Below are 72,089 nucleotides of genomic sequence, written 5' to 3'. Positions count from 1 at the left end.
TGACGATTCCTTCGGTGGAATTGTGCGGAATTGAGTCTACAACAACACTGTAAAATTTCGTCGCGTTCCGATGGAGCAATCTCCGCCGGTCTCTGATGTACCTGAGCCCCCTCGAATCTGGACGGGAATCTGGACGAGTTTGGAGCGTGGTGTCCAGCATCTAGCTCGGACGTCCTTTGGAAGATCCAACTGTTGATCGGCTGGGGAATTCCTATATCTACCACCCCTCAAAATTTCAGCTCGAATCGACCGTCCAAACTCCGGGAACCTTCCGATTAGTGCATCACTTTTCAGATCTGTTTTCTCCGCGAGAACTAATCTGACCTGAGTTCATCTTTTTTTATGAATGGGATTTCGGACATCCTTTTTGAAGGAAGTTTTGTATGGGGTATTGTGTTTTGTTCTCAAACACATCCCACTAATTTTAAAGTCTTTTCCAATATGATCTTCACCATCGCGCCGGTGTCAAACCAGCCCGACAACGTTGCTCCACGGCTGCCGACCTGCGCTAGACACGTCATCGCTTTATTGAACCGAGCTCAACTTCTTCGGATCATCATCTCGGCAAGCCGAACAAGAGTTCGGCATCACGAAGGATAAATCCTCACCAACATCGCCACCCCATGGATTACACGGAGCGGGCACACCGGCGTCACCGCACGGTCACTTCATCAAGCTGGCATTGACCACGTCACGAGTTACGACCTGCATCGGCATGGCTGCACCGTTGCTTCTCCGAGCCGATGTCCATCCTGCTGAACTACTTCAACACCTCGGCTGACATGGCAGCTGCAACGTCTCCTCACCGACCTGCTCCGTCACCTCGTCTGGACCGGGGGCTTCGCCATCCCTTCATCAACCTACTCCGGAGACTTCGGTGTCGTCAGCCGACGAGCTTTGTCACGTTAGCTGGACCGGGGGCTTTGCCTCGGCGAGCCAACCTTTACCAGCATCGCCATGCCGTCGCTTCACCGCCCATCAGGCAATGGGTATGCGGATCGAGTCCCAATTTTGGGAGTCACTTTTCTTCGGACTGTTACAACAAATAAACCAGGTGCTATTAATCCTAGAATTTTTTGCTTGTTTGGGTTTATTTTTCCCAAGGAATTATTACTCTGATTTGTTCCATCATCTGTACACAGGTCAATCAAATGGTGGCCGCATTAACGAAGGTCGCGTGGTGGTTCGGTCAGTTTCCGTACATAGTTCGGCGAACGCCGCATCCGGAACTCGGACTGACCTGTGAATTCAGGCTTTGCCACGCCTTTACCGCATCACGCCGATGCCCTGCATCGACATTGACTTCGGCGCCAGGCCACATATCTTTAAATAAATTATTTTTCGTAAATTAATTACGCGAGGATTTTTATATATTTATATTATTATTGTTGGCCTGCACTATTTTACATGTGCAGGTAATGGATTCCGACTGCGTCACGTGGTCTCTTCGGCAAGCCGATGCCGTCGTCCCATTCAGCGTAAATCGGCTCGCGTGATCACCTTGTTGGTCATGTTGCCATACCGACGTGTTCAGTTGCCTTGGGGACTTCAGCATCGCCGAGAGAGCTCTACCTCATCGAGTGTTCGTCGCACAGGCCATATTTCTTTTATTACTCACTTTGCATAAATTATTTATTATGCAACAATTTTTTTAATTTATTATTATTACTATTATCTCTGGTTTGCACTATTTTTTGTGCATAGGTAAATGATTCGGGTCGGGCAGTGTTGTCACCTCGGCATACTGACATACCACGTCACCTCGGCTGGACGGGGGGCTTCGTCAATACATCATTAACCACGCCGGGGACTTTGGCGTCACTCTGCCGGCCTGCATTGGCCGTGCTATGTCACCACTTCAGAGTGCCGAGCTCTTCGCTCTGCCACCTCGGGACCAGCTTGGGAGATGGAACCTTGTCCCGCATCAAGCTCGGACCGCGTCATTAATGCCGAACACATTAACCAGCTAAGTCGCTTTCATGCTCAAAGTTTTAAAATTTGAACTTGTGTTCGGTTCGATCATGCTCACATACTACGTCCGTTAAAAGAAACCCCCCTTACCCATGTTAACTAGGGGCTCTTAAAATTTACACGAGCCGTTCTATAATAATGTGTTTTCTTCTTGGTCGTTGCAAAGTCTTTCTCTACCGCTCCTTTTTCGACTTGAGTGTATGGTCAATAGCCGGGTAGCCTAGCTTCTCTCTAAAGCCGCTCGAGTTTAGTTTGCTAAACTGGCCTCGGAGAAGCACTCTGCCTTCGGTATAAGGAGCTTGAAGCTGTAGGCTGATCCTCTTGAAGTCTTGAGATCGGATGTGTCATGGTAAAGCACGACAGAAGCACAATTTTTTTTCCGGATTAGCACCAAAATCTCGGTTTAGTCCGGACGTCAAGCTTTTACATAAGTTTTTGGCTTTTCGAGCCTATGGCACTTTTAAACTATTTGTGTGTTTCCAGCATAAGTCTCGTAGTGCAACGCTGGACACCTTTAGAGATTCTGCAAAAACATTCTCGGATATTGCTATATATGCATCGGTTTCGAATTATGTCTTTGGTCAATAGTTGGGTTGCCCGGCTCCTGTGCTTGCCTCCTACGTTCCGCTTTGTTCGGTTAGGTGTGCAAAGGGAGAACCACTGCGATTGTGCTTCCAGCTCGCATGGTTAAGCACCTCAGTGGAGAAAGCCAAAAATTGACTGTCACAATAAGTGTAAACTGGTCAGCGATCCGATGACTGTGTTAAATGACGGGCCGTTCATAACATTGGCCGAAGTGTTTACCGCTTGACCTCGGCTGTCACCGAACACTAACCAGGGGCTAGTAGCTGGCCTCCCAACTTTAAGCTCCTATGACTAAGTGAAAGTTCTAAAGCCCGCGTATCTGATTGAATCGTTTCCTCTAACACAACGGCCTCCTGGCACCGAGACGTCGGCTAAGGGTTGTCTTGTTATTGCGGAAACACCCTGCGTAGTATCTACAAAGGGGTAGAAGCCGACGATGGGCCACTTTCAACTGATAAACGGTTGCAACGGAGTCAAAATAAACATATCGTCGGCATTTGTATTAAGTATACAAGCACTGCCTTTCGTAATCATCGTTATAAAGCCATAAATATGCATCAATTTGACTTAAGATTTCGGCCAAGCTGGGTTGCCTGGCTCCTGTGATTACCCCTACGTTCCCGATTGTTTGGATAGGAGGTAAAGGGAGCACCTCTGTGATTGTTACTTCCGGGTCATCCGTGTTAGTACCTCAGACTGGGTGAAGCCGAAAGCTAGCCATCTTAAAGAATATAATTGGTCGGCAACGACGGAAGCGAAAATTTTGGTCCATTAAAAACCATAGAGTTCGGGAACTTTCCCCACAACTAAATCCTCAATATTTTCCTCCCACGTTGATCGGAGTTTAGGTTTCATGATCATAATCAACATGAAAGCCTGGGAAAAGAAACCTATAATGGAACTATTTTTCCCAGAAGATGTCTTATAACATATCTCTCCGTATGGTCGGATTGCCTTGTTTATAAAACTGTATGGTCGGATTGCCTTGTTTTCGTAAATATTTTGCCATTATAAAGGCTTTATAAAGTGGGACAAACACTCCATGGCTACTGACTGAGGAGGTTGAAGCCGATGGTCGGTTAACATAGTTTTTTACAATGCGGATCCGAGCATTAATGATGTAAAGTACTTGGGTACATAGAATCATTACACATAAATTGTGAGCAAAAATCAATTTTTTCGTAGCCAACCTTTTAAAGAGTCAATGGCATAGTCTCTTTGAGACAACCGAGCAGCTGACATAACACTCTCATAGTTCCTTATTGGCATTGATTTCCTATCTATTAAGCCCCTTGAGGCCGACCTTGGCGAGCTCAGCTTTTGTTAGCTCTAACTCCTATATGAGATATTTATTCTCTTTCCAAGAAGTTTGTGTTAAACACAACAAAATTTTCTGTCAAACGGATATCGATCCTTAATTCGGCCACCCGTGCCCACATTAAGGCTCGGGGGCTACTGGGCTTCGCGCTCATTATTTATAAATACTAAAGGGGCACTTCGATCCCCTGATCTGGTGTTGCCACCCGACCATAATCTCAGGGGCTACTGTATTGCTTATTCAATGCAGAGAATTCAAAGTGCTCAGTGTTCGGCATGACCGAACTATGGGCAAGCGCATCTTTGGACAACAATGAGTACCATCTGGGACTTATCCAGCATCAAGCTAATATATAACGGTGACTTCTCACAACCCTCTCTCAGGGGCCTATCTGCTGATCATTATTTCTAATATATTACACTGTGTTTCTATTCCTACATATGCTGCCGAGCTAGGAGTTGATACTCAGGCCGATTTTGCAAATCGACCTGAGTCTCAGGGGTTACTAGGTTCAGCAGTTTAATATTTTCCTTCAGGTGCATCTCGGGTTTTAGACCGACACACACCTTGAGGGCTCCTAGATATACATATACTGGCTATATATCTCGGCAGAGAATAAATTGCACCAATCAAAAATATTCACAAAAAATCAGCCCGCGGTCGGGGTGGTGCACCATCTTGGAGCTGTTCGGCATAAAGCTCGGGCGCCAGTGGCTGGCTCCATAGAGGGCATTTCCGGCATTAAGCTCGGCTGAATTCGTTCAATCTTTTAAAAGACCGAGGTAGTTTACGACACCTCGGACACTGACCATCGTTGAAGCTCGGAAGTGGTCCGACATAAAACTTGGATTCGAATGGCTCGTTCCATACAGAACTTTTCAGCGTTAAACTCGGATAACCTGCTTCAAACTTTTTCAAACCAAGGTGATCTATGACACATCGGATATAGTCCGGCGTTGGAGCTCGTATATAGTCCGGCGTTGGTGCTCGGATGCAAAAGATATCTCGAATGCAGTCCGGTGTTGGAGCTCGGATGCAAGAGGACACCGCCGCACGGGAACAACTTCAAACCCGAGGTGTGGCGTAAAAAATAATAAGGCATTGATAAAGTCCTAGAACTTAAAGGGGCTCCTCGGATACCTGACGTGTAAACTCTTCGGATTCACTTCGGCGATCCTCAAGATAGAAGATGAGAAGATTTGTTGAACCGGTTTTCAAGACCGACAATCGACGATGAAGAATAGTTCGAAAGAATCGAGGAGCGTCCCCAACTTGAAGACCGGTTCAGGGGGGCTACTGACAGTGTCCTGGACTAGGGGGTACTCACCACGTCATCTCCCGACCAGCTGGATCGGGCCGAGGACCCCCATGGCGGTTCACTCATGGGCCAGTTCGGACAGCCCATGCCGCATACAAGGGACATTCCACAAGACTTGATAATCAAGACAAGGACTCCTCTCCACCTACGTATTTGACTAGGACTCTTGTTATCCTAGGCCTCCGGTATGTTATATAAGTCGAGGCTAGGCTAGTCGATAGATCAGGACATTATTCATCATACCCTCAGGTTTAGACCACAACATATGATCTCGGGGTAGATCAACTCTTGTAATCTCTATATCCATCAAGATCAATCAAGCAGGAAGTAGGGTATTACCTCCATTAAGAGGGCCCAAACCTGGGTAAATATCGTGCCCCCTGTCTCCTGTTACCCATCGATCCATGACACACAACTTGGGACCCCCTACCCGAGATCTGCCGGTTTTGACACCGACAGTAGTGACCCCATCAGTAGTTTTTTTGTACACACTCTCACAACTTATGTGTTTAGTTATGAAGTAAATATTGGCTATGATCCGTGAATCATTGAGATGCATCAGCATGCGTGTTAGTTTTCCTTTGTATTTGATGGAATGTTGTAATGGGGCAACCTTGGAGTCAGGATACATACATGAAACAAAATCATAAAGCTTCATACTCCCTCCGGTCCTTTTTTGTATGCGTATAAGGCTACTCATAGTGGGGAGTATCATATACTAGTATCATGCATAAATTACATAGGGGAAGGAGGTAGCAGTATGTGAGAGTGTATGGTGGGTCATGTGGTAAAATGTACTACTACGCAAAGAAAAAAGGACCGGAGGTGTCGCATGATGTCCAAGGAATACGGTGATAGTGGGAGGTGGCCATGTAGTCACTGGGCTGCCGTGTTTCGTACTCCTCCGGTGTAAGAGTGGAGAAATTTAGTTTTATCACAGAATAAATAAATAAGAGTGCAAGCGCTCTACGACGCTCTATCGCCGCAGTAATAGTGACCAATGAGCCGCCAAATCACATAGACCCAGTATAGTTATTGGACGGAAGAAGCAAACCATCACTCTATCTCTCTCATGAAGTACAGTATTCTTTTGGAAACCAACATTTTGTTTTGTTGAATCGCGCCATCGAGCAAAACCAATGTTTAAATCACGTATGTCGCGTTCGTGTCTCACCCTCCTCCACCCCACACGGTCGCTCGACATGCGACTCACCGCAAACCAAGTATATGATAAATTTCCCGCCTACTTGTCGATGGATCACGCCATGGAGTACTAGCACTACTGGAAGAGATTGACGAGGAGGGGGAGGACAGCTAGCTGTAGCACGGACTCCCAAGAACTTTTTTTCATGCATGTTGTGGCCAGCCATGGTGACGTTCGAACGTGGAGCAGTCGCATGCACCGGGAAGCAGCGCCGGCGGCACTCTCTCGGCTTGCGCGCCGCTTCAATGTCGGTGCCAATGAGAGGTTGCGTCCGCTCTGGCCGGGCATGAATGCGGCACTGACCGTTTCAGGCGGGAAGCACGCGCGGGTGATGAAGGGTTGGCCGGGGCTGTGAGGAGTGGGCGTGGCAGCGGTCCGGAAGCCCGCAAACAAGAGATGATGTACGTAAGTATTGCTGCATATATAATTAATAACGTAAATAATGTGCCAGTTGGACAAATATGATTGGAGATGGAGATGGAATTTTACGTAAACACAGATATGCATGTCTATGTCTATGTGTGTGTGCGCGACGACTCTCGCGACTACTCGTGCACACCATCGATGTCTCGTTCTCCCTACACACCCACAAACTTAGTACCGCCTCATTTTGTTCGTAGGATAGGAATATCATACGAGTGGGAAACTATATGAAGTGAGATAAATGGAGTACGACGTACAAGAAGAAATGTACATGCACTCACTCTGCCTCTGAGATACCCGCGAGTACACGATGTTGCGCATTTGCACATGAAGAGGCAGCTTACGTACGTAATAATTTGACCCTTTAATTTGTTCACTTAATAATGGAGGGTCGGGGACCACACGTGAGCGATTCAAACTACGACCTGGAAGCGGGGGCATGTTTTTGATCGAGTTCTCTTTCTTGGTACGTTAAAAAAAGATTTGTCCGCCAGTTTTCGTTTCTTTTTTTCCGGGAACGCGCGTATTCTATTTAAAACCACTACTATGGAGAGATTTTTTTACTCCATTGTATATATAGCCTCTTGTTTGATAGGGTTTCTCGCGTCTCGCTCTCTCACCCTCTCCATATCTAAACAAGATGACAGTGTCCACTCTATCTCTCTCCTCACTGGTGGTCACAGAATCGGCCGAATCCCGTCCGCTGCAGGAGGTGAGGAGGTGCAGCGTTGACGTTGTTGCCATCGGCGATGGAGGAAGCCGATGCGCAGCGTCCTCTCTGAGTCGGTGCTGGCGCAGATGAAGGTCCTCCGCGCCCTTGTTCGTTGCCGTCGTGTCGGCAGATCCTGCCCGCCCGCCTAAGCGACATCTCGCCCACCCGAGGTATAACTTCTTTTGGATTTCATGCTTCATTGTACTGGTCCAGCTCCCCAGGTCGCTGCATGCAGGTTTTATTCTATTCCACTGCTCCCCAGCTCCCCATGTACAGTAGCTAGGGTTCATCGGTTGGTCCAACATCACCTACTTTTTGCTATTATAGTGGAAAGGCCACTCGAAAAGTTGTCCTGGTTTATGCCTCGGTGGAGGTATACATGTTTTTTTTGACAAAAAGTACATGGTGGTTGTGCGGTCATTGTCCATATACTCCTATTGCTGCTGCTAATCTAATACTATTACTAGTTAAATGAAGCAATGCCCATGTTAAAGTGACGTCCCTTTAATTTTAAGTAATGCTGATGTCAATCCATAGGTGTCGATAAATGCTTATGTCCTGCTTTGTTTCTCGGGTATCCTGGTTTTGGTCCCATCAAGATAATCATGATGCTTCTGTTTGTTGGTGTACTTTTCATTAATTCTTATTGACAATTGAGATGTCGATGTTAATCTTGTACCACTGCCAAAACAAAGTAACAACACTATATCCCTTTTTTTATATTTTTGCAAACAGCGATGCGTATCTCCATACCCGGGCATGTCTTCCTCAATTTTAGTGGAACTGCACAAAATTGGATGGCCATTGTTGTTCCGCCTCACTGTCCTCTGTCACGTGGTTCTTCCTTCCTCGAGCTTGATTACCGAGAAGAAATAGACCATAGTGAGGATTTGTTGAACTTCATTGGTGCCTCACCCAAACTTGATGCCAAATGGATGATGCATCACCATGATGACCTATCAATGCTCATGGTTGCGTCTCATGGTTGCATCGGCTGGTGAAGCTGATCGATTTCCGACAAAAAAAAGCTGTCTTCCATCAGTGCTCTTTGCTTGTTACCCACAAAGATGATATCCTTCATCATTTTACCTTGGTTGCGCTGGAGACGCATTCGTCTTTCACGTTGGTGCAATTTTATCACACAATTGGCTATGAACCAAATGTTTCCTCGAAGAAGCATCGACGCTGGTACTAAGAGCATAAGTTTTGTATTGATTTCTAAGCCTTCTCACAACTTTGTCTTCAGCTCCCCTGTAATTTTATTTGTCCAGCTATTAACTAAATATGTGGTCAAACTTTGATTAAAAATATGGTGTGGACTAAAAACCCGGATGAACGTAGTAGCCCTCCGTTTTTATTTACTCTGCATATTAGATTTAACAGAAGTCAAACTTTGTAAAGTTTGACCAAGTTTAGGCCGAACACAAGAAACCATAATTATTGAGAGAGGGCAAACCGAACGTACTCTCAAACCTTTCTGCTAATTGAAATTAAAATTCTTTATTTGTACACACTCTCACACCTTTCTGATAATTTGGCGCGTGTATGGTTGTTCACTTAACGGAGGGTAGTGTACCGCACGTGAAGGGCAGGAAGTGCGACCAGGACGCGTGGATCGTTAGTTGATCGTAAGTAGTTTTCTTCACTGGTACGTTAGATAAAGAGTTTTGTTTCGTACTTACACAATTTGAAAGGATTGTTATGGAGAGAAAAATAAAACCACTCCACTATATATTAGTAGTATACACGAGTACTATATAAGCTGGAGCCTCAGCGCTTGTTCGCTAGGGTTTGCACTCTCCACACTCTCGCCGCACTACATATATATACACACGCTGGAGGCTCAGTGTTCCTTTGCTAGGGTTTGCTATATTTACAGTCTCTCACCCTCTTCACCAGATCTAAACAAGACTGTGTTGGGTTCTGTCTCTCTCTTCCTCCCTCACAGCTGGTGAAGGAGCCGTCCCCGATCCCGTCGCACCGGGAAGGGGAGGAGGTGCAGTGTTCACTCTGTCGCCTTCGGCGAGGGAGGCAATCCAATGCCGGTTGCGTTGTTCTCTTTCACCCAACGCCTGTGCAGAAGGGCCACCGACCCCTTCTTCCTCGCTGTCATACGTAGTGTGGGCAGATCCGACCTCCCGCCGCACGCCTAGCCACATCCCGATGACCCTAAGGTATAACATTCTTTGAAACCGTCATTGCTCTAGCTGCATGCGGATCTTTTTCGATTCTGTATAAGGGTGGGGTGGAGCATGAATCTAGGACATGGTTCGATGAGGAAAGGAGGGAGGGAAAGTAGTATAGACTGGCTATCCAGCCGCTTTGTTGGTCAAAAAGGGGAAAGGGGTAACCCAGTACACATATTTGTAAGGAACCGATCTGTTTGTTCAAAAAGGAAAGAAACTGGGGGGTCGGGTAGTTTGTGCAGGACTAGATTTGCTTCCCTCACATAGGAAAAAGGTTCAAAGAGGACAAATATGGGACCAATGCAGATATGCTGCTTGGTGACATACTCTGCATCACCCATTTATACGTGTGGACGCACATGGTGCTGGCATGTCACATGTCCCATACAACTATTTTGCTGTTGTTAATCTAAGAATGCCGCTGGAAAATTGAAGCAATGCCACTATTAAAAGTAAATTACATTTTTAACGAATCTTGTTTTAAGAAATTGTCTCTGCTAATATGAATCAATGCAACCGTTTTAGAAATGCTACTGTCCTACTTTGTTTTCCATCAAGATAAGTTAGATGCTTCTTTTTGTCGCCGTATGTTTCATCCTCCTTTATTGGCCAGTAATTGTTTCTTTTTTTGCCTCTGTTAAAACAGGGATATCTATTCAACTTGTTGCTATAGAGAACTTAAATGTCACACCGGCGACTTTCCTTGATTTAGTTGAACTACACAAAACAAGATTGGATTTCTTATTCGTGTTGGCAGATTCGTAGGTGATCTTGTCTACGTCATGAAAGGTCAGTACCTGCCTTCATCCACATGATCATGCAGTGTGCTTTGAGATGTTGTGCTACTTGTATTGGTACTGTTTTAAATAAATGTTGAATTGAAGCTATTGAATTGCTGTATTTTCCCATTAAGTGAACAAAAATGGGACCAACCCAGACATGATGCTTGTTGCTTTGTTACAACAAACTCTGCATCACCCCCTTTATATGTAGATGGAAGCACATGGTGTTGTTGCGCCCACTCTCCACTGGAACTGTTTATGCTTTTTGTTAATCTAATCCCACTGGTAAAATTAAGTAATGCCACTCTCAGAATTAACTATTGAATCTTAGTTCCAAACTGCAACACTTGTTAGGGATCAGCGGGAGTACCATTTCTGTTAGGGATCGGCCGAAGTACATGATTAAGAAATGTATTGTTGAGATAATGTCTCTGTTATTATATATCAGTTATAGTGTTTTACAAATGGTACTATCCTGCTTTGTAGTTCTTTCTACATGTTTAACCAAGGTATTGTTAAGATAATGTCTCTATTAATATGAATAAGTCGCATTGTTTTAGGAATGGTACTTTTATGCTTTGTCGTTCTTTATGCATGTTGAAACAAGGCATTGTTAAGATAATGTCTCAGTTAATATGAATGAATCACACTGTTTGAGAATTGCTACTCTCCTGCTTTATTTCCCATTAAGATAAGGTAGATGTTTTTTCTTCTGGGAGTATGATAACCCACAAGTATAGGGGATCGCAACAGTTTTCGAGGGTAGAGTATTCAACCCAAATTTATAGATTCGACACAAGGGGAGCCAAAGAATATTTGAAGGTATTAGCAGCTGAGTTGTCAATTCAACCACACCTGGAGATTAATTATCTACAGCAAAGTAGTATGATAGTTTTGATAATAGTAGTAGTAGCAATGGTAACGGTAACAGTGATAGCAGTAGTTTTGTAACAAGTGCAACAGTAACGATAGCAGTAGTAACTTAGTAAGAACAATATAGGATAAATTCGTAGGCATTGGATCGGTGACTTGTTGGATGATATTCATCATGAGACAGTTATAACCTAGTGCGATATGGCACTAGCTCCAGTTCATCAATATAATGTAGGCATGTATTCCGTAAATAGTCATACGTGCTTATGGAAAGAACTTGCATGACATCTTTTGTCCTACCCTCCCGTGGCAGCGGGGTCCTATTGGAAACTAAGGGATATAAAGGCCTCCTTTTAATAGAGAACCAGAACAAAGCATTAACACATAGTGAATACATGAACTCCTCAAACTACGGTCATCACCGGAAGTGGTCCCGACTATTGTCACTCCGGGGTTGCCAGATCATAACACATAGTAGGTGACTATAACTTGCAAGATCGGATCTAGAACTTGGATATAATGGTGATAACATGAACAGTTCAGATCTGAAATCATGGCACCCGGGCCAAAGTGACAAGCATTAAGCATGGCAAAGTCATAGCAACATCAATCTTAGAACATAGTGGATAATAGGGATCAAGCCCTAACAAAACTAACTCAATTACATGATGAATCTCATCCAAATCCTCACTGACCAGCGAGCCAACGAAGGAATTACTCACTCCCGATGGGGAGCATCATGAAATTGGCGATGGAGAAGGGTTGGTGATGATGAAGAACGGAGACCCCCCTCTCCGGAGCCCCAAACGGACTCCAGATCTGGCCTCCCGACGAAGAACAGGAGGTGACAGCGGCTCCGTCTCATGGATCGCGATAATTCTTTCTCTCTCATTTTTTCTGGAAAAATAGGATTTTATAGCGTCGGTTTCAGGGTCTGCGGGGCCACCAGGTGGGGACAACCCACCTGGGTGCGCCAGGAGAGGGGGCGCGCCCTGGTGGGTTGTGCCCACCCAGGTGCCCCTCTCCGATAGGTCTTGGCTCCAGAAATTCTTGTTTATTGTATAAAAATTCCTCGCAAAGTTTCGTTTCATTCCGATAACTTTTATTTCAGCACAAAAACAACACCATGGTAGTTCTACTGAAAACAGCGTCAGTCTGGGGTTAGTTTCATTCAAATCATGCAAATTAGAGTCCAAAACAAGAGGAAAAGCATTAGGAAAAGTAGATACGTTGGAGACATATCAACTCCCCCAAGCTTAAACCTTTGCTTGTCCTCAAGTAATTCAGTTGATAAACTGAAAGTGAAAAAGGAAAAAATTTACGAACTCTTTTGCTCTTGTTTGCATAAATAAGCTTAAACAACACCTAGGTTTTCAGCCAACATTATAACTAACCATGCCGACAAAAACTCTTAAAGATTATATTAACTCATATCAATGACATAATCAGCTAGCAAGCAATAATAAGGTATCTCAAACGGCAACACGTTGTCAAAACAACCACGATATAATATGACAATAGTGGTATCTCTCTTGCCCTTTCTGAGACCGTAAAACATAAAAGCAGAGCACCTCCAAAGTTCAAGCAGCGACTAAACATTGTAATTCATGGTAGAAAAGATCTAGTCATGATGCACCCAACATTAGCTACACACAATGCATAAGTCATGACAGTTGTGCTCTCAGGTCCTCGCGCTTGTTTTAGAAGCTGATGACACAACATAAAACTATATAGATAGTCCCTTCGCAGAGGGAAGCGGTGATTTGCAGAGGTTTTTAAAACAAAGGTAAATGATATTTTGAGACATGCACCCTTCTCATTTACTTCACGACCATCAGTTATCAATATCTTCCATGCTAAGCATGCTAGTGGCGGTTCCCAAGCGATAAAATTAAAGGTTTACTCCCCCTCCACCAACAATCACATTCCACAGCTTCTCTGAAACAACGGGTGTCGTCCAAACCAACAACAGTCCCAGGGGAGTTTTGTTTAATTATTTGCAATTTTGAGTTCGGGACTGGGAATCCCTATTACCGCCCTTTTCTCGTGCGATGGCGAGTGAATAAACACTCGACCTGAGAATAACCCGCTTAGCATGGAAGATACCGACCACCTCCTGTCATTCCATGAACGATCCAGGCACACAAAAGCATATTTATTTAGAAGTTTTTAGAGGTGGCACATGCGAATTTACTTAGGACGGCAAGGTAATACCGCATATAGGTAGGTATGGTGGACTAATTTGGAATAACTTTGGGTTCAAGGTTTTTGATGTACAAGCAGAATTCCCACTTAGTATAGGCGAAGGCTAGCAATTAGATTGAGAAGCGGTCAGCTAGAGAGCAACAACGATCATGGACATGCATTATGCATAAGTAACATTGGACACTAGCATGAGTAGGATATGAACACCATGAACATAAATATCATAGAGGCTATGTTGGTTTTGATTCAACTACATGCATGAATATGTGCCAAGTCAAGCCACTCGAACATTCAAAGGAGAATACCATATCATCATACTACATCACAATCATTTTAACGCAATGTTGATATCCAAGATAAATCATTATCCAGTCCCAGCTACTTATGCATGGCATGAGAAACTATAGTCTCTAATTGTCATTGCAAACATGTTTAATCATAATGGGCTGAATCATGGATACTAGGTTAAACATATTTACACAAACAGAACAAGTCGAGTTCATACCAGTTTCTCTCTACCACGGCCAATTCATCGAATATCATCATTATTGCTTTTCACTTGCACGACTGAACGATGTGAACATAATAATAGTGCAAGAGTGCCATGGACTAAGCTGGAATATGCAAACATTTTATTCAGCAGGAGAAGACAAGGTAAAATGGGCTCTTTATTAGATCAACAGTTATTCATATATATGAGAGCCACTCAACATTTTCATCGTGGTCTTCTCCTCGGTATGACTCAAATAAAAAGAAAAGAAATTCAGAGAAACACACTGAAATATTTTTGGAGTTTTTGGTTTTCTTGGGCAAGCAAATAAAAAGGGAAAAGCGAAAACGAGAAAGCTATTTACATGGGAATGCTCCCAACAAGCAAAAGAAGAACAAGGAAATCTTTTTGGATTTTTCTTTTTAATATTACAACTAAGCATGCATAGAAAGTAAACTAACTACAACTATTTTTTTGGTTTTCTAAAGTTTTTCAAACACACAAGAAGAAAGCAAGAAAATAAAATTAAGCATGGATGATACAATGAAAAAGTGTGGACACCGACAGATGAAATAAGTGAACATGAATGTAATGTCGGTGAGAACTCGTACTCCCCAAAGCTTAGGCTTTTGGCCTAAGTTGGTAGTCGAACGGAAGCCTGGATAGTAGTTGGGGTACTGAGGAGCGGGCATCCACTGATCCCACTGTTGAGGCTCCTCCTCTGCCTCTACAGCAGCCTGATCATTCCGGTAGACGATGTGATGTCTGTAGGCATAATCCTATATCCGCCCCTTGCAACACGATCAAACAAAGGAGGAGCCGGCAATGGAATGATATCACGGGTGATGATGCTGAAAACCAGGTTATATGGAACAGGGATGTTAGGAGATCTTTATCAGTGAAATGGTGGTGATCCATGGCTGCGTTGTCTAGGTAAACTTTGGTCAGAGGGTAATCATGATGGCGTATCTCAACATTAAAGTGAGCCACCAAATGAGTAGCAAAAATCCCACCATGTTTTTTAACCTTGGATTTATTAATGTTGAGGCGACGAGAGCACAATAGCTCCCAAGCTATAAGTGGTGTTGCCCTCTAGTGCACGATGTAAAACAACAAAGTCTGGTGCGCTGAGTGCACCCACTTTTTCCCTAGCAATCAAACACTTAGCGATAAATAAAGTAAAATAATGCACTGTAGGAAAGTGTATGCTAGTGGCAGTGACAGCCGACACCCCTCTCTGATCTCCCACTGTCAAAGTACGATAAAAGGCCTCAAACTCCGCCGGCCTAGGCTCGGCTAACCTCCCATCAGAAGGGATCATGCATATGTTACAAAATTCAGTAAGTGGTATCCGATGGTTTTCAGCATATAAATCAAAACTCACTTCAGGAGGATTATTCCTAGGAAAGAAAGTAAAACTTTGAACAAAGATGTTTGTGACGATTTGATGATGTTCACACTCATCTCCGATGAAGTCGGAGAGGCCGGCATTAGCAGCATATTGTGTGAATTCCCGAAGGATTCCGACCTCTTCCATGAACTGGGTATGCGACCATTCGCACGACCGTACCTCCGCCAACCTTCGAGGGTGGAGATCACTATCAGATGACTCCCCAATAACACCCTTGGATTTCTTCTTGGAAGCAAACTTCCTAAAGATATTCATCTTTTTCCTATGAGCAAAAATTCTGAAATTTTTAGTCCACAAATTTTTCTGAACAAAACTTCACAAAATTGATACCAACTACTCATAGGGATACATAGAGGCCGTAGCAAGCATTCAAACTACTTAGAACACGAAGAATTCAACATGCAAGCTCATCTACAGAAGCACCAAGAGTAGCTAATTATTCAAAATATAAAACACTAAAATAAAAACTAATTGGACAAACGGTGGAGTCACATACCACTACTGCAGGATGCTGCTAACACGACACTACGATCAGAGACCCTTCGACAAAACTGTGTGCGATGCCATAATCGCAAACGGTGATGTAAAATAACCGTCAAAAAAGGTGCAAAACGTTTGTGATGGAGGATGCATCAAACAGGTTCAGATTTTAGTTGCGTGTGTGATGCGGGCATACAGTTCAGCTCAATTAACTGTTTGCGATGAGGAGGAACAAAAGAAATGGGCAGCCAGATGAAGGTGTGTGTGATGTACAACATACGGTTCACTCGGATGAACTGTTTGTGATTAGGCAACACAAAAGAAAAGGTCAGCCCGATGAAGGTGTGTGCGATGTACAACATACGGTTCACTCGGATGAACTATTTGTGATTAGGCAAGAGAACAGAAACAGTTCAATATAACAAGATGTGTGTGATACGTGGCAAACAGGTCTGTAATCAGAAATGTGTGCTAAGACTGATAATAACACAGACGATTGCTTCTAATAAGACATATGTGATCTGCTCTGTCTACACAACATCTATAGGACATTGTGGGATGGGCGGTCATCCGGATACGCCATAAGGATGCGAAGAGGCATTCCTATCAGCAAGGACTAGCTGTTTCACCAGTAGCTCATGTAAGAAAACTATCAAGTTAAGTGTGCTCAGGCTGGAGCAACCATCAGATGGGTGACTGGATGGGAAGTTGTGTTGATGTTAAATTAACTGATAGGATGGGTCATTTCGGTCAAATGACCGAAATGACCCATTCCCTCAGCTAATTTAACCTCGAGGTCCTTGTTTTTTATTTTTATTTTATTTTTAACACATGTTAAAGAAGGTCTACCGCATTACATTTTGACAATGTGCGATACGTGGCATACAGTTGATCCATCCGACCTGTTTGTGATGGAATAGGCCGTGTGTGTTGTGGGCAAACGCTTGCTAGTATTCAACCATTTGGGATTGATGAATTCATCACCGACGGGTTCCCTAGTGTGGTCCGTGTTCATCTGTCATCATCTACTTCTTGTGCTAGCTCGATGTTCCTTCTATTCTAAGTTTCCATTAACTGATGCCGTTTTATGAACACGCCACCGTTTCCCGCCATTTCCTTACCTGTTTCCCGCCACCCTCCTATATTGCGCATAGGGGGCGCGCGACGCACGGAGGTGACAAAAGCAGCCTGTAGCACATCCACCTTTTCCAAGCATGCCAACCCACCAAAGCGCTGCCTCTGCCATCAACCTCATCGACGAGGAAAACGAGCAGGCGCCATGGCCCGTCGAGGCCGAGGCGCTCCCCGGCAACGTGATGGACGACGCCGTGATGCACGTCATCGCCAGGGTTGAGCAGACCTTTGGCGCATGGCACTTGAGCGCCGCGGATCAAGATAGGCATGTCAGCACTGACAGGCTGCAGCTCGCCACACAACATGATCGATGGCGCGCCGCAGAGCAAGCTAGGCGCGTTCGCGCTGATAGGCTGCAGCTCGCCGCACGGCGAGACCGTTGGAGCACCGCAGAGTGAGAGGCGCGTCGTGCCGCATAGCTAGAGAAGATCCATCGGCGCTTGCCTGCTATCGACACGGCGTCGTAGCTGGGTACATGTCCCGTCAGTACCCCCATTCCTCGCTAGGAGTGGGCAGAGGCCCTCAGCGCCATACTTACACCGGACGCCCGCCGTGCCGTTCGCATGGGTGCCGCCGTTTGCCTTGTCTGGGGCCCGCTGGATGCCAACACGCTGGTCCGTAGGCTCGATCGCCTCCTTGGCCCAGGTGTCCACCTGGGCGCAGTAGAGGAACATGGCCGTCGCATCCTCGAGCTGGTGATCGCCGATGAAATAGCCAACTTGGAGCTTGAGATCGCGCTCCAGATGTACCACGAGCATGTCGACCGCTTGGACGAATGCCTGCACGAGTTCAGGCAGAGCCAAGAGCTACCCTAGGCAAGGGCTGCTGGTCATGGTCTCATGGACGTGTTTTATTTTGAAAATTCGTTTCGATGTGGATAGCTATGTATTCACAACAATCATAGTATTGCTCTGTTTATTGCTCTATTTCAATGTGTGTACTCTGTTTTCCATTCTTATATGTTCTGTTTCAATGTGTGTATATACGCTTTCCATTCTGTATATGTGGATGATCACAGCTAGATTCAAATTAGTATACAAAAATAGATAGAAAATGGAATTCATAATATATATATTGAAGGAAATATGCCCTAGAGGCAATAATAAAGTTGTTCTTTATATTTCCTTATACCATGATAAATGTTTATTATTCATGCTAGAATTGTATTAACCGGAAACTTAGTACATGTGTGAATACATAGACAAACATAGTGTCACTAGTATGCCTCTAGTTGACTAGCTCGTTGAATCAAAGATGGTTAAGTTTCCTAGCCATAGACATGAGTTGTCATTTGATTAATGGGATCACATCATTAGATAATGATGTGATTGACTTGACCCATTCCGTTAGCCTAGCACTTGATCGTTTAGTTTATTTGCTATTGCTTTCTTCATGACTTATACATGTTCCTATGACTATGAGATTATGCAACTCCCGAATACCAGAGGAACACTTAGTGTGCTACCAAACGTCACAACGTAACTGGGTGATTATAATGGTGCTCTACAGGTGTCTCCGATGGTGTTTGTTGAGTTGGCATAGATCGAGATTAGGATTTGTCACTCCAATTGTTGGAGAGGTATCTCTGGGCCCTCTCGGTAATTCACATCACTATAAGCCTTGCAAGCAATGTGACTAATGAGTTAGTTGCGGGATGATGCATTACGGAACGAGTAAAGAGACTTGCCGGTAACGAGATTGAACTAGGTATTGAGATACCAACGATCGAATCTCGGGCAAGTAACATCCAATGACAAAGGGAACAACGTATGTTGTTATGCGGTTTGACCGATAAAGATCTTTGTAGAATATGTGGGAGCCAATATGAACATCCAGGTTCCGCTATTGGTTATTGACCAGAGATGTGTCTCGGTCATGTCTACATAGTTCTTGAACCTGTAGGGTCCGCACGCTTAACGTTCGGTGACGATCGGTATTATGAGTTTATGTGTTTTGATGTACCAAAGGTAGTTCGGAGTCCCGGATATGATCACGGACATGACGAGGAGTCTCGAAATGGTCAAGACATAAAGATTGATATATTGGACGGCTATGTTCGAACACCGGAAGTGTTCCGGGTGATTTCGGAGAAAACCAGAGTGCCGGAGGGTTACCGGAACCCCCCGGGGAACTAGTGGGCCTAGATGGGCCTTAGTGGAGAGAGAGGGGCTGCCAAGGTAGGCCGCACGCCCCCTTCCCCTTGAGTCCGAATTGGACTAGGAGGGGGGTGGCTCCCCCCTTTCCTTCCCCTTTCCCACTCCTTCCTTCCCCCTCCTAGTAGGACTAGGAAAGGAGGAATCCTACTCCTACTAGGAGGAGGATTCCTCCCCTCCTTGGCGCGCCCTAGGTCCGGCCGGCCTCCCCCCTTGCTGCTTTATATACGGGGGCATGGGGCACCCTAGAACACACAAGTTGACATTGTCTTAGCCGTGTGCGGTGCCCCCCTCCACCATAATCCACCTCGGTCATATCGTTGTAGTGCTTAGGCGAAGCCCTGCGTCGGTAACTTCATCATCACCGTCATCACGCCATCGTACTGACGAAGCTATCCCTCAACACTCAGCTGGATCAAGAGTTCGTGGGACGTCACCGAGCTGAATGAATGCAGATCGCGGAGGTGCCGTAGTTTTGGTACTAGGATCAGTTGGATCATGAAGACGTACGACTACATCAACCGCGTTGTCATAACGCTTCCGCTTTCGGTCTACGAGGGTACGTAGACAAGACTCTTCCCTCTCGTTGCTATGTATCACCTAGATGGATCTTGCGTGTGCGTAGGAATTTTTTTGAAATTACTCCGTTCCCCAACAGTGGCATCCAAGCCAGGTCTATGCGTAGATGTTATGTGCACGAGTAGAACACAAATGAGTTGTGGGCGATAATAGTCATACTTCTTACCAGCATGTCATGCTTTTATTCGGCGGTATTGTTGGATTAAGCGGCCCGAACCGACATTACGCGTACGCTTACGCGAGAATGGTTCTACCGACGTGCTTCGCACACAGGTGGTAGTTGAATCGAGTGTGGCTACGCCCGGTCCTTGTTGAAGGCTAAAATAGCACACTTGATGAAAAATCGTTGTGGTTTTAATGCGTAGGTAAGAACGGTTCTTGCTCAGCCCGTAGCAGCCATGTAAAACTTGCAACAACAAAGCAGAGGACGTCTAACTAGTTTTTGCAGGGCAAGTTGTGATGTGATATGGTTAAGACATGATGCTAAATTTTATTGTATGAGATGATCATGTTTTGTAACGGATTTATCGGCAACTGGTAGGAGCCTTATGGTTGTCGTTTTATAATATATGCAATGCAATCGCCCTGTAATTGTTTTTACTTTATCACTAAGCTGTAGCGATAGTCGTAGAAACAATAGTTGGCGAGACGACAACGATGCTACGATGGAGATCAATGTGTCGCGCCGGTGACGATGGTGATCATTACGGTGCTTTGGAGATGGAGATCAAAGGCACAAGATGATGATGGCCATATCATATCACTTATATTGATTGCATGTGATGTTTATCCTTTATGCATCTTATTTTGCTTAGTTCGGTGGTAGCATTATAAGATGATCTCTCACTAAATTTCAAGGTACAAGTGTTCTCCCTGAGTATGCACCGTTGTGAAAGTTCGTCGTGGCGAGACACCACGTGATGATCGGGTGTGATAAGCTCTACGTTCACATACAACGGGTGCAAGCCAGTTTTGCACACGCAGAATGCTCAGGTTAAACTTGACGAGCCTAGCATATGCAGAGATGGCCTCGGAACACTGAGACCGAAAGGTCGAGCGTGAATCATATAGTAGATATGATCAACATAGTGATGTTCACCATGCAAAAGTACTCCATCTCACGTGATGATCGGACATGGTTTAGTTGATTTGGATCACGTGATCACTTAGATGGTTAGAGGGATGTCTATCTAAGTGGGAGTTCTTAAGTAATATGATTAATTGAACTCTAATTTATCATGAACTTAGTACCTGATAGTATTTTGCATGTCTATGTTGTTGTAGATAAATGGCCTGTGTTGTTGTTCCATTGAATTTTAATGCGTTCCTAGAGAAAGCTAAGTTGAAAGATGATGGTAGCAACTACACGGACTGGGTCCGTAACTTGAGGATTATGCTCATTGCTGCATAGAAGAATTACGTCCTGGAAGCACCGCTAGGTGCCAAACCCGCTGCAGGAGCAACACCAGATGTTATGAACGTCTGGTAGAGCAAAGCTGATGACTACTCGATAGTTCAGTGTGCCATGCTTTACGGCTTAGAACCGGGACTTCAACGATGTTTTGAACGTCATGGAGCATATTAGCTGTTCCAGGAGTTGAAGTTAATATTTCAAGCAAATGCCCAGATTGAGAGATATGAAGTCTCCAATAAGTTCTACAGCTACAAAATGGAGGAGAATAGTTCTGTCAGTGAGCATATACTCAAAATGTCTGGGTATAACAATCACTTGATTCAACTCGGAGTTAATCTTCCTGATGATAGTGTCATTGACAGAATTCTTCAATCACTGCCACCAAGCTACAAGAGCTTCATGATGAACTATAATATGCAAGGGATGGATAAGACAATTCCCGAGCTCTTCGCAATGCTAAAGGCTGCGGAGTAGAAATCAAGAAAGAGCATTAGGTGTTGATGGTCAACAAGACCACTAGTTTCAAGAAAAAGGGTAAAGGGAAGAAGGGGAACTTCAAGAAGGACGGCAAGCAAGTTGCTGCTCAAGTGAAGAAGCCCGAGTCTGGACCTAAGCCCGAGACTGAGTGCTTCTACTGCAAAGGGACTGGTCACTGGAAGCGGAACTGCCCCAACTATTTGGCGGATAAGAAGGATGGCAAGGTGAACAAAGGTATATGTGATATACATGTTATTGATGTGTACCTTACTAATGCTCGTAGTAGTGCCTGAGTATTTGATACTGGTTCTGTTGCTAATATTTGCAACTCGAAACAGGGACTATGGATTAAGCGAAGATTGGCTAAGGACGAGGTGACGATGCGCGTGGGAAATGGTTCCAAAGTCGATGTGATCGCCGTCGGCACGCTACCTCTACATCTACCTTCGGGATTAGTTTTAGGCCTGAATAATTGTTATTTGGTGCCAGCATTAAGCATGAACATTATATCTGGATCTTGTTTGATGCGAAACGGTTATTCATTTAAATCAGAGAATAATGGTTGTTCTATTTATATGAGTAATATCTTTTATGCTCATGCACCCTTGAAGAGTGGTCTATTTTTGTTGAATCTCGATAGTAGTGATACACATAATCATAATATTGAAGCCAAAAGATGCAGAGTTGATAATGATAGTGCAACTTATTTGTGGCACTGCCGTTTAGGTCCTATTGGTGTAAAGCGCATGAAGAAACTCCATTCTGATGGACTTTTGGAATCACTTGATTATGAATCACTTGGTACTTGCGAACCATGCCTCATGGGCAAGATGACTAAAACTCCGTTCTCCGGAACAATGGAGCGAGCAACAGATTTGTTGGAAATCATACACACTGATGTATGTGGTCCGATGAATATTGAGGCTCGCGGCGGGTATCGTTATTTTCTCACCTTCACAGATGATTTGATCAGATATGGGTATATCTACTTAATGAAACATAAGTCTGAAACATTTGACAAGTTCAAAGAATTCCAGAGTGAAGTGGAAAATAATCGTAACAAGAAAATAAAGTTTCTACAATCTGATCCTGAGGATAATATTTGAGTTACGAGTTTGGTCTTCATTTGAAACAATGCGGAATAGTTTCACAACTCACGCCACCCAGAACACCACAACATAATGGTGTGTCCAAACCTCATAATCGTACTTTACTAGATATGGTGCGATCTATGATGTCTCTTATTGATTTACCGCTATCGTTTTGGGGTTATGCTTTAGAGATGGCTGCATTCACATTAAAATAGGGCACCATCTAAATCCGTTGAGACGACACCTTATGAACTGTGGTTTGGCAAGAAACCCAAGTTGTCATTTCTTAAAGTTTGGTGCTGTGATGCCTATGTGAAAAAGCTTCAACCTGATAAGCTTGAACCCAAATCGGAGAAATGTGTCTTCATAGGATACCCAAAGGAGACTGTTGGGTACACCTTCTATCACAGATCCGAAGGCAAGACATTCGTTGCTAAGAATGAATCCTTTCTAGAGAAGGAGTTCCTCTCGAAAGAAGTGAGTGGGAGGAAAGTAAAACTTGATGAGGTAACTGTACCTGCTCCCTTATTGGAAAGTAGTTCATTACAGAAAGCTGTTCCTGTGACTCCTACACCAATTAGTGAGGAAGCTAATGATGATGATCATGTAACTTCAGATCAAGTTACTACCGAACCTCGTAGGTCAACCAGAGTAAGATCCGCACCAGAGTGGTACGGTAATCCTGCTCTGGAGGTCATGTTACTTGACCATGACAAACCTACGAACTATGGGGAAACGATGATGAGCCCAGATTCCGCGAAATGGCTTGAGGCCATTAAATCTGAGATGGGATCCATGTATGAGAACAAAGTGTGGACTTTGGTTGACTTGCCCGTTGATCGGTAAGCCATCGAGAATAAATGGATCTTCAAGAAGAAGACTGACGCTGACGGTAATGTTACTGTCTACAAAGCTCGACTTGTTGCGAAAGGTTTTCGACAAGTTCAAGGAGTTCACTACGATGAGACATTCTCACCCGTAGCGATGCTTAAGTCTGTCCGAATCATGTTAGCAATTGCTGCATTTTATGATTATGAAATTTGGCAAATGGATGTAAAGACTACATTCCTGAATGGATTTCTGGAAGAAGAGTTGTATATGATGCAACCTGAAGGTTTTATCGATCCAAAGGATGCTAACAAAGTGTGGAAGCTCCAGCGATCCATTTATGGACTGGTGCAAGCATCTCGGAGTTGGAATAAACGTTTTGATAGTGTGATCAAAGCATATGGTTTTATACAGACTTTTGGAGAAGCCTGTATTTACAAGAAAGTGAGTGGGAGCTCTGTAGCATTTCTAATATTATATGTGGATGACATATTGTTGATTGGAAATGATATAGAATTTCTGGATAGCATAAAAAGATACTTGAATAAGAGTTTTTCAAAGAAAGACCTCGGTGAAGCTGCTTATATATTGGGCATCAAGATCTATAGAGATAGATCAAGAAGCTTAATTGGACTTTCACAAAGCACATACCTTGATAAAGTTTTGAAGAAGTTCAAAATGGATCAAGCTAAGAAAGGGTTCTTGCCTATCTTACAGGGTGTGAAGTTGAGTCAGACTCAATGCCCGACCACTGCAAAAGATAGAGATAAAATGAAAGTCATTCCCTATGCTTCAACCATAGGTCCTATCATGTATGCAATGTTGTGTACCAGACCTAATGTGTGCCTTGCTATTAGTTTAGCAGGGAGGTACCAAAGTAATCCAGGAGTGGATCACTGGACATCGGTCACATCCTGAAATACCTGAAAAGGACTAAGGATATGTTTCTCGTTTATGGAGGTGACAAAGATCTCGTCGTAAATGGTTATGTTGATGCAAGCTTTGACACTGATCCGGATGACTCTAAGTCACAAACCGGATACATATTTATATTGAACGATGGAGCTGTCAGTTGGTGCAGTTCTAAGCAAAGCATCGTGGCGGGATCTACGTGTGAAGCGGAGTACATAGCTGCTTTGGAAGCAACAAATGAAGGATTCTGGATGAAGGAGTTCATATCCGATCTAGGTGTCATACCTAGTGCATCGGGTCCAATGAAAATCTTTTGTGACAATACTGGTGCAATTGCCTTGGCAAAGGAATCCAGATTTCACAAGAGAACCAAGCACATCAAGAGACACTTCAATTCCATCCGCGATCAAGTCAAGGAGGGAGACATAGAGATTTGCAAAATACATACGGATCTAAATGTTGCAGACCCGTTGACTAAGCCTCTCTCACGAGCAAAACATGATCAGCACCAAGACTCCATGGGTGTTAGAATCATTACTGTGTTATCTATATTATTGACTCTAGTGCAAGTGGGAGACTGAAGGAAATATGCCCTAGAGGCAATAATAAAGTTGTTCTTTATATTTCCTTATATCATGATAAATGTTTATTATTCATGCTAGAACTGTATTAACCGGAAACTTAGTACATGTGTGAATACATAGACAAATAGAGTGTCACTAGTATGCCTCTACTTGACTAGCTCGTTGAATCAAAGATGGTTAAGTTTCCTAGCCATAGACATGAGTTGTCATTTGATTAACGGGATCACATCATTAGAGAATGATGTGATTGACTTGACCCATTCCGTTAGCCTAGCACTTGATCATTTAGTTTATTTGCCATTGCTTTCTTCATGACTTATACATGTTCCTATGACTATGATATTATGCAACTCCCGAATACCGGAGGAACACTTAGTGTGCTACCAAACGTCACAACGTAACTAGGTGATTATAAAGGTGCTCTACATGTGTCTCCAATGGTGTTTGTTGAGTTGGCATAGATCGAGATTAGGATTTGTCACTCCAATTGTCGGAGAGGTATCTCTGGGCCCTCTCGGTAATGCTCATCACTATAAGCCTTGCAAGCAATGTGACTAATGAGTTAGTTGTGGGATGATGCAGTACAGAGCGAGTAAAGAGACTTGCCGGTAATGATATTGAACTAGGTATTGAGATACCGACGATCGAATCTCGGGCAAGTAACATACCGATGACAAAGGGAACAACGTATGTTGTTATGCGGTTTGACCGATAAAGATCTTCATAGAATATGTGGGAGCCAATATGAACATCTAGCTTCCGCTATTGGTTATTGACCGGAGACGTGTTTCGGTCATGTCTACATAATTCTCGAACCCGTAGGGTCCGCACGCTTAACGTTCGGTGACGATCGGTATTACGAGTTTATGTGTTTTGATGTACCGAAGGTAGTTCGGAGTCCCGGATATGATCACGGACATGACGAGGAGTCTCGAAATGGTCGAGATATAGGATTGATATATTGGACGGCTGTATTCGGACACCAGAAGTGTCCTGGGTGATTTCAGAGAAAACCGGAGTGCTGGAGGGTTACCGGAACCCCCCGGGGAACTAGTGGGCTTAGATGGGCCTTAGTGGAGAGAGAGAGGGGCTGCCAGGGCAGGCCGCGCGCCCCTCCCCCTTGAGTCTGAATTGGACTAGGAGGGGGGCTCGCGCCCCCCTTTCCTTCCCCTCTCCCGCTCCTTCCTTCCCCCTCCTAGTAGGACTAGGAAAGGAGGAATCCTACTCCTACTAGGAGGAGGATTCCTCCCCTCCTTAGCGCGCCCTAGGGTCGGCCGGCCTCCCCCCTTGCTCCTTTATATACGGGGGCAGGGGGCACCCTAGAACACACAAGTTGACATTGTCTTAGCCGTGTGCGGTGCCCCCTCCACCATAATCCACCTCGGACATATCGTTGCAGTGCTTAGGCGAAGCCCTGCGCCGATAACTTCATCATCACCGTCATCACACCGTTGTACTGACGAAGCTATCCCTCAGCACTCAGCTGGATCGAGAGTTCGTGGGACGTCACCGAGATGGACGTGTGCAGATCGTGGAGGTGTCGTACTTTCGGTACTAGGATCGGTCGGATCGTGCAGACGTACGACTACATCAACCGCGTTGTGATAACGCTTCCGCTTTCGGTCTACGAGGGTACGTAGACAACACTCTCCCCTTTTGTTGCTATGCATCACCTAGATGGATCTTGCGTGTGCGTAGGATTTTTTTTGAAATTACTGCGTTCCCCAACATATATATATATATATATATATATATATATATATATATAAATTGTTCATTAGTTCATCACAGAATATATATATATAATATCATGACATATACGTGATGATACTTAACTACTAGGTACAATGCATAAAACTGAAAACGAACAATACTAAAACTAATAATCCCTCCTGGGGCCAGTATTCCGGCAGCCCCTCACCAGCAGCTCCCTGGTGGGCGGCGACTTCCCAGTGCGAACGCAGTATTCCGACTCCTCCGTGTCGCAGCGCTTGATGTACCGATCTGCCTCTTGCTGGCGGACGCGCGCGGTCGATCTTGCCATTTCATTGGGCGCCCACCGAAGCTCCTCGTCGGTGGCACGCTGGAGCTTATCGGCCCACCTCCATGCAGCGACGAGGCGCCCAGCACCTATGACCTTCCTCGTGAAGTACCCGTCTTCGTACACCTCCTCGGCATGACGATGCGCCCGCCCCAAAGCTCCGCCGCCTCCTTTTCTAGGCGGCATCACGGGCTTCACAGGCCGCCTGGTACCTGGCTTCCTCCTCCGCCATCTCCTTCTTGAACGCCACTTGCCTGGCTTTCTCAGCCGGCGGTAGCGACTTCCACAGACAAAGATTGTACAGGCCCCAAAACCAATCCAAAGTTGGGTCGTCCGGCGCAACCTCATCAGGCAGAGCGTAGGGGTCCTCGTCGCTGCTAATCAAGTGAGTGTCCTAGGGGGGCGGCGACTCCTCGTCAGCGCGTGGGCAGACCGGCAGCGCCATGGCAGAGATTTGAGAGAGAGAGAGAGAGGGCGAGCGAGGGGAGGATGTAGCTGAGAATGCAGGGGGGACGACGTGAGCAAGGTAGTATTTATTGGCGGCCGGAATCTAGATCGACAGGGACAGTACACACGCCGGTCACCAGAATTTACGAGTACTGCAATTTGAATTACACATGATTCCCGCAGCAAAATCCGTGTGTGAACATAATAGCTGACGGTTTCCAATACAGAACCATGTCTGATTAATGATCCCCGCCAATCACCTACCAAACCTCGAGCCGCGAGATAGAGTGCCAATCGTGTGAGGGCCAGTTGTCTTGCCAGATCTTTACATTTTCTTTTTTGAACATCAGATATTTACATCGTCTGATGATTTTTTTAACTCGCACACAAGTACACAAAAATATGATTTTTCAAACCGTTTTGGTTAGGCGTTGCATGTAGATGCAGTTTAAATTTGAATTCGGTCATTAAATGGTTAGAAAATCACTTACTTTAAAAGGTCAAATGACCCCTGAAATTTTCCAAATTTTCACATGACAGTTGTATTAGTGCACGTTAAACGTAGGAAAAATTTTGAAGGCCGTAAGAGGAAGCTATCACCCGTCCATCATCAAACATGCATTGTTCCCTCTCAGAACCACGAACCTTCTAGTGAGTTGCTCCGGTTTGTGAGGGGTGTGTGTCCAAACTTTCGTCAAACAGGCCAATTTTTTTTACCACGTCATCTTGGTGGCATGACATTAAATCAAGCAAGGTTTCATGTTTTTCTGATCATTTTTAAAAAAATTGGAATTAAAATGCCATGGCATGCACTCCATGCATGTGCCCATGCCTTGAGACCAATATGTTTGAAAATTCCTTCTAATTTACTTCACATGGAATTAACTCGCACACAAGTACGCAAAAATATGATTTTTCAAACCGTTTTGGTTAGGCGTTGCATGTAGATGTAGTTCAAATTTGAATTACGGTCATTAAATGGTTAGAAAATCACTTAGATGTCTTTAAAAGGTCAAATGACCCCTGAAATTTTCCAAATTTTCACATGACAGTTGTATTAGTGCACGTTAAACGTTGGAAAAAATTTGAAGGCCGTAAGAGGAAGCTATCTCCCATTCGTCATCAAACTTGCATTGTTCCCTCTCGGAACCACGAACCATCTAGAGAGTTGCTCCGGTTTGTGCGGGGTGTGTGTCCAAACGTTCGTCAAACATGCCAAGTTCTTTACCACATCATCTTGGTGGCATGACATTACATCAACCAAGGTTTTATGTTTTCCTGATCATTTTTTTATTTTTTGGAATTAAAATGCCATGTCACTCCATGCATACGTATGCATGTGTCCATGTCGTGGGACCAATATGTTTGAAAATTCTTTCTAATTGACTGCACATGGAATTAACTCACACACACGTACACAGATATGATTTTTCAAACTGTTTTGGTTAGGCGTTGCATGTAGATGTAGTTCAAATTTGAATTACGGTCATTAAATTGTTAGAAAATCACTTAAATGTCTTTAAAAGGTCAAATGACCCCTAGAATTTTCCAAAATTTCACATTACAGTTGTAGTAGTGCCCGTTAGACGTAGAAAAAAATTGATGGCCGTAACAGGAAGCTATCTCCCGTTCATCATCAAACATGCATAGTTCCCTCTCAGAACCACGAGCCTTTTGGTGAGTTGATCTAGTTTCTAAGGGGTGTGTGTCCAAACTTTCGTCAAACATACCAATTTTTTTACCACATCATCTTGGTGGCATGACATTACATCAACCAAGGTTTCATGTGTTTCTGATTTTTTTATTTTTTGGAATTAAAAAGCCATGTCACTCCATGCTTAATTGTGTCATAGCCGTTAGACCAATATGTTTGAAAATTCCTTCCAATTTACTGCATATGGAATTAAATCGCACACAAGTACACGAAATATGAGTTTTCAAACCGTTATGGTTAGCTGTTTCATGTACATGTAGTTCAAATTTCAATTGCGGTCATTAAATGGCTAGAAAATCACTGAAATGTCTTAAAAGGTCAAATGACCCCTGAAATTTTCCAAAATTTGACATGACAGTTGTATTAGTACTACAAAATTTCTCGTTCATTTAAAACACAATCCGTTGGCACTTTACTCCAAATTCATCTTTCACAGCTAATAAAAAATATCTACAACATCACACAGAGTTGTTTTCTAGGATCCGTTTGCGATGAAAATGTCTGGGTCTATTTTAGTCTCCCTCCTTAAGCTTCGTCGGCTCGTCTGCTCTAGTGCCGGCAACCCCCGAATCCAGGAATCCCGATCCCCATTCCCGCACCCCCTTCTTGCAAAGATGACGCCGTGGAAACGCTTCGTGAAGGCCCGTACGATGGCCGCGTCCCCCCTCCCCGCAAGCGTCGTCGTCTGCGCCGAGAGCGCGGCCGCCTATGCCGAGAGTGCCGCCGCATCAGCATTGAGTGCGACCGCTTCCACTGAGGGCGTCTGCGGCAACCGACAGGACAGCTGCAGCAGCCGAGACGGCCGCAGCTGCTGCTGCGACAGCGGCTGCAAACGCCGAGAGCGCTCGAGCTGCCGTCCGTGCCGCTGTTGTCGCCCTGGCCCGGGTCGAGGCCATCAATGCCAAGATCGAGGATGCACACGCCAAGATATTCCAGGCCACCTCGGACTCCAGCATGCAACCCACGTCTGAAAAGGCGGCGGTGGCCATGGAGCACCTACTTCCTCATGAGATCGCCGAGCGGGAGCTGGAGATTCAGGAGGCGGCGGAGATCGAGGAGTGTCGGGAGGAGGAGTTGCGCGTGGCCGAGGTCGAGGTCGAGAAGAGTCTGTCCGTCGAGGAATCGGCGGTGGAGTACCAACGCGAGCTCTAGCGCAGCCACTACTACGAGTACTACAACCTTGAGGGTGGCGCCGAGGACGAGGACGCGGTCGACTTCAGCAGGGGGGACGCAGAGTCCACCAACGACGGCATGTTGCCAGGACAAGTTGTCGATGTCTCATCTCACACCGGCGATGCATAGGCCGGCGCGACAGCGGATTTGTTAAAATTATGCATACTTAGGCTTTGTTTTTAATGCTGGTCTTTTGTTAGAGCAATGTTTAGGTCAACTGGCTCTGTGTAATTACTAAAATTGCTCGATTCAGTAAGTGTGGTCTATCTGCTGTACGCTCTTTTGTGTGCCCAGATTAGCAAGCAATGTTAAATTATGCAATGACGTACCCGGGGAAATTTCCACCAAAATTTGAATTATCAAACTCATCCCATGCGCGTAAAGCAGAAGAATCATTTGCGATGCACACAATCATTCAAAGTGAATGGTCCGGCGGCACCGCGCGCAAAGTTTCCCTCCACATTTCCAAAATTTTGGCCTACCGCCAAAATATCTACCCCCGCCCCCCTTCCCCACCCCCTTTTCTCCCCGACCACAAGTCACATTTCCCATGTTTCCTCCTTCCTTCTTTCCTTGCTAAGCTATAGCCGCTTCCTCGCTCTCGCCGTCTCGCATCCTACCGCCGGGGTCGCCATGGTCTTCTTCAAAGACCTCTCCAGCGGTTCCTCCTCCGGCGACTACTCCTTCACCACCCGGGTATGCCTCTCTTCTCTCTCTCGGGCTATGACTTGGAATGAAGGATTTTTACCCGGCGGTCGATTTGAGTCATTTCTTCCTCTTGTAGCTCCCTAGGACCATCAGTGGCAACGAATGGAGCGGGGTGGCTGAAGATCTATCTACTCGTTGTCACCATCAATCTCCATGCGTGAAGCTAGTTGCGTTTGATTCTGTGGACAGTGGGAGGAAGTTTCTGGCATGTGCAGAGAAGGTTAGACCCTCTTTCGTTGTTACAAATCATTTCTTAGATGTGATTCAGACACTGTCACGGTCCCAACCCATTCATACCACACCTTCAACCAAATGCATCCTAAGACAGTGTCACAATTTTTACCTATTATCTTAAATTGTTGCCATCTCACCAGCGGTGCCATTAGAAAATTATTTGGCACCGCTTCAGCAGTTTGTGCAGCCAACTTTGGTCCACACATCCGAGCAGCCAAGCAGTAAAATACTAAATCTTTATGGCATGAAGGAACTGGGCATCGGAGCAACTACGTGCTCCGGAGTGCGGGTCCCTGATTTTTCTTCCGCTGCATCGGCTCCCAGTGCAGGGCACCAGTGCGAGATGTAGCAACAGTTGTCTTTACCCCAGTTTTGGCATACATAGTGGATGACCTTAGTGCTATTAGTTCTATGTTACTAAATTTGTGCATGTACACATCTGTTAGTATCAATTTGTTGTCATCCAAACACTGTCGCTATGTTGTTGCAGTTATATATACCTTCCTCATAAAATTTTCAATTTGTTATTTATTGTACATGAGTAAGAACTTGTAGCGTTGTTGTAGTTAATTATAGCTTATGATGTTCCACAATTTCTTTGTTGTCTCAGTACCTATTATTTCATTTGCACATTGATCTTTTTTAGAAGATATGTCATAATTAACATGTTTCTTCAGTTTTTCAAAATAAGCATTGGTGATTTTCTATGTTGCTATAAACCCATTTCCCCTACAATTGTTACTGATCTAGTTTTAAATATTATAGGATGAACGGAAGTGTTCTTACTTGGAGTGGGTTGATCAAGAGTGGCCACACTCTTTGAAGATGTGCCTAGCGAAGCTCTGGAGCATGTATGAGGAAGAGAACACACGTAGGCTTAGAGAAAGTCTTGTCAACACTGAAGCATATTTCAAGATGCGGGGTAAAAAGTTGAAGGTGGAGAATGTCGGTGTCAAAACCGGCGGATCTCGGGTAGGGGGTCCCGAACTGTGCGTCTAAGGCGGATGGTAAAAGGAGGCGGGGGACACGATGTTTACCCAGGTTCGGGCCCTCTCGATGGAGGTAATACCCTACTTCCTGCTTGATTGATCTTGATGATATGAGTATTACAAGAGTTGATCTACCACGAGATCGTAGAGGCTAAAACCCTAGAAGCTAGCCTATGGTATGATTGTTGTTGTCCTACGGACTAAACCCTCCGGTTTATATAGACATCGGAGGGGCTAGGGTTACACAGAGTCGGTTACAAGGGAGGAGATCTACATATCCGTATTGCCAAGCTTGCCTTCCACGCCAAGGAGAGTCCCATCCGGACACAGGACGAAGTCTTCAATCTTGTATCTTCATAGTCCAACAGTCCGGCCAAAGGATATAGTCCGGCTGTCCGAGGACCCCCTAATCTAGGACTCCCTCAATAGCCCCCGAACCAGGCTTCAATGACGATGAGTCCGACGCGCAGATTGTCTTCGGCATTGCAAGGCGGGTTCTTCTCCAAGTCCTGAGTACCTGTCGAGTAGTGTCCGACTTCCCATGAATGTTGCACTCCTCGGCTTCTGCGCCTAATAATGGCTATCCTCCACGTGAAGAGCGAATGCGAGAAGTCGGGGCATTTTTGCACTTGCCACCCTAACCATGTGAGTAAATCGTCTATTTAAGGGACCGGGGATCCTCAGATCCAGATCACACCATCCTCCCTCAGCGAGTATCCATCGGAGCGCGCCCGGAAATATCCATCCTATCATGGCCGGTCGTCACAGCTCCTCCTCTCGCTCCCGTAGCCCTAAGCCAGGCAACTGGAAGAAGTGTTCCATCTCCCACAGACAGTTAGTAGAGTTACAAACCCAGGGGTTCCTTCCTCTTGCGTATATGGTCCCCGTTCGAGCTGGACTGGCCACTTACAATGGCGGGGAACAAGCGGAGAGCTTTCCCAACCCATCCATGGGGGAGCAGGTATGCCTTGTCCCGTACTTGTTAAGGGGACTTGGATTTCCAATCCATCCGTTCCTCCGCGGGCTCCTGGAGTTTTACGACCTCCAGCTGCATAATTTTACTCCCGCCTCCATATTACACATCGCAGGCTATGTCGCCCTTTGCAAGCTATTTTTGGGCTGTGAAGCCCATTTCGAGCTATGGAAGAGGCTGTTCTGCCTCGTACCCCGTACACAAGAGGGGTCGATATATCAAGTGGGCGGAGCCGAGATATGGCGCATCGCCGGGACCAGATATCTGTCCGGTACTCTGAAGAAGACATCCGAAGATTGGCCTTCGGAGTGGTTTTATATGGAGGACGTCCCCCTTCCGGACCCTGTGCGGATGGGCCTTCCTGAGTTTAATAACGCCCCTTTGAAGAAACGCCGCAGCTGGCGCCCTCGGAGCCCCCAGGAGGAAGATAACAGAGAGGGCCTTTACCTGATGGGCCGGATACAAACGCTGGCCAAATCAGGATTGACAATAGTCGAGGTTATGTCAGTATGTATAATGCGGGGGGTGCAGCCACTTCAATATCGGGGACGACCCATGTGGCACTTCAATGGAGAAGACGATGCCACCCGCTGCGGTTGTAAAGGTCCGGACTCCGTCGCTGCTCTAGCGAAAATACTGTCCGATTTATACAAAGGAGAGGAAGAGGAGTTCATCCGTGTCAAGCCACGGGATGGATTCTCCATGTACAACCCCCAAACTGGGTGAGCTGCTACTTTTTACTCCAGACCTTCCCGCATTCTTTGTCATAAATATTTACCTTGCTATTTCATAGCAGGAGTTGCAAAAAGCTGTGAGGGAGGTCCACAGCCCGCCTCCACAACCAGAGGAGCCTGACCGGGCCCTCGACCCCGGACTCGAAGAGGATCCGGACACATTTGTGGAGCTGATCGACAGGACGTTCTACCAATTGAGCTGCGATGATGCCATGGTGGCCATCATAGCCGATTATGCTGGACTACTCCCTGCATCGCATGTAAGTAAAACTGGAGTCCCAACTTCCGAGAAGGATCCCTTTTTCTGCACTTCACCTACCGCACGCATATGGTGTCTTGCAGGGAAGGCCCTCGGGACGCCATGCCGAACCCACAGTGACTCACCAACAAGGGGCACCGAAGCCGGGTAGGCTTAAAAGGAAGGCGGTCAGGACTGAGACGCCGTTGCAGAGGTATGAAACAGAACCCCGATCCGTGGTTGTCATCTTTCAAAATATAATAACATCCATGTTTGCTAGTAGGAAAAACGCTCGCCGGACTATATCCGCAGAGGTTGCCGGCCACGCCTCCACCAGCTGGGCTCCAGAGCCGGACCTAGAGGCGGACGCTAACATGGGGCCAACACCGGATGTTCCTCCTACAGAGGATGCAGATAGGCTGTCTGCTATGAATTCCGAAGTGGAGAGTGCCATGAATCACAGGCGCCGTCGGGCCGTACTCCGCGACGCTTGTTTCTCCCAAGAGGCGTTTGACGCCAAATCTAATAATTATGTATATCAGTAGCCCCTGAGACTTGAAACAGTTGGCACAATTGATTTAAGGATCATTGTTTGCATAGGTTCTTATGGAGAAGAATACCCGGTTGTCTCAAGAGCTGGAGGAGTGCCAAGCCTAGCTTCAGGCCGCAATTGCCGCAGTAATGGAGTGCAAGAAGGCCCCATTTGGTAACACTTATTTCTATTGCAAAGAATGACATGTACCAGGTAGTATGCGGCACACATGCAAATCTAACAATAGATTCTGCAGATGACTCTGGAGCGAATCCGAAGGTCGTGATAGGGGATCAGCCGCATGCTCAACGACAACTAAAGGCTGGCGAGCGCGTGCTTACATGGGTTAGGCGGGAGAAAAACGATCTCCAAGACGCCAATATCTAGCTGGGCGTGGAACTGAAAGATGTTCGAGCCCAGCTTGCTGACTCCGTAAAGGAGAATAAGAGGCTTCGACGCGGCATTTTCGGTAAGTGCTCGAATGAACTTTTAAAGAGTTCGGCGAAGAAACTGACTAACAGAGTTATGTCTGCAGGTATGCTGACGGGTCGTCCCGCGGAGGAGATGCCCGGGTCTGCGGGTGATCTTCTGCCAGAGCTCTCACAACAGCACGAACAATGCAGGGCATTGCCCAAGCCTTGTGGCCATCTGCCTCCCCGCCAGGAGGCATGGGGGAGCTTATAGAGAAGCTCAAGGGAGCGCGGCGGCGCTTCCGATTATGGAAGATATCGGCCTGCCGACAAGGTGCCAGGGAGGCCTGGGCCATGGTGAAGACGCGATATACCAAGGCTGACCCGAACCACATGGCCGAGGTCGGACCTGTGGGGCCTGATGGGAAAGAGATCCCCGTCAGTTTGGTGTATGACCAAGTAGAATTAGCCACAAAATATTCTCAACAGGATTGTAGGCTAGACAACTTGTTGGATGGTATAGAAGAAGAATTTAGTCAGTCTAAGGGACTGTGTACTTCAAGTGACATGTATTGTCTCTAGCCGGATTGTAAATCATTTTTCATGGCGGACCTTTTCGCTTCGACCTCTGGACCCGACAGTCCGGAGTGCATCCGAATAGCGGCTCAGTTATGAAAAAACCGGGGTACGCGTGGAAACCAGGCGTAGGGGTCATAAGTGCTTGAACAGACAAGTACCCAACTAGCTATGTTATATTACATGGATAGTAAGAAACATCTTCCAGGGAGAATAGTTCCGTTAAGGGTTCTTTTCCCTGGGTACGCATGCCCTAATGTGCATGTCCGAGCTGCGAAAAGAGACGCAGGATATAAACATCTGGGGGCATGTATTACAATAAATAAGGGTCGTCTTTTGTTCACCGACCGAGTATTCCCTTAAGAACGCTAGCTTTCGGCTTCACCCAGTCTGAGGTACACATCCAGCTGACCCGGCAGTAACAATCGCAGAGGTGCTCCCCCTATGCCCTAGCCGAATTAACGGGAACGTAGGGCATAAACACAAGAGCCATGCAACCGAGCTTGGCCAAAACTTAAGTCATATCGATGCATATAATGGCGAAAAAAGGTACATGTGGAAGAATAACACATGTGTGGGGCATAGAGCCCGAAAAATAGTTATATTAAGCTTCTGTATAAGAAGCCCCCAGGTATAATGAGCGCGGCTAGCGCGTCAAGATTGTGTAGTCAAGACACATTTTAGCCTTTTAAGGCCTTGAAGAAAAGGGGAAGAAAGAAAGAAATAAAAGACAGATAACGGATATATAAAAAATTGACGGAGGTAAGGAGACGAACATAGAGTCCGGCACTAGGCGTAGAACCTTCGGAGTCTGGCTGCGTTCCATGGGTTTGGCTCGAGTCGATTGTCCGATGCATCCCGCAGACGATACGCACCAACGGTCAGAACATGGTTGATAATGAAGGGACCTTCCCATTTGGGCTTGAGCTTGTTCTTTTTCTTCTCCGGTAGGCGTAGAACGAGTTAGCCGACGTTATAAGTTTTGGCCCGTACTTCTCTGCTTTGATACCGTCGAGCCTGTTGCTGATAAAATGCGGAACGGGCTTTTGCCACATCATGCTCCTCCTCCAAGGCGTCCAAATTGTCCTACCGATCAAGCTCGGCTTCTTTCTCTTCATACATGTGCACTCGAGGTGAGTCATGAATTATATCATAGGGCAGTACCGCCTCTGCGCCGTACACCATAAAAAATGGTGTGTATCCGGTAGTGCGATTCGGCGTGGTCCGCAGCCCCCATAGTACGGAGTCGAGCTCCTCTACCTAGTTCGTGTCTGATTCCTTTAAGGATCGCACTAATCTGGGTTTAATGCCGCTCATGATAAGACCATTTGCTCGCTCGACTTGACCGTTAGTTTGCGGGTGATAGAAAAAAGCATAGTCGAGCTTAATTCCCATGTTGCTGCACCAAATTTTTACCTCGTCGACTTCAAAGTTCGAGCCGTTATCGGTGATGATGCTGTGGGGGACGCCGTAACGGTGTACAACCCCGGATATGAAGTCTATCACTGGTCCGGACTCGGCCGTTTTAACTGGTTTGGCTTCTATCCATTTGGTGAATTTATCCACCATGACCAATAAGTATTTTTTCTTATGGCTTCCTCCTTTGAGGGGTCCGACCATATCAAGCCCCCAGACCACAAAGGGCCAAGTGATGGGGATTGTTTGGAGAGCAGTAGGCGGCATATGGCTTTGATTTGCAAAAAGCTGGCAACCGACGCATTGTTGAACGAGATCCTGTGCGTCTGCTCGGGCCGTCGGCCAGTAAAAACCTGTAGGGAAGGCCTTGCTTACAAGGGCCCAGGCTGTGGCATGGTGGCCGCCATGTCCAGCATGAATTTCTGCCAAAAGTTGCCGTCCTTCCTCTTCGGAGATGCACCTTTGAAGGACTCCGGTAGCGCTTTTTTTATAAAGCTCTCCCCCGTGGACCTTGTAGGCTTTAGACCGTCGCACAATGCAATGTGCCTCGTTTGGGTCCTCAGGTAGTTTCTGCCTAGTTAGGTAGGCCAAGAAGGGTTCTGTCCACGGGGCGATGACAGCAATCACGTGGGCGGAAGGTGTTATGTCGATGGTAGAGACTCCGATACGTCAGGGTGTTCAGGATCTGGCGTTGTGTCCGGGTCTGGACTATTATTTCCAGTCTCTCCTTCCCATACCACAGATGGCTTAAACAACCTTTCCAAGAAGATATTAGGTGGGACCAGGGTCGCGCTTAGCACCGATGCGGGCAAGGATATCTGCCGCCTGATTGTTTTCTCGGACTACATGGTGGAATTCAAGCCCCTCGAACCGAGCTGACATTTTGAGGACGACGTTGCGATAGGCCGCCATTTTTGGATCCTTGGCGTCGAAGTCTCCATTTATTTGAGATATTGCGAGGTTTGAATCCCCCCGCACCTCTAGGCATTGAATGCCAATGGAGACTGCCATCCGGAGACCGTGTAACAGGGCCTCGTATTCTGCTGCGTTGTTGGAGTCTGTGTATAGTATTTGGAGTACGTACTGGACTGTATCTCCGGTGGGGGATGTCAGGACGACACTAGCCCCCAGACCCACCAGCATTTTAGAGCCGTCAAAGTGCATGATCAAATTGGAGTACGCGCCGTACTCTTTAGGGAGTTCGACTTCTGTCCATTCGGTGACAAAATCAGCCAGTACTTGTGACTTGATGGCTCGCCGTGGTTTATATATTATGTCGAACGGGAGGAGCTCAATAGCCCTTTTAGCAATCCGGCCCGTGGCATCACGGTTGTTTATTATGTCATTGAGTGGTACTTCAGAGGCCACGGTGATTGAACACTCTTGAAAGTAGTGTCATAGTTTCTGGGATGCCATGAAGACTAAGTATGCTATCTTTTGATAATGTGGGTACCGTGATTTGCATGGAGTGAGGACAGTGGATACATAGTATACCGGCTTTTGAAGTGGGAACTTATGTCCGTCCGTCTCTCGTTCGACGACGAGCACTGCGCTTACAACTTGGTGAGTTGCTGCTATATATAACAACATTGGTTCGCCGACATTTGGCGCGGCCAAGACTGGGTTGGTGGCCAGGATGGCTTTTATTGCTTCAAATCCGGCCGTGGCCGCATCCGTCCACTCAAAGTGTTCGGTGCGCCGAAGAAGGCGATAAAGGGGTAGTGCCTTTTCTCCTAATTGGGAGATAAAGCGGCTTAAGGCAGCCACGCATCCGGTTAGTTTCTGGATTTGCTTGAGGTCTGTTGGGATAGACAACTGTGACAGAGCTCGGATTTTAGTCGGGTTTGCTTCAATTTCTCTATTAGAGACGATGTAGCCTAAGAGCTTTCCGGCGGGCACGCCGAAGATGCATTTTTCCGGATTGAGCTTGATGTCGTATGTTCGGAGATTGTCGAATGTGAGCCTCAAGTTGTCTATTATGGATTCGACGTGTCTGGTTTTAATGACCACATCGTCTACGTATGCCTCCACTATTTTGCCGATCTGTGTCTCCAAGCATGTCTGAATCATGCATTGATAGGTTGCACCGGCGTTTTTGAGCCTGAAAGGCATGGTGTTGAAGCAGAAGGGGCCGTATGGAGTGATAAATGCCGTTGCAGCTTGATCGGACTCCGCCATCTTAATTTGATGGTATCCGGAGTATGCGTCGAGGAAACACAATGAGTCGTGTCCTGCGGTAGCGTCGATACTTGATCGATGTGAGGGAGGGGGAAGGGATCCTTGGGGCAAGCCTTGTTAAGGTCCTTGAAGTCGACACATAGGCGCCAGGATTTGTCCTTCTTTGGTACCATCACCAGGTTTGCTAGCCAGTCCGGATGTTTTATTTCTCGGATGAATCCGGCCTCCAGTAACTTGGCTAGTTCTTCTCCCATGGCTTGCCGCTTAGGTTCAGAGAAACGCCGAAGAGTTTGCTTGACCGGCTTGAACCCCTTTAGAATGTTAAGGCTATGCTCGGCCAGCCTGCGTGGGATTCCTGGCATGTCTGAAGGATGCCAGGCGAAGATGTCCCAATTTTCGCGCAAGAACTCCCGTAGTGCAACGTCTACTGTGGGGTTTAATTGTGCCCTGATGGATGCTGTTTTGGTAGGGTCCGTTGGGTGGACTTGGAATTTGACTATTTCATCTGCTGGTTTAAAAGAGGTGGATTTGGGTCTTTTGTCGAGTATCACGTCGTCCCTGTCCACTGTGGAGCGCAGCGCCGTCAGTTCTTCGGCCGCGAGGGCTTCGGATAACGCCTCGAGGGCTAGTGCGGCGGTTTTATTTTCGGCGCGGAGTGCTATGTCCGGATCACTAGCTAGAGTGATGATTCCATTGGGCCCGGGCATTTTGAGCTTCATGTACCCATAATGGGGTATAGCTTGGAAGATCGTGAATGCCTCCCGCCCTAAAAGGGCGTGGTATCCGCTACTGAACGGGGCCACTTGGAATGTGATTTCTTCGGACCTATAATTCTCCGGCGTGCCGAATACCACGTCTAGCGTGATTTTTCCTGCACATCGTGCCTCCCGACTAGGGACGATTCCTCTGAAGGTCGTGCTGCTTTGCTCAATGCGGCTCCTATCTATTTCCATTTTGCTAAGAGTTTCTTCATAGATGAGGTTTAATCCGCTGCCGCCGTCCATGAGCACTTTAGTAAGCCGGAAGCCGTCCACAATTGGACTAAGGACCAAGGCGGCTGGTGCTCGGGCTGTTCGGAATTTGGGTTCGTCACTGGCATTGAAGGTGATAGCCGTATCACTCCATGGATTTATTACTGCCACGTGGTAGACTTCGGCAAGGCTGCGGAGTGCTCGCTTACTCCTATTATTCGAGGCAAAGGTCTCGAAGACTGTCAGTACTATATTGCTGTTTTCTGCGGGATGGTGCTCTGCGGTATTGTTGATGAGGAGATCCTCACCGCTCTTGGCCACCTGCCGGAGTACCCAACATGCTCTAAGGCTGTGTGTTGGCATGGTATCCGCTGTACTGTGAATTTTGCATGGCCCATTAAGCCATCCCTCCAGTACAGTTCCGTGCCCTGTAGTGGGTTTTTGTTTCTTTGTAACTGGATCGGGTGACTTACGAGAGTACACCCTTTTAGTTCGGACGAGGGGTTTAGTGAGGGCCGGAGGATCCCAGAATTTTGTTTGGGTTTTCCAGGCGCTTTCCATCGCACAATACTTCCGTACTATGGCCGCCAAGTCAGTGAAGTGTGCTATGTCACGGCGACTTATGGCGTTGAGGATTCCCTTGTCCGTGCAATTATTGCAAAAGAATGAAATTGCGTCTTCCTCGCGACAGTCCTTGACCTTGTTTATTACAAGGAGGAATCTGGCCCAATAGTGGTGTACTGTCTCCTGGGGCTCTTGTATAATGTGGGAAAGATCGCTTATATCTGGGTGGGTGGGTGGATTTAAGTCCGAACCTTGACCCGATCTGAGACCCAGGGGCGGAGGAGTTTCCGATCTTAGAAGTTCGGGCTCTGGGATGTTGCCCAATAGGTCTGGTCCGCTGCCTGATTCTAGGTTCAAGGTTTGGGCCATGTCCTCCCGTAGACGGGTATCCGGCTCGGAGAGCTCGGGAATCCGGACATAGTTTGTCCTCAAGATAGAGGAAGAATCGCCACATTACTCCTCCACCACCGCTATCTGATGGGTGACCGGCGGGGAGTTAATCTCCCTTTGGTCGGGTTTAAGCCCGATCTGATCATAGTCTGTAGCAACTCCCAAGGCGGCGATGCGATCCAAGAGCTCATTCAAGGAAGAGAGCTCCATTGGATCCAACTGCTCGTCGAATTCCGAGCCGACGTGGAGGTTGTTTTCGATGACCCGGGAAGTCATCGTCGGCGCAGCGGCCGAACGGGCGGTCATGGCGAAACCGCCTAGTTGGAGAGTTTGGCCTACAGCCAGGGCTCCCCCAGAGGTGATGTTGTCCTTGACAACGAGACGAGCTATCCAGCCTTATGATGACGGCATAGTGGAACTCTCAATGAAAGCACCAATGTCGGTGTCAAAACCGGCGGATCTCGGGTAGGGGGTCCCGAACTGTGCGTCTAAGGCGGATGGTAACAGGAGGCGGGGGACATGATGTTTACCCAGGTTCGGGCCCTCTCGATGGAGGTAATACCCTACTTCCTGCTTGATTGATCTTGATGATATGAGTATTACAAGAGTTGATCTACCACGAGATCGTAGAGGCTAAAACCCTAGAAGCTAGCCTATGGTATGATTGTTGTTGTCCTACGGACTAAACCCTCCGGTTTATATAGACACCGAAGGGGCTAGGGTTACACATAGTCGGTTACATGGGAGGAGATCTACATATCCGTATTGCCAAGCTTGCCTTCCACGCCAAGGAGAGTCCCATCCGGACACGGGACGAAGTCTTCAATCTTGTATCTTCATAGTCCAATAGTCTGGCCAAAGGATATAGTCCGGCTGTCCGAGGACCCCCTAATCCAGGACTCCCTTAGAGAATGAGCTTAGATTTTTTAAATCAGACTTTGCTAAGATGGTGTTGGCGAAGGAGGAGGCACTTTCCCAGTTGGCCCGTGCAAAATGGGTTCTTACTGAACTGAAAGCAAAGGCGGATAAGACGAGCCTGGTTGATCTCGATTAGGGAAATGAATATATTGTTCTTATGAAGTTGAACTAGCTATATGTTGTACTGTGTTGTTTTCATGTAGCTACCGTACTATGATGTTATAATATATTTATGTGCCTGATATGAAATTGGCAAACAGTTGTTCGATATGAAATGCGAATTTGCATAATACTGGAATTATTAATTGTAAACTAATAAACCTACTAAATGTGTCATGGACCTTTGCAAACGGTTCTAGCAGTAAAAGCGCTTGCGATGGATAGTCCAATGCCACACAGTTTTCTTCATCAAATCGTGTGTGATATAGTTGATAAAAGCAAACAGTTAACCAAGGCAGACTATGTGTGATAGTTACACCTTTCACACACGAGCCTACACATAAAACTGTGTGGGATGTACGTCCGAACGGAAACGTTTTCCCTGGATTGACTGTGCGGGATGTACATATGAACGGAAACGTATTCCTTCGATTTACTGTGTGTGATATACATACGAACGAAAATGTTTTTCTGGGATTCACCGTGTGGGATGTACATACCTACGGAAATGTTTTTCTCGGATTACCGTGTGGGATGTACATACCTACGGAAATGATCGGGTTTCGATGCCTCGCCCGATCGCACACGGCCCCAGCCTGGGTCCCAGGAGGGCCTATCCCCGACGATTTCTGGGTCGTGTGGGAAGGACCCTCCTATCGCCCACACTCACTTGGCGACGGTTCCAAATGCCGTCGCGTAAAGGGGTTAAAAACCGTTTGTTTTGGACCGACGCGCACCAGTGTACCAAGCAACAATCCCCTGAAGCAGTTTCGGAAATGGAGCTTCGAGCAAAGAGATCGAAATCTGCGGGTTTGAGAGCAAGAACATGGGAGAGAGAGCAATGGAGATTTTTTTTTCTGGAGGTAAGTGATGATGTGGTATGAAGAGATAAGTGAGGGGGCCCACATGGGGACCACAACCCACCAGGGCACGCCTGGGGGTCCTGGTGCGCCCAGGTGAGTTGTGCCCACCTGGTGCACCTCCCTCTGATGTTATTTGCACCAAAAATTCAGAAATATTCAAAAAAAATCGTATTAAATTTTCAGGGCATTCTGAGAACTTTTATGTTTGGGTCATTTTTTTATCGCACGGGAAAAATCAGAAAACAGACAGAACATGGCATTTTATTTTATTTAACTAATAAAAATAGAAAACAGAAAGTAGGGACAGAAGGTAGTGCTTACTAAATTCATCAACTTCATACCGCTCAAAAATGATCCATTAATAAGGTTGATCAAGTCTTATTAACTACCACTTTCGATTAGCATGAAACCGAAGAACTTCCATAAAATCACTAAGTTACCTCAATGGGGATATGAATGTCCCCAACAATAAGCATTTCATATTTATTTTTGACAGTAGGTAGAGGTATTTGAAAACTTCCAATAGTGATTGTCGGAGATTTTTCAATAACATTAATACCATTCACTTGGAATTGTTTCTTCGGAAAGTGCACCATATGCTCATTACCGTTAATATGAAAAGTGACCTTGCTTTTATTGCAATCAATAACAGCCCCTACAGTATTCAACAAGGGTCTACCAAGGATAATCGACATGGTGTCGTCCTCGGGCATCTCAAGTCTAACAAAGTCAGTCAAAATAGTAACATTAGCAACAACAACGGGCACATCCTCCTAGATACCGATAGGTATGGCAGTTGATTTGTCAGCCATTTGCAAAGATATTTCATTAGGTGTAAGTTTATTCATATCAAGTATTTTATATAAAGAGAAAGGCATAACACTAACACCAGCTGCTAAATCACACAAAGCAGTTTTCACATAATTCTTTTTGTTGGAGCAAGGTATAGTTGGTATTCCCGGATCTCCAAGTTTTTGCTATCTCAAGATCAATAGGTGGTTCTATCTCAACATCGTTGTCCGGTTCTTTATTATTTGGTTGAGTATTTTCATGAATATCAGCATTATCTTTTCATTATCACTAGGTGAATGTTCATTACCAGACTAAGTTTCAGCATCAGAGATAGAAGTTTCATTATCATTATCAGGAGGTTTTTCTATCTCAGGTTCACTAGGAGCATGCAAATTCCTATCATTTTTCTTCTTCCTTTTCTTTTTAGAAGAACTAGGTGCAGTGGTGTTGTTCCTTTGTGAATCCTGTTCTATTCTTTTTGGGTGTCCCTCGGGATAAAGTTGTTCCTGGGTCATTTTACCTCCTCTAGTTGCAACTCTAACAGCAAAGTCATGTATATTATTATTCATTTCTTCAAGCAACTCTCTTTGAGATTTAGCAACTTGTTATAATTGAGTTTGAACCATAGAAGCATGCTTTCCAACACCTCTAACATCATTTGAGATTCTAAATAACAAGTCACTCAAACGAGCAATCATATCAGAATTGTATTTCAATTGTTTCATAACATTTGCATTGAAGTGATCTTGTTTTCTAATATAGTTTTCAAACTCATAAAGGCATTGACTAGGATGCATATTGTGAGGATTGTCATTATCATTGACCTTCATAAGAGAATTTACCTCTACCACCTTAGGCAGTGGTGGTGTATTAAGCCCATGTATTTCTTCAACAGGAGGTAAATTTTTAACATCCTCAGCTTTAATACCTTTTCCTTCATAGATTTCTTTGCCTCTTGCATATCTTCAGGACTGAGATATAATATACCCCTCTTCTTCGGAGTGGGTTTAGTCGGTGGTTCACGAAGAGTCCAATCATCATAATTTTTCAATATGTTATTCAATAATTCCTCAGCTTGTTCAACAGTTTGTTCCCTGAAAACACAACCAGAACAACTGTTTAGGAAATCCCTAGAAGCATCGCAGTTAGTCCATTATAGAAGATATCAAGTATTTCATTTTTCTTAAGAGGATGATCAGGCAAAGCCTCCCCCAAGCTTGTGGGAGACTCTCTTCTTTAATTTGAACAAAGTTAAATATTTCCTGTAAGGCAGCTTGTTTCTTATGAGCAGGGAAATATTTTTCAGAGAAGTAATAAATCATATCCTAGGGACTACGCACACAACCAGGACCAAGAGTATTGTACCAAGCTTTAGTATCACCTTTTAATGAGAAAGGAAATAATTTGAGAATAAAGTACTAGCGAGTTTTTTCATCATGAGTAAAAAGGGTGGCTATGTCATTCAACTTAGTAAAATGTGCCACAATAGTTTCAATTTCATAACCATGCAAAGGATCAGATTCAACCAAAGTAATTAACACTGGGTCGACAGAGAATTCATAATCCTTATCATCAATAAAGATAGTGAAGTAACCAACTTAGGATCATATTTAGTTCTAGCATTCAGAGATTTTTCTTTATACTTGCATAATAATTTCTCTAGATCATCTCTATCCTTACAAGCAAGAATATCTCTAGTTGTCTCCTCATTCATAACATAACCTTCATGTACCTTAGGCAATTCATATCTAGGAAGGCTAGTTCTAGCAGGTGTTTCAGGAGATTCAGTTTCAAGCTCATCATCAGATTCAACAACATCATGTTGTATTACTCTAGCAATTTGTTTATCAAGAAATTCACCAAGTGGCACATCATCATTATCAAGCAAGGTACTAGCATCATCATAAGCATTAACCATAGCAAAAGTAGCATCATCAATAACTTGCGACATATCAGAATTGATAGCATGTGGTGGTGTTGCAAGTTTACTTATAACAGAAGGTGAATCTAAAGCAGAACTGGATGGCAGTTCCTTACCTCCCCTCGTCTTTGAGGGAAAAATCTTAGTCTTAGCATCCTGCAGATTCTTCATAGTGATAAACTGATAATAATCCCAAGTGACTCTACAAATATAGCTATGCTCGCCAGCAACGGCGCCAGAAAAAGGTCTTGATAACCCACAAGTATAGGGGATCACAACAGTTTTCGAGGGTAGAGGTATTCAACCCAAATTTATAGATTCGACACAAGGGGAGCCAAAGAATATTTGAAGGTATTAGCAGCTGAGTTGTCAATTCAACCTCACCTGGAGATTAATTATCTGCAGCAAAGTAATCTGTAGCAAAGTAGTATGATAGTTTTGATAATAGTAGCAGTAGCAATGGTAACGGTAACAGTGATAGTAGTAGTTTTGTAACAAGTGCAACAGTAACGATAGCAGTAGTAACTTAGCAAGAACAATATAGGATAAATTCGTAGGCATTGGATCGATGACTTGTTGGATGATATTCATCATGAGATAGTTATAACCTAGGGCGATACGGCACTAGCTCCAGTCATCAATATAATGTAGGCATGTATTTCGTAAATAGTCATACGTGCTTATGGAAAGAACTTGCATGACATCTTTTGTCCTACCCTCCCGTGCCAGCGGGGTCCTATTGGAAACTAAGGGATATTAAGGCCTCCTTTTAATAGAGAACCGGAACAAAGCATTAACACATAGTGAATACATGAACTCCTCAAACTACGGTCATCATCGGGAGTGGTCCTGACTATTGTCACTCCGGGGTTGCCGGATCATAACACGTAGGTGACTATAACTTGCAAGATCGGATCTAGAACATGGATATAATGGTTGTCGGTGTCAAAACCGGCCGATCTCGGGTAGGGGGTCCCGAACTGTGCGTCTGAGGATCAAAGGTAACAGGAGACAAGGGGGAGACGATGTTTATCCAGGTTCGGGCCCTCTTAATGGAGGTAAAACCCTACGTCTTGCTTGATTGGATTTGATGAGTATAGGGGTTACAAGAGTTGATCTACCTCGAGATCGTAATGGCTAAACCCTAGATGTCTAGGCTATATGAATTAGGATAGATCTATGGACCAAACCCTCCGGTTTATATAGACACCGGTGGGGCCTAGGGTTGTACATAGTCGGTTTAGAGAGAAAGGAAACTACACATCTGGACGTTAGGCTTGCCATCCACGCAAAGGAGACTCCCATCCGGACACGAGGGAAGGCCTTCTACCTTGTGTCTTCACGGCCCATCAGTCCGGCTCACAGCACACGGGCCGAACTCTCGAGGACCCCTTAGTCCAGGACTCCCTTAGTAGCCCCTGAACCAGTCTTCAATGACGATGTGTTCGGCTCGTAGAGTGTCTTCGGCATTGCAAGGTGGGTTCCTTCTCCGCATACAAAGCAGTTTTCTGAGCAAGAGAACTGTATTTGGCTCTATATAATAGTTACAACCCTCAACCACAAGGGTACAATACTTAATAAAAATAAGGTATGTCTACTGACAGCTTTTTCGGCGAAACGTCACGTCTGGCCTTTTTATTATTTTGAACCATTTTTTGGCCTCCCACTTTGTGTTTCGAGGCGCAGACTCCATTGATGCGTCTTGTCAAAGCAGAGATCGTGTACCCTTATTGCGGGATTTTCATCAATACGGGTTTGGGTAATCCAACCGTGCCATTCGCACGACCCCTTGGGAACAGGCGAGTTTTAAGGCTTGTTGGGGGCGCTTGACATTCACTGCCTATATAAGCGGATAAAGATCCATCCTTTTACCCCATGCCTTCTTCCTTCCTCAGCCTTCCCGTCCTCGAGCTCCAGCGCCCAAGCTTTAATCTTTCCCACCGCCCAACCTTTCCAGCCATGTCCGGATCCGGCTCACAGGGCAAGTGGATGGCCTCCTCCGTCACGGAGAAGGACATTAAGGAACTCTGGGAGGCGAAGTACTTGACCGCGAAAATCGCACACAGGCTCCCGGCCAAAGAGCAAGTCATCCCCACTCCCGAGCCCGATGAGAGGGTGTGTTCGTCCCTCACTTTCTCCGTGGCCTAGGGTTTCCACTTCACCCTTTTGTCCGCGACATCATGTTCTATTACGGGCTAGATTTCCACAATCTAGCCCCAAACTCCTTCCTCCACATCTCGGCATTTATCGTCATGTGCGAGGCGCTTCTCTGCATTCCACCCCATTTCGGCCTCTGGATCAAAGTCTTCAACGTGAAGCCGAAGGTGGTTGACGGGCAGCATGCCGACTGCGGCGGCGCCATGGTGAGCAAACTCCCCAACACCACTTGGCCCAAAGGAGCCTTCGTTGAGACCGTGAAGGTGTGGTAGCAAGAGTGGTTCTACATCACCGAACCCCGCGGTACCAAATGGGCGGCCGCTCCTGAATTTAGATCTGGGCCCCCCTATGCAGCTCACGTCTTGGACCAACAAGGGTCTGGACTGGGGGTCGACCGACGAAGTGATGATGCTGCAAAAGCGCATCAAGAGTATGATAAATAAGCACACCAGTCTCACCGACGTGATTTAGGTGATGATGTTCCGCCGGATCCTCCCATGCCAATGCCGGCCTCTCCGCATGTGGGAGTTTAATCCGGATGGCCCCCGGACCCTGCAGCGCTTCTTCGGTACAACGCACGAAGAGATCTGGAAACTGCTTTTTTAGTCCCAGAAGTCGTGGCCGGAGAAGACCGAAGATATCGGTCTCGACAGCGCGAATCCAGCTACTGAGGTAAGCTTCTTACTTCCGAACATAATTTCGGTCCATAAGTCAAAGCGTATACTGAGATGCCCATTCCTTATTCAGGGCTGGACAGCGAAGGCAGAGCAGATCAGGAGTCCGGCGCCGCTACCCGAAAACCCAGCCACTCCTCTGTTAACGAGGATGCTGGTCCCGGCGCCTTATCACGCGCCAGAGAAGAAGGCCAAGAAGAAGGGCAAGGAGACCAAAGGTGGCCTCCACCATAAAGGCACTTCGGACACCGTGTCCGAAGATACCGAAGCTCTCTCCTCCCACGAGGGAGATGAAGACGAAGAGGAGGAAGAAGAAGAGAGCAATTCTCCCCTTAAGGGGAGGAAGAAGAAAAGGGCGGCCTCTATAGACCCAGGGGCAGAGGCGTCCAAGAGGGGGAAGATATCCCTCTCGGACGGCTCGGATTCGAATGCCGAAGCCATCCCCGAGTGATGCCCCAGGTCGAAGCCCCTGGCCGCATCGTAAGTATCCAAGGATACGGTATGTATATCCGGTTTTTATGATTCTAATTCTAACACATTTGTATTGTGTGCCTCAGTCTGGCCCGCGATCTCCCCCAATTATCATCATCTTCGGGGAACTCGCTGGAGCCAGGGATGGTGGAGAGCGAGACGCCTTCGCGAGCCTCCCCGCCAACCGCTACGGACGACACCGAAGTGTTGTCCCGAAAAGCCTCTCTATGCCATGGAGAAGTGCGGGAGGCCGCCAAGACGGCGCCAGAGGGTAACACCTCGGCTGACGAGAACATGGGGGAACCAACCCCTATGGAGACTGACGACGGGGGCCATGACCAATCCGGCCCCCAGCCGAACACCATTTCGGAGACCCATACGGCTCCGGAATGGAGCGAGCAACCCCCTTTGAAGGAGGGGGAGCGTCAACTCCACTGGCGACCTCCAAAAATCCGGAGGCGTCGGACACTTTGGTGGAAGCACTTCGACGTGATTCCGTCATGGAGGAGCACTGTACCCTGATGGGTACGGTGGTTGAGAACATTCAGTTCGCCAAGAGTGGGCTGAATGAAGCCTTCACTAGCCTACTGACGAGCTTTGAGGCATGCAACGTAAGACGCCTTTTTATATGAAGGAAATATGCCTGTATACAGATAGTAGCCCCTGAGACTCTGTTCGGTTTTGGAAAAAAGCCGAACAGCGGATCAAATGATTATCGCAGAAGGTAACGTACCTATCTATTGAATGAACATGCTTCCCTGTTGGCGGCGGCCGCCCAGGCCGCTGAAGTTTCCGAACTCAAGCGGAAGTTGAAGCTGGCCGATGATGACCTCGACCGCATTAACAAGCGGTTTGATGAGGCACAAGGTATGTTTTGTACAACTGAAATTATATGCGAGTGCGGAGTTTAAGCTCACACACTTTCTCATGTAAATGATTGCAGGCAGTGCGGTCAAGGTTGAGACCCTCAAGGGCACCCTGTCGCAAGCCAAAGAGCAGGCGAGGGTGAGTAGAGCGGCTGCTGATAAAGCAGCTGCAGACTTAAAGGCCGAGCAGGCCACCCGCCGCTAGTATGAGGAGAGGGTGACCGAAGTCGACCAAGAGCTCAAGGACGCTGCCCATAAGTGTGAGGCCTTGGAGGAGAAGAATAAGGCCCAAGTAGTCGAACTGTCCAAGGCTCTCCAAGAGGCTAGGGAGGTGCGGACTGAGTCCCAGGTGGCTAGCGAGGAGCTCAAGCAGGCTGAACACATAGCGGCTGGTAAGCCCTTTCTTTTGCAGAGTAAATTCGGCAGTCAAGAATATGCCCTGCTTACTCGATTATGGAGTTCTCCAGATGTGTTTGCGGATCTTCCAAAGAGCGCCGCCGACGTTGTGAAGTTTTTTTGGGCCTAAGATGGGAACACGATGGAGAAACTCTTCTGGTCGCAGTACCTGGCGCCGAAGCGTCCAGCGCTGTTGAACGACCAGATGGTGCAGCTGGCGGAGCTGCATAGGATGTCTGGCCTGGCCATGAAGGACATCGTAGTCCGGCTATGGCCAGCCGAACCCATTCCTATCAGCTACTTCGGCCTGGTCAAGCGGCTCGCTGACGCCCTGCCCCGAATTGAAGTTGTTAAGCGCTCTTCGTGCATTGAGGGTGCTCGGATGGCCTTTTCCCGTGTCAAGATGCACTGAGCGAAGATGAAGGCCGCCGTCATGGTAGTTTAGGGCCCACCTGAAGGCAAGGACTATCGCAAGCCGGAGCGATATTTCGAAGACGTCCTAGAGGGTGCTCGTTTAATAGAGGGCCAATGCTCGAAGGATATCATGTTTGAATGAATGTATCCGTGCTGCCCAGACTTTGTTTTATGAACCAAGGCCTTTGTAATATACTTGTGCTTTTATCTAAAATTATTTTCCTCCCGTGCGGTAATTTTTATATCTGAAAGTTTGCTAGTCGTCAGCTTCAGCCCCCACGTAGATACTACGAGGGTGTTCAGAGTAGCACATGAGCACACTTGACCCAACGTCTTGGTCCGTAAAGGAGGTGTCAGTGCAGCGAACCAGGCAATCAGACTATGCGGCTTTATCACTCTCACTTAGCCATAGGAGTTTGACAATGGGACTATAAGCTAGCCCCTGGTGCTTGTTCGGCTATCCTAACTTGGATGCCTTAGGCGTGTGACTGGGTGGAGGCCAGTCCTTCGTATAATACAGAAGAAATCGCAAAAGATTTAGTAAGTCGCCGAACCACTGACCAGCTCTTGCTATATCATGACAGTCAGTTTTCAGCTTTCTCTACTGAGGTGTTTGACCGGACGAACCAGAAACACAATCGCAGTAGTTCTCCCTTTACTACCTTAGCCGAACAAGTGGAACGTAAGGGCAACCCAACTATTGACCAAAGACATGACTCGGAGTGGATGCATATAATGCAGTATTTGGGACGGTAAAGTATACTATAAAAGTGTTCGGACTTTTTGTTTTTGAAAAATATATGTGGCCGAATAGAGCCCCTAGCAATTTATGCCGAGGTGTATATGTCAATCTGTCGTGAAGACGGAATACAGATTATGAAATAAGCCAATACCGAATAGGGTTGGACAAAACTGTTTCCGCTATAGTCTGATTGATACGTCAAACGTGCTCTTACAGAGAATGCCATAATCATCAAGGCTATTTTACATGCCAAGAATTTGAGAACAAGGGAAAGCTGTATACAGGTCCTAAAAGAAAAGGTGGTCTTGAAGATCCTTTGGACATCCTACCGCACGTCTACGCCGCTTTTCACCTTGGTGTAGAATCCTTTGAGAGGATCAACAATTGTGTATACAGAAGGGGCCTGGGAAAGGGCCCTTTCACTACAAAAAAAGACACATCCGTGACATTTTGGGCCGAACGAAATTTTTTCTGTCATACTTATGAAACTTGTATGACGATAATTGTGACAAAACCCGGTATCATCATAGATGTGGTGGGGTCCTACTTCTATGGCAAAAAATCATGACAGAAAATGGGCTTTTCGTCCTGGGCAGGCCGGAGACGCAGCTGCATGACATTCTTTGGGCCGTCCATGACGGAAAAAACCGTGGTAGAAGCGAGGGCGCGGAAAATATCGCGGAGTTCCCGGTTACGGTGGGTGGTCGGGGGCCGAGCGATGCGCGTTTCTCTCGTACGTACGCGCGTGTGTGCGAGGCGTTGGCTCTAATTGAACCCGAGCGAGGCGTTGGGCTCTAACTGAACGCGAGCGATTACACGGCAGGCTAAGCGTTACTGAACCCGAGCAATCGATCGATCCCTTGCTGTTAACTGAACCCGAGTGATTCCTTCGCTACTGCTGCTAACTGAAGCCGGTCGATGCTGCCTCTAGATGAACAGTGAGCATTGTTGGGGGGTTTGGATGAACAGTTCCCGGTGGGGGGTTGGATGAACAGGACCCCGTGGTAGTAGAGGTCGTTGCCGCTGGATGAACAGTACCCCGATCGATCGAGCCGGTTGGGGGTGGATGAACAGGACCCCGTGGATGGCTGGATGAATAGGACCCCGTGGACGGCTGGTTGAACAGTAGACGGTGGAGGGCTGGTTGAACAGTAGCCGGTGGAGGGCTGGATGAACAGTATCCTGTGGAGGGGTGGTTGAATAGGACCCCGTGGAGAGGGATGGTTGAATAGTAGCCGGTGGAGGAGCGCGCGGTGGAGGCTGGATGAACAGGAGCAGGTGGAGGCTGGAGGAGGTCGACGGTGGATGAACAGGAGCCCGTGGAGGCAGTCGACGGTGGATGAACAGGAGCCCGTGGAGGCAGTTGACGGTGGAGATGAACAGTATCCCGTGGCGTCCCGTTTTGCGGTACGCCACACCCATCCCGATGAACAGGAGCCCCGTTTCGACCGTAGCACTCGAACACAAGTTCGTTTCCTCCGTTTTGCGGTCCGCCACACCCCTCCCGATCAACGGGACCCCGTTTCGACCGTAGGAGGTCCGTTTCCTCCGTTTTGCAGTACGCCAGACCCCTCCCGATGAACAGGATCCCGTTTCGACCATGGCCGGTCAAACACAAGGCCGTTTCCTCCATTCTGCGGTACGCCAGCCCTCGTTTCCATTGGTTGTTCCGTCCAAGCTGGTTGGCTTCCGAAGAACAGGACGACGCATTCCGTTCCGACCCAGCCGGTTGCCTCCCCATGATCACGACGACGGTGCAGCTTCTCTATTCCAACCCAGCCATGTACACGAGCCCTGGCCGTACGTATGCGCGAGTAGGCGTTCGAGACCCCGCCCATATGTACGTACGTGGCCGTATTTACTTTCTTGCACCCTGGCCGCTGTACGTATGTGTACATGCTACGTGCGCGCCTCTACTACGACACGTGCCCTTCCTTACACGGCCACGGTTCATCACTGCAGCCTGCAGACACACCGATCGACCAGTATGTACATACACGTTCGCCACCAGAATGACAACGCTACGTATGCTTCGACCAGGTGGGTCCCGACTGTCAGGCACTTTCTTGCATGCGAAGATGTAGCTGGTGGGTCCCAGCAGTCAGGGGGGAAACGTTTTTTGGCGAAATGTGGTGGCCCGTCCTGTCGGTCCCTGCTGTCAGGTGGAGGAATAATTATTTTGCGCGTAATAAGGAGGCACTTCCTTGCTGCGACCGTGGACCCAGCTGTCAGCCTCTCCACGTACAGTACTCTTCCGATGGAAGTCGTTCATTGACCACATTGACCACGCCGCACCGAGAGCACCAGGGTGGTGGACGATGGCGAGGCCTAGGAAGGGGACGACGCGGAGCCGGGGAAGACGCGGCAGTGGATGCCCACACGGAGGGGAGTACGTGGGTTGACTGCTTCGGCTGCGGTGTGACTGCCGTCGCCGGAGAATAACAGGAGGTGTGGATGAGTATAGAGGGATGGCATGGCCAGCGGTGGCAGCACAGCTGGCCACGGGAGGCAGGAGCAGGCGGCACGACCAACGCTTGTTTGGGCGGCTGAAGTAAGAAGACCAGAGGTTGAAGAAGCACTACGGCCATTGGATGGACATCGTACGATCACTGGAGCTAGAATCGTTCATATTGACTAAGTTGACAAAGCCCTCTGTCCCCGTCAACTTAGTAGGCCCACAAGTCAGCCTCCCATTATGCTGGGTCCCAGGTAGCAGGTGGAGTATTCATTTTTTGTGCGTAATAAGGAAGCACTTCCTTGCGTGCGAAGATATAGCTGGTGGGTCCGAGCTATCAGTGGCTGGAACTTTTTTTTCACGAAATACAGAGACCCTTTCGGTTGGTCCCAGATGTCTGGTGGAGGAATCATTATTTTGCGCATAATAAGGAGGCATTTCCTTGTGTGCGGCCGTGGACCCAGCTGTTAGCCTCTCCACGTACAGTCCACTTCCGATGGATGTCGTTCGTTGACCACGCCGCACCGAGAGCACCAGGGTGGTGGACGACGGCGAGGCCTACAAAGGGAACGACACGGAGCCGGGGAAGACACGGCAGTGGCTGCCCACACGGTGGGGAGTACGTGGGTTGACTGGTTCAGCTGTCGTCGCCAGAAAATAATAGGAGGTGCGGGTGAGTAGAGGGATAGCCAGGCCAGGGATGCGAGTATGGTGGGGCCATGAGGCCTGCCCGGTAGCACAGCCGGCCATGGGAGGCGGGAGCAGGCGGTTCCGCCGGTGCTAGTTTGGGCGGCTGGAGCAGGAAGATCAGAGACTGAAGAAGCACGATTGCCGTTAGATTGACATCTAACGGTCTGACACTAGTAGAGTCGATTGTTGACTAAGTTTCTTTTTTGAGAAACCTTGTGTACGCATGAACTTAGCAGGCCCACAAGTCAGCCTCCAAATATGTGGCAGACAACATAGAGCCCATTTGCTATTTTTTAATAATTTGCAGCCCATTTTCTAATTCTTAAGTAATTTATTACAGCCCATTTTCTGCCCAGGACCACGGACAAAAAGTTGTGGCACCCCGGCTTAGAGAAACCGGAATGCCCCGTATTCCAGCCCAGAGATCGAGGAGAAGTCTTCTGGAATACGACACTGCTTAGCATAGAACAAACCAACTTTTTATTATTACACGGATATGAATACAAGGTCTCCGATATTACAATGAATAACATCGGCACGGCGATACTACGCCATCCTCAGTTGCTCTATGCAAGCAGCAGAACAACTCGAAGCAGCGGAAAAACTACTGGCAGCGGAACAACGACGATGGTGGTGAACTCCACTCCGTAGGGACTCTGGCTAGAACGCTTATCCTAGCTCGCGAACACAGGAACAACACCAAACAAGCCAGCAATCCAGGCATGACCTGCAAGCTGGCATGACACGCCAGGTCAGTACATTGAATGTACTTGCAAGCTCACAATAACCAGAAGCATTCAAGACAAACATCAGCATGGCATTTTACAGGTTAAGCAGGAATTATCATGAGATCATCAGGATAACATGGCATGAACAACATGAACATGATACAGCTAGAACAACATGAGCATGGCATGAACATATGAATCTGACGATACTAGCATGCAACATGATGACACTGTATGCACTATTTATTCTGCTCGGGTTACTACGTAACCATCACATGCATCACTTATCAACCTCGGACATCACACGATTATCTTAGGATCAAATCAATCTTGGTATAAACAATACTGTAGTAATCATTAAATGACCACAAGGAGCTTGATCTTTACCCATGATTCTCGCACAACATCACGAATATCCAACAACTCAGTATCCTCGATACCACGGTGATCATTCCGGCGATCACAACCATGACCAACACTTGGTCTCAAACGGTGATCATTCCGGCGATCACAACCAACTTATCTCATCATCGAACCGGGGTTGTTATTATGCACATTCTTATTAATACTGTTGACTCACGGTGTGACCGACACGAACTGGGCCCTTATCCGCGGGCGCGGCTATCGATAGATTTAATATACACTCTGCAGAGGTAGTACACTGTACCCACACCACGGAACCCATGGCCTCGCACTCCCATTCGGGTGGACCAACGACGTTCCGACAAAACCGATCTATTGTCATGACACTCTCCCGGCCACTCGGACCCACTCCCAACTAGGCTAGTCCTGGGTGGCCCCGTGTCTACCAAAGACACAACGACCACCGTCGTGGCCAAACGTCCCTCACGGGGACCGGATCCATAAAAATAACAACAACGGCACACAAGGTTATGTCTGCTTACCTGATCAGGGTACGCACGCCCATAACCTTCCCTAGTTGGAGGCACCGGCGAGAGGCACGACAATAGACCCAGTTAGGACCGTCCCATAAAGGTAAGCGTGGTTGCACTGGTCAGTTTTGATATGGTGGCACCATGACTCAGCCAACAGTTGTTCAAGTTCAATTTAATCCGGTTAAACTTGAATGCAATATGCTGAGCCATGATAAAATAACATGATGCATATACAAAGCATGAGCATGATATCAACATAAGCACGGGATGCAACATAACTATCCATCATATCAACTATGAAATAATCTCAAACTGAACATGGCATAATGACGAGCCTAAATATTACAAGTGCAACACTACTCATAGCAGAACATGACCACTAGCATCAACCACAAATACCATGCGAGAACTCATCAATAACATTACCGAGTAACACTTAACCAACAAACAGCAAGGAAACAACGCATATTAACAGTACTCGGTAACTGACGTTAGTCATCCACCGAAGAACATGACCAACCCAACATGTACTACTATCAAGCATGGTAATATGAAAGTAATATTAGTAACTAGCAGGGCATGATAACCAGGTGCATAACAACATAACAAGCAAGTAAGCACTAACCCAGAAGCATTACCGAAACAACGATAACCATATTTTAAACAAGCAATCATTTAATAAATATTCAAGTTGAAAACCATGGCTACTGCATGACTATCATGCAAGTGGGTATTGTGGCTTGCCTGGGAATGAAAAAAGCTCCGGGAAGAAGTGCAGAACGATCGCGGAAGGAATCGCCGGAAATAGTTCTCCCTCGGAGGGGCTGTTTCCGGGCAAGGGCAAAAAGGGAATTTTCAGAATGCTGAAACATAATGAAAATGATACCAACAGAACGGGCTCGACGTAACGAAGAAGTGGGCTTAGGAATCACCTCATTTGGAGTTGTGGTTAAAAAGATATGAAGTCCAGGGACCTATCTATAATGAAAATATTTTCAAACAGGGCCTGGACAGAAAAACAGAAAGCGTACTTTAAAGAATACGTCTTCGCTTGAGGGAAAACGCATTCCTGGCTAAAACAGAGAGGAAATACGCTTTCAGAGAAGCGGAAACGTATTTTAGGCCGAAACAGAATGAAACACGCTTTCCAGCTGGGAAGACGTATGCCGAGGAATACGCCTCCACTTATCCAGCGTGGCAAGGCGGGGCCAGGCGGCATAGAGGCTTACAGGTGGGGTTCGCCTTATCCATCTCTCTCCACCTGGCTCCTCCTTCCTCCTCCCGACGCGCGCTGAGGCAGAGGCGAGGCCGGCCGCCCTGACGACAATCGCCGGTGACTCCGGCCACCGTAGGCGGAGCTCCACCTACCCACGTGCTCAGGGCGACGAGGCCAACCCGCTCCAGGACAGAACGGACCCCAAGGAGGGCGGGGTTGAGAGCAGCAAGCACTCCGGCGGAGGGGGCTTCGGGTGGAGATGGGACTTGAGACCATAGCGGCTCCGGCGTGGGGAAAAGGGCATGGGGATGGTCGCCGGAGTGGTGGTGTTCTACTGGTGGTAGTAGAAGGAGGGGAGGAGCTCGGGGCTGCTTGGATTTGAGCAGAGCCCGACGGCGGCCGTGGTGGTGATGGGCAGCGGGGAGAGGTCCTCCGGCTCGGCTGACTGATTGGGGAGGGAGCTGGGAGTGATGGGAGGCTGATGCTGAGGAAAGGAGGGGCTCGGGTGGCCTTAAATAGCCTGGGCGAGCACGTGCCGCGCTGGCATCGCCACGGACACGCGGCCGGAGCCGCGGACACGTGTGCGCGTGCATGAGCTCGGGGAAGGCGACGGGGAAGTGATTCAGAGCTCACGGAGGAGTAGACGACGCCGGAGAGCAGAGGAAGAAGCCGAGCACCATTAAAACATGTCGGGGCACTGTGCTCTCGTGGGCATTCGGCGGCGAGCATCGGTGGGCGTCGGTGAGGAAACGGACGGAGGGGGAGAGGGGTCCAGGGGAACGGCGACGATGCGGGCCAGCTGCTGGACACGCTCACGCGAGCGAAGGCAACGAGAGGAGGAGGGGGTCCAGCATAAACAGCCACTGGACGCGGCCACTGCACACAGAGCGCGTGCACAGGCACGCCATTGTCGCGGTCACCACGTGCACTGGCATGTAGCGGGGGAGATGAGCTGGAGCGTGTTGTCTAGTGGCAAGTTCATCCAGGGGAGGTTCCTACTGCGGTGGTAGTTCGGTGAAAAGAGCTCCGTTTGAATGGTAATTAACCTCTGAACTTTACTGCAGTAAACTTGGGTGAGAACTGCTGAGCAACAGGAAAGGGATTGGAAGCAATGGAGTTGTCTGGTAGGTTTAGGGTAAGAAGGACTTTCACCTTGGTAACTTGGAGAGGATTAGGATCAAGATTTAATGTAGTTGCTTAACAACCACATAAACTGGTCCGGAAACTAGATTAGGATGATGCACTCTGATGAAGCATCAACTTGAGCTCAAATTGGGCAAGGCAGAGTCAATTGGTCCAATGAAGATGCTCAAAAAGTCTCATACCAATTGGCCAAGCCAAACTGGTACTTGCTTCACAAACATCTCCTTTGGACAGAAACTTGCAAAATTTTAGAGGAATAATGGCTTGATGAACCATGCCCAAAATGGGTGGAGTTAGGTCACATGGATAATAGAAGGCCTAGAAAAATTGGCAGCCAAAATGGAGCAAGATAAAATATACTTGCTTCACAAACTGAAATTTTGGACAAAAATCAAAGAATGGAAGATGAGCTCACATGGAGGCATGACATGAGCTCTACTTTGGTGGAGGGCTATGATATGATGATATGAGGGATCATGCAAAATGGCAACTCATTTGGATATGCCTAGCTTGCACCTCCTTCACAAAGCTTCTTTCTGGATAGAAACTTTGGAAAATCATAATTAAATAATTACTAGGCAAATGAGGTTGCATTTTGGCATGTGGCAATTATATGGACAGGAAAAGGTGTCCAAGGAGTTTGAGGTCAATTGGGAAAAGTAAAATAGCACTTGCTTGACAATGTGCCATTTAGTGCAGAATAGGAAATGAATTATTTGAGCATGATGATAAACATGACAAATGAAATATTTTGCCATATTTGAGAAAGATATGACCCAAACAATTCATGAGAATTATTTGGGAATTTTAGGAGTGATGGAAGTAAAGGCTGCTTCACAACCTAGGGCAATTTGAGTTATTCCTTTAATAGAAAAGGAATATTCCCAATAAAAAGAATATTGGGATTTGGGCTAGGATGAAAATGAGAGGGTCTAGGGAAGGATTTGGGAATGACAAGCCACTCTGGAAACAAAGAAGAAGGCATCTTCTTCAGTTTCCAGACCACATAGCCACGGAAAAAGGAAATCTCAGGCAAAACCTCAGAAAAACAAAACAAAAAGAAAGGGCCAAAAATCAGGCTGTTACAAACCTTACCCCCTTAAAGAAATCTCGTCCTCGAGATTTGTTGCTCAGAGAACAAGTATGAAGATACTGACTTAAGGAAACCGTTTCCAACTCGGGTATCCTTTTTCTTATTTTTGTTCCCACTAAATTTTTATCTGACTGGTCCTGGGGTGGTCTGATTCACGGTATCCATATTCTGACAGATCCTACCTGGCTCGTTCATGTTTATGCAGGCTCCCGTTTCTTTTAAGATCTACTGACTTAGCTAAGTGTGATTTGTTATCATGCTGAAATACAGGCCCGTCTCACAAATCCGAGAGTGATTTCCGCTGGGTGTGTCATCCGGCACTGACAATCTTTCATAAAGTGGGGATTAGATTTTTCTAGTGGACACCCAAGCTCTAACTCCTTGCATTGGGTTTCTCCACTAAATGCAGGTCCTTCGGGCTCCAAACAGTGAGTTGGGTCATAACCGCTTTCCTGACAGATTCTGGCTTATCGCGGAAGTTTCTGAATCATCTTAACTGGTTCCACTGTCTTGAGTATCGGATCCGTACCAAATATTTGATTTTCGCCTGCATCACTGGTCTTGCTCCTTCATTATTGTTTTCTTGGTCTGGATCCTTGGCTGAAAGAGCTGGGTCATATTGCTTCTTCGTATCACCATTGGTACTGTTGGTGCAATTTTTCGGCAATCGTAGGTTATCCTCATTTTTCTGACAGGGTACCCCATTAAATGGCAGGTTCAACACCCCTCAAGTTCTGACCGCAGGAAAATGATCATCCGAACCTTTGCAAGAAATCAGCAAATAAATCAGTAGCCACCAGAACAATCTTTACAACTCAGATCTGGGACATTACTGAAATAACTTAACCATGGCTCAGGACGGCCGAAAAGCAGCTCAGAACGTGAGACCGGGTTGATAAGAAGAAGGTGGCAGCTCCCTAAAATAGCCAAAAAGCAGCTATAGGGCTACTGTCACAAAAAGAAACTCAACAGCTGTACGAGACGGCCGAAAAGCAGCTCAGAACTCGTGACAGTCGTTGAAGAGAGAAATAAAAATCGGCATCCACCCCGGATAGCTAAAAACAGCTTAGATCACAGGCGCAGTGCCGTCATTGGAGAAAAAGGGGACAAGGGCTCATCAGGATCATTTCCCAGGTTCACAGGTACTTGCATTGAGCTCATTGATGTCGTCAATCCTCATAATCCTTTGTCACACTGCGGTGTATACTGGCTTTCTTCTCTTAACCATCCTCACGTGGTTGTCAGATCCTCATCCGAGTGACTTGTAAGATCTTGGTGGTATGCTCACAACATATATATGAGAATCTGATTCCCGAGACAAACGTGTATTCTGACTAATTCTTGCTTCTGACCAAAATGTTGCGGATCTGATTCTTGGGATTCACTGCCATATGCTATCAATTCACAGCGTACTACCTTGTACCAATGTCTTACTGAGGAAGATTGGCTGGCTTGTGCTTGAGACTTTCATCGGACAGCTTGCTGAAGAAGACTGGGTATCGTGCTTCAGAAGCTTACCCCCTTAAAGACTTTGCTGGGGAAAGACTCAGTACCTTATGCCGGAAGCTTTTCTGGTTGCCTACTGAAGAAGGCAGAGTACTTTGTACGGGAAATCATCCATGTATCGTAGTGAGGAAGATAGATGAATCTTGCCTTGGAAACTTCTCGGGTATCTTGCGAGGGAAGATTGGGTTGCTTACACCAGAAGCTTCTTATTGTGATATGCGGACCGATTTCCACATATATAACCATCTTAAAAATATTGTTATTGATTTCTTGTATGAAACGGGGTTTTGCAGGACTATCCTCCTTCCTGAGTACATGCCATATTTTTGCTTGCTTCCAGGTACATCGGGTTCCAAAATCATCCTCAACAAAAAATTAAACTTGTTTCTGAGCCATACCTTTGATAATATTCTGTCAACCTTGCACACAATTTATCTTCTTGCTGATTTGATCATTTCTGCTATGAGGAGTGCACGTTAATGCAAACTTTATACTGACATTCCATCCAGGATTTCTTTTGTATTCAGACGAGCTATTTCCAATTTCACTGCAGTCTGCTGTCAATTCCATTCTGTTTAGCTGCGTTTCCAAATATATGCATTTCTTGCTGACTCTTCAGGTCCGGTGTCGGCTGACGAGCAACTTTAATAGGGGAAAATTTGTAACACTGAAGGTCCAAAGAAAGAAACAAAAGAAACGACTAAAACAAAAGCACACAAGCATACTACTAATATAATTAATCAAGCAATCATCACATATTACTGCTACTCACACCATAATATGCATGCACACCTAAGCACACAAATCGCACGGAAACTCCGGTATTATGGTCTAATATGCTGTGGCGGTGTGCACAAAATTATATCCATGTGTGAAAGGAGTTGGCGTAACTGAAGCTACACCAAGCACTGGCTGAACAGTGGCTGGATCTGGATGGATACATAGGTGAGGACGGACTTGACGATCAAGTAGCGAGACACAAAAGTCACGACCACCTCATCATCAAGCGTACGAAGGGAATCGTACCCTTTCAAAGAATGAAATGACATGGCAAGATAACAGTGGAAGACTGGGTTTATTGGCATTGCCCTTTTCTGATAACAAAGATCAGCAAGGGTTGCCAAGGGGACGAGATGGAGGGCACGGATGATGATGTGGTCGCATCACACCGAGGAGCAGGCATGCTAAGAAAGATGGTGCAGGCGGTGGACCGAAAACAATGCCACCTACACTCACAAGATTAACCGTTAGTGACAAAATAACAATCTATATGCATGCTATGCGACAAACAAATGCAACAATCAAGTGCAACAAACCAACTGGGGTCTATACTACCGCTTTCTAACGTTCGCGCGGGCTAGGGCATCCTACAGCCAGACCTGCTCTGATACCAAGCCTGTGGCACCCCGGCTCAGAGAAACCGGAACGCCCCGTATTCCAGCCCAGAGATCGAGGAGACGTCTTCTGGAATACGGCACTACTTAGCATAGAACAAACCAGCTTTCTATTATTACATGGATATGAATACAAGGTCTCCGATATTACAATGAATAACATCGGCACGGTGATACTACGCCATCCTCAGTTGCTCTATGCAAGCAGCAGAACAACTCGAAGCAGCGGAAAAACTACTAGCAGCGGAACAACGACGACGGTGGTGATCTCCACTCTGCAGGGACTTTGGCTGGAACGCTTATCCTAGCTCGTGAACACAGGAACAACACCAAACAAGCAAGCAATCTAGGCATGACCTGCAAGCTGGCATGACACGCCAGGTCAGTACATTGAATGTACTTGCAAGCTCACAATAACCAGAAGCATTCAAGACAAACATCAGCATGGCATTTTACAGGTTAAGCAGGAATTAACATGAGATCCTCATGACAACATGACATGAGCAACCTGAACATGATACAGCTAGAACAACATGAGCATGGCATGAACATATGAATCTGACGATACTAGCATGCAACATGATGACACTATATGCACTATTTATTCTGCTCGGGTTACTACGTAACCATCACATGCATCACTTACCAACCTCGGACATCACACGATTATCTCAGGATCAAATCAAGCTTGGTCTAAACAATACCGTAGTAATCATTAAATGACCACAAGGAGCTTGATCTTTACCCATGATTCTCGCACAACATCACGAATATCCAACAACTCGGTATCCTCGATACCACAGTGATCATTCCGGCGATCAGAACCATGACCAACACTTGGTCTCAAACGGTGATCCTTCCGGCGATCACAACCAACTTATCTCATCATCGAACCGGGGTTGTTATTATGCACATTCTTATTAATACTGTTGACTCACGGTGTGATCAACACGAACCGGGCCCTTATCCGCGGGCGCGGCTATCGATAGATTTAATATACACTCTGCAGAGGTTAGTACACTGTACCCACACCACGGAACCCATGGCCTCGTACTCCCATTCGGGTGGACCAACGGCGTTCCGACAAAACCGATCTATTGTCATGACACTCTCCCGGCCACTCCGACCCACTCCCAACTGGGCTAGTCCTGGGTGGCCCTGTGTCTACCAAAGACACAACGACCACCGTCGTGGCCAAACGTCCCTCACGGGGACCGGATCCATAAAAATAACAACAACGGGCACACAAGGTTATGTCTACTTACCTGATCAGGGTACGCACGCCCATAACCTTCCCTAGTTGGAGGCACCGGCGAGAGGCACGACAATAGACCCAGTTAGGACCGTCCCATAAAGGTAAGCGTGGTTGCACTGGTCAGTTTCGATATGGTGGCACCATGACTCAGCCAACAGTTGTTCAAGTTCAATTTAATCCGGTTAAACTTGAATGCAATATGCTGAGCCATGATAAAATAACATGATGCATATACAAGGCATGAGCATGATATCAACATAAGCACGGGATGCAACATAACTATCCACCATATCAACTATGAAATAATCTCAACTGAACATGGCATAATGACGAGCATAAATATTACAAGTGCAACACTACTCATAGTATAACATGACCACTAGCATCAACCATAAATACCATGCAAGAACTCATCAATAACATTACCGAGTAACACTTAACCAACTAACACAAAGGAACAACGCATATTAACAGTACTCGGTAACCGACGTTAGTCATGCACCGAAGAACATGACCAACCCAACATGTACTACTATCAAGCATGGTAATATGAAAGTAATATTAGTAACTAGCAGGGCATGATAACCAGGTGCATCACAACATAATAAGCAAGTAAGCACTAACCCAGAAGCATTACCGAAACAACGATAACCATATTTTAAACAAGCAATCATTTTATAAATATTCAAGTTGAAGACCATGGCCACTGCATGACTATCATGAAAGTGGGTATTGTGGCTTGCCTGGGGATGAAGAAAGCTCCGGGAAGAAGTGTGGAACGATCGCGGAAGGAATCACCGGAAATAGTTCTTCCTCGGAGGGGCTGTTTCCGGGCAAGGGCAAAAAGGGAATTTTCAGAATGTTAAAACATAATGAAAATGATACCAACAGAACGGCCTCGACGAAACGAAGAAGTGGGCTTTGGAATCACCTCATTTGGAGTTGTGGTTAAAAAGATATGAAGTGTTTTCTGCCAGGGACCTATCTGTAATGAAAATATTTTCAAACAGGGCCTGGACAGAAAAACAGAAAGCGTACTTTAAAGAATACGTCTTCGCTTGAGGGAAAACACATTCCTGGCTAAAACAGAGAGGAAATACGCTTTCAGAGAAGAGGAAACATATTTTAGGCCGAAACAGAATGAAACACGCTTTCCAGCTGGGAAGACGTATTCCGAGGAATACGCCTCCACTTATCCAGCGTGGCAAGGCGGGCCCAGGCGGCTTAGAGGCTTATAGGTGGGGTCCGCCTTATCCATCTCTCTCCTCCTGGCTCCTCCTTCCTCCTCCCGACGCGCGCTGAGGCAGAGGCGAGGCCGACCGCCCCGACGACAATCGCCGGCGACTCAGGCCACCGTAGGCGGCGCTCGACCTACCCACGTGCTTAGGGCGACGAGGCCGACCTGCTCAAGGACAGAACGGACCCCGAGGAGGGCGGGGTTGAGAGCAGCAAGCACTCCGGCGGAGGGGGCTTCGGGTGGAGATGGGACTTGAGGCCATAGCGGCTCCGACGAGGGGAAAAGGGCATGGGGATGGTCGTCGGAGTGGTGGTGTTCTACTGGTGGTGGTAGAAGGAGGGGAGGAGCTCGGGGCTGCTCGGATTTGAGCAGAGCCAGACGGCGGTCGTGGCGGCGATCGGCAGCGGGGAGAGGTACTCCGGCTCGGCTGACTGATTGGGGAGGGAGCTGGGAGTGAGGGGAGGCCGATGCTGAGGAAAGGAGGGGCTCGGGTGGCCTTAAATAGCCGGGGCGAGGACGTGTCGCGCTGGCGTCGCCGCGGACACGCGGACGGCGCCGCGGACGCGTGTGCGCACGCATGAGCTCGGGGAAGGCGACGGGGAAGTGATTCAGAGCTCACGGAGGAGTAGACGACGCCGGAGAGTAGAGGAAGAAGCCGAGCACCATTAAAACATGTCGGGGCACTGTGCTCCCGTGGGCGTTCGGGGGCGAGCGTCGATGGGCATCGGTGAGGAAACGAACGGAGGGGGAGAGGGGTCCAGGGGAACGGCGACGACATGGGCCAGCTGCTGGACACGCTCACGCGCGCGAAGGCGACGAGAGGAGGAGGGGGTCCAGCACAAACAGCCACTGGACGCGGCCATTGCACACAGAGCGCGTGCACAGGCACGCCATTGTCGCGGTCACCGCGTGCACTGGCATGTAGCGGGGGAGATGAGCTGGAGCGTGTTGTGTAGTGGCAAGTTCATCCAGGGGAGGTTCCTACTGCGGTGGTAGTTTGGTGAAAAGAGCTCCATTTGAATGGTAATTAACCTCTGAAGTTTACTACAGTAAACTTGGGTGAGAACTGCTGAGCAACAGGAAAGGGATTGGAAGTAATGGAGTTGTCTGGTAGGTTTAGGGTAAGAAGGACTTTCACCCTGGTAACTTGGAGAGGATTAAGATCAAGATTTAATGTAGTTGCTTAACAACCACATAAACTGGTCCAGAAACTAGATTAGGATGATGCACTCTGATGAAGCATCAACTTGAGCTCAAATTGGGCAAGGCAGAGTCATTTGGTCCTATGAAGATGCTCAAAAAGTCTCATACCAATTGGCCAAGCCAAACTACTACTTGCTTCACAAACATCTCCTCTGGACAGAAACTTGCAAAACTTTTAGAGGAATAATGGCTTGATGAACCATGCCCAGAATGGGTGGAGTTAGGTCACATGGATAATAGAAGGCCTAGAAAAATTGGCAGCCAAAATGGAGCAAGATAAAATATACTTGCTTCACAAACTGAAATTTTGGACAGAATCAAAGAATGGAAGATGAGCTGACATGGAGGCATGACATGAGCTCTACTTTGGTGGAGGGCTATGATATGATGATATGAGGGATCATGCAAAATGGCAACTCATTTGGATATGCCTAGCTTGCACCTCCTTCACGAAGCTTCTTTCTGGATAGAAACTTTGGAAAATCATAATTAAATAATTACTTGGCAAATGAGGTTGCATTTTGGCATGTGGCAATTATATGGACAGGAAAAGGTGTCCAAGGAGTTTGAGGTCAATTGGGAAAAGTAAAATATCACTTGCTTCACAATGTGCCATTTAGGGCATAATAGGAAATGAATTATTTGAGCATGATGATAAACATGACAAATGAAATATTTTGCCATATTTGAGAAAGATGTGACCCAAACAATTTATGAGAATTATTTGGGAATTTTAGGAGTTATGGAAGTAAAGGCTGCTTCACAACCTAGGGCAATTTGAGTTATTCCTTTAATAGAAAAGGAATATTCCCAATAAAAAGAATATTGGAATTTTGGCTAGGATGAAAATGACAGGTCTAGGGAAGGATTTGGGAATGACAAGCCACTCTGGAAACAAGGAAGAAGACATCTTCTTCAGTTTCCAGACCACATAGCCACGGAAAAAGGAAATCTTAGACAAAAACCTGAGAAAAACAAAACAAAAAGAAAGGGCCAAAAATCAGGCTGTTATAAAAGTTCAACCTTATTTTGCATATTTTGGTGGAGTCCAAACTGTTGTAATCCCGAAATGATACATTTTTTAAGAACCTATTGATTTGCCAAAAAAATCGTTTTGTTTTTGTAAGCAAACAAGCCGTGGGACAATTGAGTTGGTTTAAGGGAAAACCAGTGGTAAAAAAATCAGCGCTGGGAGGGAAAACAACAACAAAAATAAGGATGTAAATATGAAAAGGGAACTTTATGTATTTTCAATATAATGATACGTGTATATGAACTAGTAAAACTATAGGTAGAGATTAGAACACGGAAGTAGGACATGGTGTTTCAAGAGGAAAATAGAACTGGGTTGTGTGTTTGATTCAGTAAAAAACTGCATGCGGATGCTGTAAGACAAAATATAACTAACGCTGGCGGGCCAGAGGCCAGTAGATACCTGCTGGATCTTTTTGACCCGTTGTCCTCATGGGCTAGGCCTGTTAAAAACAAAACCAAGCCTGGGCAGTCTACAGCCCAGTTGAAACTTGCTCGACCTGAAAAAACAATATACCTGCTCAATAAACGAGAGAATTCTGCAAGTACAGACTGATAACTGGGATGCATCAGGTATTTTTTTTTTCTCATGATAATAAGCGCATGCACTTGTTTCGAAAAGTTTGTAGAACTGGGAATTCAAACTGCAGGTGCTTATGCTACCCATCAAATAAAAATCAGGTGCCTGAAAATTTGTTTCGAAACAAATGATTCAGCTTTATATCCACGTTGACCCTCGGCATGATGGTTGGAAGCAAATGCCAAGTTCATACCGAAATATCGTTAACAGCAATACCAATTTGCGGACGACAAGGTAGTACAAGTACCAATACCAAACTAACTTATAATCTTTTTAGTCCTGGCCCTAGTGTTCGTCTGGTAGAAAATCTTGCAGAAGACCAGCTCCCGCTCCTTCTCTTGCTCCAGGTCCCCGAGGTGGTACTGGTGCATCACCTAGTTGGTCCTCTGCTGGTCGAAGTTCTTGTTGGTGTGCAGCACCAGAACCTTTTTGTTGCCCGTCTGCCGGCCATTGACCATCACCGGCAAGGTATTGCCGGTCTTGTGCCACATCGCGTGCAAGCCGCACTCCGACTGTATCTTGCGACGCATCCACGTGCCCCTTTTGAACGCCCTAGAATTGCGCTGGAAGAAATGCTTGCTTAGGCCACTCAGTGTGATACCTGCAGTATTGTCGAATACAGGTTTTAGTGTACGTAGTTGGCATTTTCATAACATCTTTGGCATGTTGCAGTCACTTGTTTCACTTTTTATTAACTGTCAGATTGTAATTGCTTCACTAGTTCTGCGTCTAAAAACAAAAATAGATCTATAAACAAAGGAATATGTTTGTGCAAGTAGACGGCCGATCGGTGTCTTACCTGGAAGTTTCTCAGGATGGGTGTAGCATATGCCGTGCTCGCTGTCAATGGTTGGTATGAAGAAATCGATGAGAGGGTGAGATCTCGCGCTATCAGCACTCACTTTGGCCTCAAGGTGCTCGATCAGCTCCTGATCCGTGGGATCAAACTTGACGCCAGCCGGCAGCACCGGCCAATCCTTCTTGGAGTTGCATCGGTTAATTCCAGTTATATGGTACTCAATGTATGATCAAATCGACAGTTTTAAGTGAATGATGAAAGATTTCGACAGATAAGTTGTAGTACTCCACATCTGAAGTCTACAATACCCGAACACACCGCCGGGATTCTTGTGTCACCTCACGCGCAGCATGTTGTCACGTCAATTCAATGTGAGGACGTGATGAATAATTTGACCGACGTATACTAGTACTGCTAATGTACTACTTACTAGTCGTATTTAGTGTCACACTTTAACCATAGGTTTAACTAACAAAATGTCAATGCATGTCACCGAAAATTATTCCATTGGAAACTATGTTCAAATACGAATAAAACGATATAATTTTTTGTGACATGCATTAACATTTAGTTAGTGAAATTTATGGTCAAAATTTGACACAAATTACGAAGGGGGCCAGTAAGCCAGGAGGGAGGTAGTAGTACGAGTAGCGCAATATATGGTATAGAGGACTAGTACAAATTTAGAAATGGGGTAAGAATTTACAAGGCTGTGCGATAGACTTTGTAGGCTACATGAGTAATACAAAATATAATTCCCATTGGACAACACTTTCACCAACAAGTACACACTTGAAGCCTTTTATATATATATATATATATATATATATATATATATATATATATATATATATATATGGCTTCTGCATAGCATCTCCATCATCATTATCAGTACATCCTACGCAGGTGAGTTAGGATGCACTTGATCCCAGAAAGGTATCTATACTTCAAACCAGAGGATTGCTTCAAACTAACAACAGTACATAATATCCAACAAAAGAGGGTCATGCTACAGCAGCAGGATACATGGCTCAGTCTAGATATCAGTACGAATCAAGTTGTCCATATTTGCTGTTGGCATGAACCACATCGCCGCATGTCGGGTTTGCAAAAGCCATCCATCGCATGGAAGCTTGATGCCTTTCACACACTGAAGATTATCTGGCAACAAGCTGTGTCGATGAATCTCTGGATATGGTGATTCATGAAACCCATGGTATGATGTGTAAACACAGTTCCCCCTGGCGAATGGAAGTTGCATAGCACGGTAATCATCGCCGGTGATATGATCGATGATTGGTTGGATGATCGGATAATTGAGCCCGAGGAACATGGAGTGGTTGCCGAGGCTGTAAACCCGCCTCCAGTTGAATACGCCTGGCCCAACGGAGCTGGGATCTTTCTCGAACACGAAGCAGCCATAGCCATCAATGTCACGAACGCCCCAGGCATTGTACTGCATGTGGTTTGATGAAATGGTTTGGTCAATTTGGTACGTGCAAATGAGCATCAAATGACCGCCGTCAGCTGAACGAGCGATAAACCACCACCCATCGGCTGGTATGATTCCAGGTCCTGGAATCATGAAGGCCAGCGCATTTGCGTCTGCTGCAACAATTCAAATTGGAGACCAAAAGGACAAAAATAAACAATCATGTTCAGAGTATGTGTGGAATTAAGATTATTATAACAGTGACACATATCATAGACAGAGAATTGCAATGCCGTGGTCATAATCATACCCCAAGTTAAAAAAATAAGCCAATGGCTTTCATATTCTAGCAATATATCATGGTTCAAACATCATGTAACAATGAGAGGAAAACAGATATGACAGGGCCTACTCATATTCTACCATAGCACTTACTACAGTTATCATATCAACTCTAAGCAATAACATGCGTTGTTATAAAAATCCTGGAAATGAGAGTAACATATAGCAATCATGAGGTTATACTCATAATATCTATTCTAACAATCATTAGATGCCAATTGTTCTCATATCAACTCTAACAATAACATGTGTGGTCATAAAAATCTAGGAAATGAGAGGAACATATAGCAATGATGTGGTTATAGACATACTATATATTCTAAATTTGTAACAATGAACAGGCAGTCGTATTCTTAAGGTAAAGATGAGATGAGATAGAACACGATGATAGATTCCACCAGTATAGGCAGCCAATCTGTGCGTCGACCACATAAACGATGCCATCATGCACTATAGCATCAGACAGAAATGTTGGGTGAAGAGGATCGACGATGAGCCATAACCATGTATGGCGACCGGATTCCAGATAGACTAATCCCATGTTGAACACGGCAATGAGCTTGTAATCCATGTAGTCTTGTGATGGTGTGGGCACTTCGCAGATTACAACCTTCAGCAAACAGAGGTCGAGCCAAAAGCTCGATGCGTCTCGTGCATAGTAGGCAGGAGTGTCCGGCGGGCCGCGAGGCCCGATGGCGGCGGTATCCAACGATGGAAGGGTGATCTCTCGCTGGGTGTAGATATCCACGAGATGCCACGGACTACCGGATTGGTGGATGAGGACGATCCAGTTGGCCTTCATGCCCGCCCAGTAGTGGCCGCGCATGAAGGACAGGTGGACGGGTAGTGGTAGCATGTCGAGGGGCACCACGACAACCTCCGTAGGATCGTCAAGTCGGTGTCTGGGCCACCTGCGAGGATCGGGCATTAGCAAACAGGGTGTCTTGAAAAGAGCCGGCCGGTTGCAGACGAGTAGATGGTACAAAGACACCGAGCATGCGGCCAGACGGACGGTGCTGAGCAGGTCCATACGATTACAGATCTGCTGCAAGAGAACATCGGGGAGGGAATTCCAATCGCGGCTCTGCATGTCAGTCGGTTCTGCCATAGGGTTTTTTAGGGCGCTGAGTGACTGGGGTTTTCGGTGCCTGCGAGCCAGCGGGGAAGTGGATTCGGGCAGGCGAGCGAAGAAGATGGCGTGTGTGGCCGAGCAGTGAGCGGGGGGATATGGTACACACGAGCTACCAAGGAAGATGGCACAGGCGGGCGAGCAGTGAGCGGGGGAAAATGGTGTGCA

This window comes from Triticum aestivum, chromosome 2D (assembly GCF_018294505.1).
Source record: "Triticum aestivum cultivar Chinese Spring chromosome 2D, IWGSC CS RefSeq v2.1, whole genome shotgun sequence".
In the NCBI taxonomy this organism is placed as follows: domain Eukaryota; kingdom Viridiplantae; phylum Streptophyta; class Magnoliopsida; order Poales; family Poaceae; genus Triticum; species Triticum aestivum.
This window is presented reverse-complemented; position numbering follows the sequence as displayed.